The following is a 72,089-nucleotide window of genomic DNA, read 5'->3' as shown; positions in this document are numbered from 1 at the left end:
AAGATATGCAGGCCTCGGTGGGCCGGCCCAGAGTTTTTTGCATAGTATAAAAGAAATGACGCCTGTAGTACAATGCGTGCTCCGCGGTGTCATATTTGTTAGCGCGCGACGCATCTATACGGTAGGTCGCCTTGTTTTTCTGTTGTTCTATTTATTTGTGGAAGTGGACGGAAATTTTCAAACCAGTCTGATTCGATGGTGAAAATTGCGGACGAAAAAAAGCCTCTCAGGAAATTGGGCGTCTATGTGATTACATAGAAAGCAAGGGAGTTTTCTGCAAAAGACATGTCACATTGACACCTGACGGGCAGGCCCCAGCGCCTTGTTTTTCTGTTGTTCTATTTACTTGTGCAAGTGGACGGAAATTTTCAAACCAGTCCGACTCGGTGGTGAAAATTGCGAACGAAGAAAAAGTCTTTCAGGAGCCTTTTTCTCGCAAAAAATTGGGCATCTATGTGATTACATAGAAAGCAAGGGGGTTTTCTGCAAAAGACATGGCACGTTGACACCTGCCGGACGTGCTCCACTGGTCAGACACACCGTCAATACACGTTTATACACAATTTAGACTTTTTAATAATTACTAGCTTCAGACTTGATACTGACACTGATGATATTTCCGTGTAATTAACTCTGCAGCGACTAGCAGGTCCCAGATAGCCGAACACCGCAGTGGCATTGCCTCTGCTACTACTCCTAGCTGCTAGCTCGCTCGCTGGACCCTCCTTATCTTCTCTCAGATTTTCCAGCCGGCAGTGCGAGCGACACGCAGGGCGCAGATGGCCAGACACTACGAGGGGGCATGTACGGATGTGGTAGCAGCAATGGCGATTTGGCGACATCGGCCGAACGCGACGGTAGGTGCGGGCTCCGGGTCACGTACGTATCGTTTTGGTGATCTTTCTTCGCTCGTACTCCCTCTGTAAACTAATATAAGAGTGTTTAGATTACTAAAATAGTGATCTAAACGCTCTTATATTAGTTTACGGAGGGAGTACTTGCATGATTGGTGACTGTCGAGGCTGCCATCGCCATGGTCCCGTACGTGGAGAAGAAGACGTGTGTGGGCACAGCTAGCAATGGAGGACAATGTGTATCACGGTAGATGGAGATATTTCGACAGGGTACAGCTGCCAACAACAACGCACGTGCACGTGCTCGTGCCGCGCAAATCAGAGTGCACCGCCGTGAGTTATGTAGCAGCTGGGGTGTCAAACCTCGAGATGTGCGGGCGAGCTCTTCGAAGACGCCTTCAAAAAGCATCGTCAAAGGATATGTCTACTGAACCAAGACTTTCTTCCAAAGTCACCCGCGTCATGCCCGCAGAAAAAGTCCGGCCACACCAACACCTTCATGATAACTCTAGAACAAACAAGCCACTGTCTAGTGGAGAGAAGAAACTCTTTGACGACTTCTCCAAGAAGCATCATTGTTGTTATCCTTCTATCCCCATCAAATCAAGGCTTTCGTCCAGAGCTCTACGCATCTTCACTACCCGAGCTCTACGCATCTCCACCTACCCGAGCCCCGGGGAAGAAGCCAACCGCTACCGACAGAGGACAACCCCATGCTAGAAGCAGAGCAACGACACTGGAGCAGAGAACCCGCCGATCAAGCCGCACGACACCAAAGAGACGAGCAGGCACCGACAAACATCACAACCCGGCTACCGCGTACTATCACCGCCACCATCCACCACATGAACTGGATCTGCGAGGATGTTAGGGCATCTCTAATGATGCGCATCAAACCGCCCGTAAACGTTCGAACCACATTGTTCAGACACTTTGTGCCCTATAACGTCATCCATCAATCGTCCGCGTACCGGTCCGCATGTCCGAATTCGTGCAAACCGGAAGCAAACCCGTGGGAGGTTTGCGGACGTCCGGACAACCGCCACATCGGACTCTGACACCCCCGCCCCACACAAAAATCACACACGACCCCTGCTTTTCTCACTCTGTCCCTCCACCCCTGTTGTGTATCTGCATAGTTCGAGGCCGTCGTTGTACTACGCATCCTGCCACTTAGGCCTTCCCGGACCTTCACCGCACCACCCGGGAGCCAGCCAACTTGCCTACGCCTTCTTTCCACCCTTGATTCGGCCACTGCCCAGGTACCCTCTGCCTCTGCATATTGTTGTCCATGGCAGACACCATGTCCGACAAGTGTTCGGTCAAATCCATAGCCAAATTATTGACGTTTTTGTTGTTTACTTCAAAGTAAACGTGATGTACTCCCTCCGTTCCTTTATATAAGGTGTATTTGTTTTTTGATAAAATACCACAATGTAAGGTGCACTTCTTCTAATTACTCGAAATTCCACCTTTGGCCCTCTAAGAAAAAGGAAAGTATTTCTCTCCCGATTGCATGTATCTCTCTTGTAAAGAAAAAGGAGGAAAGTATCTCTCTCCCGATTGTGTGCATCTCTTGCTTTCCTAGCCTAAATGATTTACTTGCCACTAATCAATGATTTAGCCAAGCTTAATTTTGTCCTAACTTGTGTAAAATTATGTGCCTTGGTCACCGTGCTGGCAATTATACACCTTACATAAAGGAATGGAGGGTTCGTTTGCAAAGTACTTCTACGTCGAGTTCATGTATTCATCCTCGTCAGATGAGGATGAATATGAGAATGAATCGGCGGTGATGCATGCGGTTATCGAAGATGCACAATGCACAGATAAGCATGTTGTCAATTTCAACGGATCAAGCAAGGGGCATCGAGTGTTGAATCTTAAGAGGGCACGATGGCATATGATGTTGATGGACGACTAGTTTGTCCCTGATGCGATATTTGAGTCCTTTTTTCTGCCGTCGATACTGGATGCGCTAAACTGTGTTTGATTGCCTTCGTGTGTGGGCCTATGATGAGTACTTCATATTGAAGAAAGATGTCATTGGAAACATTGGATTTTCTGACTATCAAAAGTGCATTGCTACATTGAGGATGCTTGGCTATCGCACGACCACACCTTCCTTGGACGAGTACCTCCGGATGTCTGAAACCACATGTCTCGAAGTGCTAGCAAGGTTTGCTACTATAGTGGTCAAGGTGTTGGAATTTGTTGCATTTTTTATTAAATTGTCATGGTACACTCCAAGGCCACCACCGAACTAAGTAGCTAACACATGCCGGTTGTACATGAAATGAAGTCTTGCAAAGCTTATTTTTGTGACCTTCTTTTAGCTAGTTCGTGTGAGATTTTGATATGTTAGACGAGCATTATGTGTGTGGGGGGGGGGGTGTTGGAAATATGCCCTAGAGGCAATAATAAAATAGTATTATTATATTTCCTTGTTCATGATAACTTTCTATTGTTCATGCTATAATTGTATTAACCGGAAGCCTTAATACATGTGTGAATACATAGACCACAACATGTCCCTAGTTGAAGGAAATATACCCTAGAGGCAATAATAAAGTTGTTATTTATATTTCCTTATATCATGATAAATGTTTATTATTCATGCTAGAATTGTATTAACCGGAAACTTAGTACATGCGTAAATACATAGACAAACAGAGTGTCACTAGTATGCCTCTACTTGACTAGTCGTTAATCAAAGATGGTTAAGTTTCCTAACCATAGACATGAGTTGTCATTTGATAAACGGGATCACATCATTAGAGAATGATGTGATTGACATGACCCATCTGTTAGCTTAGCAGTATGGTCATTTAGTTTATTGCTATTGCTTTCTTCATAACTTATACATGTTCCTATGACTATGAGATTATGTAACTCCCGAATACCGGAGGAACACTTTGTGTGCTATCAAACGTCACAACGTAACTGGGTGATTATAAAGATGCTCTACAGGTGTCTCCGATGGTGTTTGTTGAGTTGGCATAGATCAAGATTAGGATTTGTCACTCCGATTGTCGGAGAGGTATCTCTGGGCCCTCTCAGTAATGCACATCACTATAAGCCTTGCAAGCAATGTGACTAAATGAGTTAGTTGCAGGATGTTGCATTACGGAACGAGTAAAGAGGCTTGCTGGTAATGAGATTGAACTAGGTATGATGATACCAACGATCGAATCTCGGGCAAGCAACATACCGATGACAAAGGGAACAACGTATGTTGTTATGCGGTTTGACCGGTAAAGATCTTCGTAGAATATGTAGGAACCAATATGAGCATCCAGGTTCCGCTATTGGTTATTGACCGGAGATGAGTCTCGGTCATGTCTACATAGTTTTCGAACCCGTAGGGTCCGCACGCTTAACGTTCGATGACGATATGTATTGTGAGTTATGTGATTTGATGTACCGAAGGTTGTTCGGAGTCCCGGATGTGATCACTGACATGACGAGCAGTCTCAAAATGATAGAAACATAAATATTGATATATAGGAAGGTTATGTTTGGACACCGGAAAGGTTTCCGATAGGTTCGGGCATTTTCCGGAGTACCGGGGGTTACCAGAACCCCCCGGGGGTTAATGGGCCTTCATGGGCTTTAGTGGAAGAGAGGAGGAGGAAGCCAAGAGGAGCCCCCCTAGCCCAATCCGAATTGGGAGGGGGGCGACCCCCTTTCCTTCTCTCCCTCTTCCCTTCCCCCCTCCTAGTTGGACTAGGAAAGGGGGGAACCTACTCCTAGTAGGAGTAGGATTCCCCCCTTGGGGCGCACACCATGAGGCCGGTCAGCCCCCTCCTCCACTCCTTTATTTACGGGGGAGGGGGCACCCCATAGACACACAAGTTGATCTCTTAGCCGTGTGCGGTGCCCCCCACCACAGATTTCCACTTCGGTCATATTGTCATAATGCTTAGGCGAAGCCCTGCGTCGGTAACTTCATCATCACCGTCACCACGCCGTCGTGCTGACAAAACTCTCCCTCGGCCTTAGCTGGATCTAGAGTTCGAGGGACCTCACCGAGCTGAATGTGTGCAGATCGCGGAGGTGCCATGCGTTCGATACTTGATCGGTTGGATCGCGAAGGCGTTTGACTACATCAACCGTGTTACTTAACGCTTCCGCTTTCGGTCTACGAGGGTACGTGGGCACACTCTCCCCGCTCGTTGCTATGCTTCTCCTAGATAGATCTTGCGTGATCATAGGCAAAATTTTGAAATACTACGTTCCCCAATAGTGGCATCAGAGCCAGGTCTATGCGTAGATGTTATATGCATGAGTAGAACACAAAGGAGTTGTGGGCGTGGGTATATACATATTGCTTGCCGTCACTAGTTGTTTCTTGATTCGGCGGTATTGTTGGATGAAGCGGCCCGGACCAACATTACATGACCGCGTTCATGAGACTGGTTCTACCGACGTGCTTTCCACACAGGTGGCTGGCGGGTGTCTGTTTCTCCAACTTTAGTTGAATCGGATTCAATGAACAGGGTTCTTTCTGAAGATCAAAAAGCAATCACTATACCACGTTGTGGTTTTTATGCCGTAGGTAAGAATAGTTCTTGCTAGAAGCCCGTAGCAGCCACATAAAAACTTGCAACAACAAAGTAGAGGACGTCTAACTTGTTTTTGCAGGGCATGTTGTGATGTGACATGGTCAAGATGTGATGATATATAATTTGTTGTATGAGATGATCATGTTTTGTAACAGTTATCGGCAACCGGGAGGAGCCATATGGTTGTCGCTTCATTGTATGAAATGCAATCGCCATGTAATTGCTTTACCTTATCACTAAGTGGTAGTGATAGTCGTCGAAGCAATAGTTGGCGAGACAACAATGATGCTTCGATGGAGATCAAGGTGTCAAGCCGGTGACGATGGTGATCATGACGGTGCTTTGGAGATGGAGATCAAAGGCACGAGATGATGATGGCCATATCATATCACTTATTTGATTGCATGTGATGTTTATCCTTTATGCATCTTATTTTGCTTAGTTCGGCGGTAGCATTATAAGATGATCTATCACTAAATTTGAAGGTACAAGTGTTCTCCCTGAGTATGCACGGTTGCTACAGTTCGTCGTGCTGAAACACCACGTGATGATCGGGTGTGATAAGCTCTACGTTCACATACAACGCATGCAAGCCAGTTTTGCACATGCAGAATACTCGGGTTAAACTTGACGAGCCTAGCATATGTAGATATGGCCTCGGAAGACTCAGACCGAAAGGTCGAGCGTGAATCATATAGTAGATATGATCAACATAGTGATGTTCACCATTGAAAACTACTCCATCTCACGTGATGATCGGACATGGTTTAGTTGATATGGATCACGTGATCACTTAGATGATTAGAGGGATGCCTATCTAAGTGGGAGTTCTTTAATAATATGATTAAATGAACTTTAATTTATCATGAACTTAGTACTTGATAGTATTTTGCATGTCTATGTTGTTGTAGATAAATGGCATGTGCTACTGTTTCGTTGAATTTTAATGTGTTCCTAGAGAAAGCTAAGTTGAAAGATGATGGTAGCAACTACACGGACTGGGTATGTAACTTGAGGATTATCCTCATTGCTGCACAGAAGAATTACGTCCTGGAAGCACCGCTAGGTGCCAAACCCACTGTAGGAGCAACGCTAGATGTTATGAACACCTGGCAGAGCAAAGCTGATGACTACTCGATAGTTCAGTGTGCCATGCTTTACGGCTTAGAGTCGGGACTTCAACGATGTTTTGAACGTCATGGAGCATATGAGTTGTTCCAGGAGTTGAAGTTAATATTTCAAGCAAATGCCCGGATTGAGAGATATGAAGTCTCGAATAAGTTCTACAACTGCAAAATGGAGGAGAATAGTTCTGCCAGTGAGCACATACTCAGAATGTCTGGGTGACACAATCACTTGACTCAGTTCTGAGTTAATCTTCCGGTTGATAGTATCATTGACAGAGTTCTTCAATCACTGCCACCAAGCTACAAAATCTTTGTGATGAACTATAATATGCAAGGTGAAAGAACATGCGGTGCCCCATGTTTGGTTTTGGTAATTGATGACAATCTCTATGGACTAATGGTTGCCTTGAGTTATATTTGAAGGTTTTGTCCATAGGCTTTTCTTGGAGTACATGTGTTGGTTTCAAGGAGAGTTTGTGTCGACCAAGGTGCTATTCAAGGAATTACCTAAAGATTAGTCTTGTGAGAGGTTGATCAAGACTAAGTTAAAGAGTGAATCAAGATGATCAACCCACAAAGCGTAGAAGATGTACCGAGAAGGATCAAGTGATCCCATGGTATGGTAAGCATTGTCAATTACGCTTTGTGTACTAACCCATGGTCTTCGTGAGGGTTCTTTGTGGGGTTAGGTTGCGGTGTGCAAGTTCAAGTGGAGCATCACGAAGAGATCAAATGCTTGAAGCTTGCCGTCCTTTGTGGTGACAATGGACTTGTGAAGATGTGCGGAAGAGTGGCTCATCCATAGTGGAGTATGGGGGAGCAATCAACTAGTCTTCATCAAGTCAACACAATCAAGAAAGGTTGCGGTGTGCAAGTTCAAGTGGAGCATCATGAAGAGATCAAATGCTTGAAGCTTGCCGTCCTTTGTGGTGACAATGGACTTGTGAAGATGTGCAAAAGAGTGGCTCACCCATAGTGGAGTATGGGGGAGCAATCAACTAGTCTTCATCGAGTCAACCCAATCAAGAAAGGTGGTCCAACTTGAGGGAGTCAAGATCGTCATCATCTAGCTCAAGTGGACCAAGTGCAAGGCAAAGGTTTGCCCTTGATATGGTTTCTATTTTACCGGTCTCATGATGGTAGTTGGGAGACCGAGTTATAGGATCGATTGCCGTACTATCAAGGGGGGCTCTCGATGAGTAGCTTGATCGCATCGTTCGCTGAGAGCTCAAACCATTGCATCCTTGCATCATCTTTCTTGGTTCTTATTTGGTTCTCTTGTTGGGTTCTCTTTGAGAGTCTAGAGCTTATGGTCATCTTGATGACAAGCTCGAGTTCATCGAAAACGGAGTTCACATGCTTCTTCTATGATGTTTTCAATGTTGGAGGTTTTGCCGGTTCTTCTCGGTTGGAGGTTTCACTCCTCTATTTGTCGCTGTTTTGATGCTACTCGTCGTCTTGTTTCCAACAAGCTTGAGTTTGCTCAATTCGGAGCTCATATGCAGAAGTTATGGCAGTTCTGGTTTTCTTGAGTGTGGTTTTTGTCAGGGTCCCAGCGGTAGTACCGTGATACCCAGCGGTAACAAGCGGCAGTACCACTCCGCAGCGGTAGTACCGGCGGTGACTCCGCAGCAGTACTACCGTTGGCTTACCAGGTCCCTACCGCGTCGATTCGAGGGGTCTTTTTCTGTGTCGGATTGTGCGGTACCTCACTGCGGCAGTAGTGTGGCAGTACCGCTCCTTAGCGGCAGTACCGCCCTTCCTCCGCGGTAGTACCGCCCAGTTCCCTCTTTCCCGTTCCCCTTCGTTCTGCGCGGCAGTACCACCGAAGGGAGCGGTAGTACCGCTTAACCCAGCGGTAGTACCGCCCCAAGGTTCATGTTTTGTTGCTCCTTTTCCCTGTTTCTTCCACCTGAGCGGTAGTACCGCTCGTGGAGCGGTAGTACCGCTCGTGTGCGGGCTGAGCACATAACGGTTGGATTTTTCCCCTCCTATAAAAGGGGGTCTTCTTCCCCAATGAACCTTATCCTTTGAGCTCGTGTTCTTCCCCCATTGTTGACCTTCTTCGAGCTTGCTAACTCTCAATCCCTCCATGGATTCTTGCTAGTTTTTGAGGGAAAAGAGAGAGGAGATCTAGATCCACATTTCCACCAATCACTTTCTCCTCTATGTGAGGGGAACCCCTTGGATCTAGATCTTGGAGTTCTTGGTGTTCTCTTTCTTGTTCTTCCTCTCATTTTCCTCCCTAGCATTAGTTGCTTCGGCGGGATTTGAGAGAGAAGGACTTGGGCACTCCGTGTGCCCTTGCCATTGCATTTGGTGCATCGGTTTGAGTTCTCCACGTGATACATGGAAGTTACAAGTTGAGAAGCTTATTACTCTTGGGTGCTTGGTACCCTTGAGCTTGTTCCTCTTGGGTGCTTGGGCGCCCTAGACGGTTGTTGGTGTTCGGAGCTCAATCATTGTGGTGTAAAGCTCCGGGCAAGCGTCGGGGTCTCCAATTAGGTTGTGGAGATCGCCCCGAGCAATTTGACGGGTACCGGTGACCGTCCCCAAGGGTTGCCAAAGTGTATGGGTTCGGTGACCGCCCCCAAGGGTTGCCATTTGTACGGGTTCGGTGACCGCCCTCAAGGGTCCCTTAGTGGAATCACGGCATCTTGCATTGTGCGAGGGCGTAAGGATATTACGGTGGCCCTAGTGGATTCTTGGGGAGCATTGTGCCTCCACACCGCTCCAAACGGAGATTAGCATCCGCAAGGGTGTGAACTTCGGGATACATCGTCGTCTCCGCGTGCCTCGGTTATCTCTTACCCGAGCCCTTTACTTATGCACTTTACTTTGTGATAGCCATATTGTTTCTTGTCATATATCTTGCTATCACATAGTTGCTTATCTTGCTTAGCATAAGTTGTTGGTGCACATAGGTGAGCCTGGTTGTTTTAGGTTTTGTGCTTGACAAATTAACCGCTAGGTTTATTCCGCATTTGTTCAAGCCTAAACCATAATTATTCTAAAACGCCTATTCATCCCCCCTCTAGGAGACATCCACGATCTTTCACAAGGGATGGATAAGACAATTCCCGAGCTCTTCGCGATGCTGAAGGCTGCGGAGGTAGAAATCAAGAAGGAGCATCAAGTGTTGATGGTCAACAAGACCACCAGTTTCAAGAAGAAGGGCAAAGGGAAGAAAGGGAACTTCAAGAAGAATGGCAAGCAAGTTGCTTCTACTGCAAAGGGACTGGTCACTGGAAGCGGAACTGACCCAAGTATTTGGCGGAAAAGAAGGATGGCAAAGTGAAAGGTATACTTGATATACATGTTATTGATGTGTACCTTACTAATGCTCGCAGTAGCGCCTGGGTATTTGATATTGGTTCTGTGGCTAATATTTGCAACTCGAGACAGAGGCTGCGGATTAAGCAAATATTGGCTAAGGACGAGGTGACGATGCGTGTGGGAAATGGTTCCAAAGTCGATGTGATCGCCGTTGGCAAGCGACCTCTACATCTACTTTCGGGATTAGTTTTAGACCTGAATAATTGTTATTTGGTGCCAGCGTTAAGCATGAACATTATATTTGGATCTTGTTTGATGCCAGACGGTTATTCATTTAAATCAGAGAATAATGGTTGTTCTATTTATATGAGTAATATCTTTTATGGTCATGCATCCTTGATGAGTGGTCTATTTTTACTAAATCTTGATAGTAGTGATACACATATCCATAGTATTGAAGCCAACAGATATAAGTTAAATAATGATAGTGCAACTTATTTGTGGCACTACCGTTTAGGTCATATTGGTGTAAAGCGCATGAAGAAGCTCCATCCTGATGGGCTTTTAGAATCACTTGATGCTTGCGAACCATGCCTCATGGGCAAGATGACTAAGACTCTGTTCTCCGAAACAATCGAGCGAGCAACAGACTTGTTGGAAATAATACATACTGATGTATGCGGTCCGATGAGTATTGATGCTCGCGGTGGGTATCGTTATTTTTTGACCTTCACAGATGTTTTGAGCAGATATGGGTATATCTACTTGATGAACATAAGTCTGAAACATTTGAAAAGTTCAAAGAATTTCAGAGTGAAGTGGAAAATCATCGTAACAAGAAAATAAAGTTTCTACGATCTGATCGTGGAGGAGAATATTTGAGTTACGAGTTTGGTCTTCATTTGAAACAATGCGGAATAGTTTCGCAACTCAAGCCACCCGGAACACCACAGCGTAATGGTGTGTCCGAACGTCGTAATCGTACTTTATTAGATATGGTGCGATCTATGATGTCTCTTACTGATTTACCGCTAATGTTTTGGGGTTATGCTTTAGAGACGGCTGCATTCACGTTAAATAGGGAACCATCTAAATCCATTGAGACAACACCATATGAACTGTGGTTTGGCAAGAAACCCAAGTTGTCGTTTCTTAAAGTTTGGGGCTCCGATGCTTATGTGAAAAAGCTTCAACCTGATAAGCTCGAACCCAAAATCGGAGAAATTTCTCTTCATAGGATACCCAAAGGAGACTGTTGGGTACACCTTCTATCACAGATCCGAAGGCAATATATTCGTTGCTAAAAATGGATCCTTTCTAGAGCAGGAGTTTCTCTCGAAAGAAGTGAGTGGGAGGAAAGTAGAACTTGATGAGGTAACTATACCTGCTCCCTTATTGGAAAGTATTTCATCATAGTAATCAATTCCAGTGATTCCTACACCAATTAGTGAGGAAGCTAATGATGATGATCATGAAACTTCTGATCAAGTTACTACCAAACCTCATAGGTCAACCAGAGTAAGATCCGCACCAGAGTGGTACGGTAATCCTGTTCTGGAGGTCATGTTACTTGACCATGATGAACCTACGAACTATGAGGAAGCGATGATGAGCCTAGATTCCGTGAAATGGCTTGAGGCCATGAAATCTGAGATGGGATCCATGTATGAGAACAAAGTGTGGACTTTGCTTGACTTGCCCGATGATCGGCAACCATAGAGAATAAATGGATATTGAAGAAGAAGACTGACACTGACGGTAATGTTACTGTCTACAAAGCTCGACTTGTTGCGAAAGGTTTTCGACAAGTTCAAGGAGTTGACTACGATGAGACCTTCTCACCCGTAGTGATGCTTAAGTCTGTCCGAATCATGTTAGCAATTGTCGCATTTTATGATTATGAAATTTGGAAAATGGATGTCAAAACTGCATTCCTTAATGGATATCTTAAGGAAGAGTTGTATATGATGCAACCAGAAGGTTTTGTCGATCCAAAAGGTGCTAACAAAGTGTGCAAGCTCCAGCGATCCATTTATGGACTGGTGCAAGCATCTCGGAGTTGGAATATACGCTTTGATAGTGTGATCAAAGCATATGGTTTTATATAGACTTTTGGAGAAGCATGTATTTACAAGAAAGTGAGTGGGACCTCTCTAGTATATCTGATATTATATGTAGATGACATATTGTTGACTGGAAATGATACTGAATTTCTGAATAGCATAAAAGGATAGTTGAATAAGAATTTTTCAATGAAAGACCTCGGTGAAGCTGCTTATATATTGGGCATCAAGATCTATAGAGATAGATCAAGACATTTAATTGGACTTTCACAAAGCACATACCTTGATAAAGTTTTGAGGAAGTTAAAAATGGATCAAGCAAAGAAAGGGTTCTTGCCTGTGCTACAAGGTGTAAAGTTGAGTCAGACTCAATGCCCGACCACTAAAGAAGATAGAGAGAAAATGAAAGTCATTCCCTATTGATGACCCACAAGTATGGGATCTATCGTAGTCCTTTCGATAAGTAAGAGTGTCAAACCCAACGAGGAGAAGAAGGAAATGAAAAGCAGTTTTCAGTAAGGTATTCTCTGCAAGCCCTGAAATTATCGGTAACAGATAGTTTTGTGATAAGGTAATTCGTAACGGGTAACAAGTAACAAAAGTAAACGAGGTGCAGCAAGGTGTCCCAATCCTTTTTGTAGCAAAGGACAAGCCTGGACAAACTCTTATATAAAGGAAAGCGCTCCCGAGGACACATGGGAATTATCATCAAAGCTAGTTTTCATCATGCTCATATGATTCGCGTTTGTTACTTTTATAATTTGATATGTGGGTGGACCGGTGCTTGGGTACTGCCCTTCCTTGGACAATCATCCCACTTATGATTAACCCCCCTCCCCCGCAAGCATCCGCAACTATGAAAGGAGAATCAAGGTAAACCTAACCGTAGCATGAAACATATGGATCCAAATCAGCCCCTTACGAAGCAACGCATAAACTAGGGTTTAAGCTTATGTCACTCTAGCAACCCATCATCTACTTACTACTTCCCAATGCCTTCCCCTAGGCCCAAACAATGGTGAAGTGTCATGTAGTCGACATTCACATAACACCACTTGAGGAAAGACAACATACATCTCATCGAAATATCGAACAAATACCAAATTCACATGACTACTTATAACAAGACTTCTCCCATGTCCTCTGGAACAAACGTAACTACTCACAAATCATATTCATGTTCACAATCAGAGGGGTATTAATGTGCATAAATGATATGAACATATAATCTTCCGTTGAATAAACCAACTAGCATCAACTACAAGGAGTAATCAATACTACTAGCAACCCACAGGTACCAATCTGAGGTTTTGAGAAAAAGATCGGATACAAGAGATGAACTAGGGTTTGAGAGGAGATGGTGCTGGTGAAGATGTTCATGGAGATTGACCCCCTCCCAATGAGAGGATCGATGGTGATGACGATGGTGATGATTTCCCCCTCCCGGAGGGATGTTTCCTCGGCAGAATAGCTCCGCCGGAGCTCTAGATTGGTTCCGCCAAGGTTCCACCTCGAGACGGCGGCGCTTCGTCCCGAAAGCTTCCTTCTGATTTTTTCCAGGGAAAAAGACACCTTATACTAGAAGATGGGCATCGGGGGGCTTCCAGGTGGCCCACGAGGCAGGGGGCGCGCCCAGGGGGGTAGGGCACGTCCTCCACCCTTGTGGATAGTGGGTGGCCCCCTCTGGTGCTTTTTCGCCCAATATTTTTAATATATTCCAAAACTGACTTTCGTGGAGTTTTAGGACTTTTGGAGTTGTGTAGAATAGCTCTCTAATATTTGCTCCTTTTCCAGCCTTCCAACTGCCGGCATTCTCCCTCTTCATGTAAACCTTGTAAATAAGAGACAATAGCCATAAGTTTTGTGACATAATGTGTAATAACAGCCCATAATGCAATAAATATCGATATAAAAGCATGATGCAAAATGGACGTATCAACTCCCCCAAGCTTAGACCTCGCTTGTCCTCAAGCGGAAGCCGATATCGAAAATATGTCCACATGTTTAGAGATAGAGGTGTCGATAAAATAAAATACGGACATGAGGGCATCATGATCATTCTTAGAATAACAACATATATATATTGTCATATGATTTCTTATGCTGAAGTAACAATCTATTCACAATGTAAAGTATGAATTAGAAACTTCATTGAAAAACTAGCAAACTATAATCTGACTCATTGAAGCGAGTCAATATAAAAGCTTTTCAGCAAGTCCACATACCCAACTATCATTTAGTCTTTCACAATTGCTAACACTCACGCAATACCTATGGGTATGAAGTTTTAATCAGACACAGAGAAAGATAGGGGCTTATAGTTTTACCTCCCAACCTTTTACCTCAAGGGTAACATCAACAATAATGCTTTATGAAAACCCACATCCAATTGGATATATATATATATATATATATATATATATATATATATCAGGATCTTTCCAACACATAGTGCTTGCCAAAGGATAAAGTGTAAAAAGGAAAGGTGAAGATCACCATGACTCTTGTATACAGTATAAGACAAAAATAAAAGATTGGCCCTTCACAGAGGGAAGAAGAGGTTGTCATGTGCTTTTATGGTTGGATGCACAAAATCTTAATGCAAAAGAACATCACTTTATATTACCACTTGTGATAGGGACCTTTATTATGCAGTCCGTCGCTTTTATTTCTTTCATATCACAAGCTCATATAAAGCTTATTTTCTCCATACTAATAGATCATACATATTTAGAGAACATTTTTTATTTCTTGCAACAATGACAACTTACTTGAAGGATCTTATTCAATCCATAGGTAGATATGGTGGACTCTCATGGCAAAACTAGGTTTAAGGATATTTGGAAGCACAAGTAGTATCTCTACTTGGTGCAAAGAATTTGGCTAGCATGAGGGGGGAGGCAAGCTCAACATGTTGGATGATCCATGACAATATAATTTATTTCGGATATAAGAAAACATAACCCATTACGTTGTCTTCCTTGTCCAGCATCAATTTTTTAGCATGTCAAATTTTAATGAGTGCTCACAATCATAAAAGATGTCCAAGATAGTATATTTATATGTGAAAACCTCTCTTTCTTTATTACTTCCTATTAATTGCAACGATGACCAAAACTATGTTTGTCAACTCTCAACAACTTTTATTCATCATACTCTTTATATGTGAAGTCATTACTCTCCATAAGATCAATATGATCTCTTTATTTCTTTTTATTCTTTCTTTTTTATCCCCTCAAGATCATAGCAAGATAACCAAGCCCTCGACTCAAGACTAATCTTTATTATATATAGCTCACGGACTCAATTACATATAGGTAAGGATCAACACAAAAACTCAAAGCTAGCTCATACTAAACTTTATTCTACTAGATCAAGATATAACCAAAAGGATCGAACTGAGAAAAACGGTAAAGATAGAAGTGTGATGGTGATACGATACCGGGGCACCTCCCCCAAGCTTGGCAGTTGCTAAGGGGAGTGCCCATACCCATGTATTTCTGTCTATTTCTTCGGAGTAGTGATGTGATATTTTAGGCGATGATGCCCCTTAGGATACGGTTCTCTTCCTCGAGCTTATTGACTTGCTGCTTAAGATCCATTGTTTCCTTGTGGAGTTTACCCGCGATGGCTAAAGCTTCTTTCACCCATGGATGTTGCATAGCTGCGGGAGAACAAGTAACACTCTTTTTCATATTTTCATAAGAAAGAAATCTAGCATTGGAGGGATGACCGAATTTGGAATTGTTGAGCTCTGGAGTTCCTCCGTCATGAATCTGGCATGGAGACGAGAGGTAACTTCTTGATCTTCCTCCATGGCATCCATCCTTTTCAAGTCGGCCTCCATCTCTTCCTCAGTTGATGGCCCAAAGTGATCGGCATCGCTGTTTGCTTTTGGCCACGGTGTCGGGTGAGATACCCGGCTCTCCCCGACTGACTCTTGAGAAGACATCTTGATCTAATCTGCGGTAGAAACAACTCAAAACAAAAATAGAGGATTTTGTCGTGGTACGATGGTCAAAACCTTCGGGATATTATATAATGAATTTTTACCGACAAAAGAAAATATCATGCAAGAAAACGGAGTCCGGAGAGCACACGAGGTGCCCACGAGGCAGGGGGCTCACCTAGGGGGTAGGGCACGCCCTTCACCCTCGTGGATACCTCGTGTCCTTTCCGTACTACTTCTTATTTTCCTATTTTCTTAAGTATTCCAAAACAAAGAAAAATTGTTGTTAGAACTGTTTTGGAGTCGGTTTACTTATCGTACCACATACCTATTCATTTTCGGAGTCTGAAACGTTCTGGAAAGTGTCCCCTATGTACTCCTCCGGGGTTACGGTGTCAGTAACATTGGTTTCAACATTTATGGGATTACCTGAGATATAATGTTTGATTCTTTGACCGTTCACCACCCTCGGATTTGTGCCTTCGAAGTTGTTGATTTTTATGGCACCGAAATGATAGACCTCCTCGGTAACGTAAGGACCTTCCCATTTAGAGGGGAGTTTTCCTGCAAAAAATCTTAAATGAGAGTTGTATAACAGAACATAATCACTTACATTAAACTCACGCTTTTGTATCCTTTTGTCATGCCATTTTTTAACTTTTTCTTTAAACAATTTGGCATTCCGATAGGCCTGGGTTCTCCACTCATCAAGTGAGCTAATGTCAAATAGTCTCTTCTCACCGGCAAGTTTGAAATCATAATTGAGCTCTTTAATGGCCCAATATGCCTTATGTTCTAGTTCGATAGGTAAGTGACATGCTTTTCCATAAACCATTTTATACGGAGACATGCCCATAGGATTTTTATATGCAGTTCTATAGGCCCATAATGCATCAACAAGTTTCTTGGACCAATTCTTTCTAGATCTACTAACAGTCTTTTGCAAAATTAATTTAATCTCTCTATTACTCAGTTCTACTTGACCACTAGACTGTGGGTGGTATGGAGATGCAATTATATGATTAACATCATACTTAGCAAGCATTTTACGAAAAGCACCATGAATAAAATGTGAACCACCATCAGTCATTAAGTATCTAGGGACTCCAAACCTCGGAAAAATAACTTCTTTAAGCATCTTAATAGAGGTGTTATGATCAGCACTACTAGTTGGGATAGCTTCAACCCACTTAGTAACGTAATCAACAGCAACTAAAATATGTGTATACCCATTAGAGGAAGGAAACGATCCCATATAATCAAAGCCCCAAACATCAAATGGTTCAATAACAAGTGAATAGTTCATAGGCATTTCTTGACGTCTACTAATATTACCAATTCTTTGACATTCATCACAAGGCAAGACAAACTTACGGGCATCTTTGAAAAGAGTAGGCCAATAAAAAACCAGATTGCAATACCTTATGTGCAGTTCTATCTCCAGCGTGGTGTCCTCCATAAGCCTCGGAGTGACACTTGCATAGGATCTGTTCCTGTACATGCTCAGGTACACAATGTCCAATAACACCATCTACTCCTTCTTTATAAAGGTGTGGGTCATCCCAGAAGTAATGTCTCAAATCATAGAAAAACTTTTTCTTTTGCTGGTACGTGAAACTAGGTGGTATAAATTTAGCAACAATGTAATTAGCATTATCAGCATACCATGGAGCAGTACGAGAAGCATTTATGACAGCTAATTGTTCATCAGGAAAACTATCATCAATAGGGAGTGGGTCATCAAGAACATTTTCTAACCTAGACAAGTTGTCTGCAACATGGTTCTCAGCTCCCTTCCTATCAATAATATGCAAATCAAATTCTTGTAGCAAGAGAACCCATCTAATAAGTCTAGGTTTAGCATCTTTCTTTTCCATAAGGTATTTAATAGCAGCATGATCAGTGTGAACAATTACTTTAGAATCAACAATATAAGGTCTGAACTTATCACAAGCAAATACAACTGCTAAAAATTCTTTTTCGGCAGTAGCATAATTTCTCTGGTCACTGTCTAGAGTTTTACTAGCATATTGGATAGCATTTAATTTCTTATCAACTCCTTGTCCTAGAACAGCGCCTACAGCATAATCACTAACATCACACATAATTTCAAAGAGTAAATTCCAATCAGGTGGCTAAACAATAGGTGCAGAAATCAAGGCTTTTTTAAGTATTTCAAATGCTTCTACACAATCATCATCAAAGATAAAAGGAACATCTTTTTGTAAGAGATTAGTCAGAGGCCTAGATTTTTTGAGAAGTCTTTAACGAACCTCCTATAAAAACCGACATGACCAAGGAAACTTCTTATACCTTTAATGTCCTTAGGACACGACATCTTTTCAATAGCATCAACTTTAGCTTTACCAACTTCAATACCTCTTTCAGAAATTTTATGCCCCAAGACAATACCTTCATTAACCATAAAGTGGCACTTCTCCCAATTCAAGACAAGATTAGTTTCTTCACATCTCTACAAAACTCGATCAAGGTTGCTTAAGCAATCATCAAAAGAAGTTCCATACACGGAGAAATCATCCATGAAAACCTCAATAATCTTTTCACAAAAGTCAGAAAATATAGCAGGTGCATTACATAAACCAAAAGGCATACGTCTATAAGCAAAGGTACCGAAAGGACAAGTAAAAGTGGTCTTTTCCTTATCCTCTTTCGACACAGGTATTTGAGAGAAACCAAAATAACCGTCGAGAAAGCAAAAATGTGTATGTTTGGATAATCTTTCTAGCATTTGATCAATAAAAGGTAAAGGGTAATGTACCTTTCTAGTAGCTTTATTTAATTTGCGGAAATCAATTACCATTCTATGACCTGTAACAATTCTTTGTGGGATCAATTTGTCTTTATCATTAGGAACAACACTAATACCTCCCTTCTTAGGGACACAATGGACATGACTTACCCATTGACTATCAACAACAGGATAAATTATACTTGCCTCCAGAAGCTTTAGCGTCTTTCAACAACAGGATCAACAACCGATTTAGCGTCTTTCACCAATTTTATTTTGTGCTGGAATAGAGTGGGACTAATGCCCTTAAGATCATCAAGAGTATATCCAATAGCAGGACGGTGCTTCTTCAGAGTTTTCAATAATTTCTCTTCTTCCTGCTCTGAAAGGTTAGCACTAATAATAACAGGATATATCTTCTTTTCATCAAGATAAGCATATTTAAGAGTATCAAGTAATGATTTAAGCTCAAACACAGATCACCCTTGGGAGGATCCCCTAGAATTTCAACATGCAAGTTGTGTTTCAAAATAGGTCCCTATTTAAAGAATACTTCATCTATTTCCCTTCTTTCATTCATAAAGATATCATTTTCATGGTCTAGCAAATATTGTTCTAAAGGATCATTAGGAGGCATGGCAATAAAAGCAAGACCAATAATTTCATCTTTACTAGGCAATTCTTTGTCATGGGGTTGTCTATGAAATTTAGCAAAATTAAAATCATGAGACATATCCCTTGAACCAACAGTAACAATATTCTTTTCACAGTCTATCTTAGCATTAACAATATTCAAGAAGGGTGTCGTGGGTTTGTCACGGCAGATGTCCTTGTGAAAGGACTTAGTCGTGGAGCCATCGCTACGGGTTAGCTTAAAGGGGTTAAACCGGAGAAGGGACACGAGGGATTTTATACTAGTTCGGCCCCTTCGATGAAGGTAAAAGCCTACGTCTAGTTGTGATTGGTATTGCTAGGGTTTCGATGACCAGGGAGCGAATCCGCTTTGCCTGGCTCTCGAGTTGTTGTCTGTTGTCCCTCAATTACAGCCGGGTCGTCCCTTTATATACATAGGTTGAAGTCCGCTGGTTTACAGAGTCCCGAGGCCGGATCATAAAATGTGTCCGGCTCGGTCTCTATCCTTCTAACTTACAATACAAGTTACATGACAGAGTCGGTTTACATCTACAAGCTTTAACCCGCCTTTGGGCCTTGGGCCTTCGTAAAGCGCCACCATCTTCACGTATTCATGGGCTTATATCTTCATGGAGCTAACCCGGCCACTCCTAGCCAGTTTACCTCCAGTAATCATATCCCCAACATTAGGCCCCAGATTGATTTGAACTTGTTCATGTCAATCTTCAATACTTAGAAAAATTCTTGCCCTGTCACCTTCATATAGATCTGGTAAACCGCCGTGATGTCATCCTTTAGACCCGTAGTAAACCGCCATGACGTCATCTATTCATTGAAGCCGAAGATTCCCTTCATTAATGAATATCCAACCATCGAGGCGACATCCTTATTAATTACCCATTTTGAGCTCCTCAATTCCCGCACTTGTCGCTTATCGCTTCGCCTTATAAATAGGACCACAGGCCCTTCTCTTTTTTACCCTTCTTCTCCTTCACTTCTTCTTCCTCGTGTCGACCGACCCTCGAGCTCTGCCGCCGCCCTCGTCCTTCGCCTCTGTTTCGACAAAGGCCGCTGCATTGACCTGACCATATCAAAGAAACACGGTGATCCTCCGCTGCTTCCTCCTGCACCAGTAAGTTCCTCTTCTTCTCACCCCAGATCCGCCATTAGGGTTCGGTGTTCTTCCCCGCTTGAAGTTGTTCCTCCTTCAGTAATACCAATGGCCAATTAGACCTGATTGTTTTCAGCGCATTTTGTAGTTTAAACTCCCTCCTTCTTATTAAGGCATCTGCTTGATATCGAACTCATCTGAACTTACTGAACTTTTTGAGTGCATGAGATTAGACCAGAATATATTTTGATTATCCAATGCACGGCAGATCTAAAATTCCCATGCCAAACTGTGAAATCTATTTTACCTTACTTAGTCATTCTTGCCTTAGATCTGTATCCTCTTTACCACATAGGCGATTTACCTTGGTAAAAGCAATCTATCATATACCATTAGCCCTCTGGTGAACCAGACAAGCCTTTTACCTCCGTTGTTATACTCTGGTTTAACAGTATGTGCATACCTTTGTTCTGATATTGCCTTGTCATTCATTATAGTATCAACCTCCGGTTTACACAATTTACATACTTGTATGTCTTTGTTCCGTCGCATCTTATGTATCACCATGAATGATTTGTAAACCGGTATTTCTTTTCAGCTTTTCGTTTGCAATGGCCTAACAGTTTTATGCTTGCTACTGGGCTCCTTCCCGGGTTACCGAAGAACAACTTAACGGAATGGTCAGGATTGGTACTTTGCCCAAAAAGAATGAGATTCGGTGGCGAGTTCCTGGATCGGAGAATCCTCCTACCCCTAAGCAGGGTGAGGTAGTGGTATTTGTTGACCATATAGGCCATGGTTTCAAACCGCCCGGGTCAAAGTTTTTTCGGGATGTGCTTGCCAGTTTCCAGCTCCACCCTTAAGATATTGGACCCAACTCGGTGTCCAATATATGCAACTTCCAAGTCTTCTGTGAAGTGTACTTACAAGAAGAACCAACTGCTAAGCTGTTCCGGGATTTTTTTCATATGAACCGGCGCACGGAATTTGTAGACAGACCCAACACTGAACTTGGTGGCGTCTCTATTCAAAAACAGAAAGAGGTTGAATCCCTCATGCCAAGCTGCACAGTCACCCCAAAGAGTGGAATCAAACATGGTTCTACTTTAAAGACACTTCCCCTGAAGACAAGAATCCTCTGCCGGGTTACCGTGCCCACCGGCTTTCCAACACTCATCCACTGCAGCAACGTCTAAGTGCTCAGGAACGGGCCTCATATACCCCTCAACTCGCCAAGCTTCGAGCCTTTATGGCCAACGGTTTATCAGGCGTCGACTTTGTGCGCTGCTGGATATCCTGGAGCATCTTACCATTAAGTCGCCGCTCCGGTTTAATGTGTGAGTACACCGGTGAAGTAGAAGACCCCCAATGTCACATCAACATTCAGTTAACCGATGAAGAAGTTACTAAAGGTGTAAAGAAGATTTTGAATGAATCGGAATCTGTCTGCCGCCAAACCGGCTTGAACCCCTTCTACACAAAAAACAAACTGCCTGCTGTAAGTGCTGTCTTTCCACTTCACACTTGATATCTTGTAGACTGTACAACCTATGAACATCCTTCTGTTTGTTTATAAACAGGGTGACGATCCGTTTTGGAAGAAGAAACCTCCAGAGAAAGCTGCATAGCCCTCTCGCCCCAAAACAAAAACCGTCAAGAAAACCTCAAAGTGGAAGGCAGCTGAACGCATCAGCATGGAACTGGATGACGACACAGATGAACCGGAAGTTGAGGTAGAACTTGATTCACTTGGTTCCCTATTTATGCATCTCATTAACAATGATGTTTATCAGGAGGGCGCGGAAGGCAGCCAAGCCGACGATGTAGAGGTAATTGTCCTTTCCTCCGGTTCAGACTCTCTGCCAACGCAAAAAATCCGTTAAGCGATCTAGAAAGTAAGCTTTTCACATCCTCTTGGTCACTTGGATCCAATTTATTTTGAAGAAGCAGCAGTACGAAGCTCGCAGTACAACCCGACACAGCGGCCAAAAAGTCACCTTGACCGGTTTACCTGACACCCCAGTTCGAAAGCGTCGATCTGAGGTCTCACCTCCTTCTGACAATTCTTACCCCAAGGCAGGTTATTTCCGACAACCTCTTAATCCGTTCGATTCAAATTATCAGGTGACACCTCCCTCATCATCTGGCTAGTCAACAGCAACCCAACTCCCTCCTCTCAAAACTGTAGCTGGGTAAGTACTCAAACCCTTTCTTTGAATGTTTTCATACCTTGAATACTATGCTTAATGTTCACCTCTTTTATTTTTATTTGTAGCGCCAAAGCCAGACCCAGCAAAAAAGCTCGGGTGAACAATCCGTTTGAAGACCAGGTGGTTCTTGAACAGGAGCAAATAGGTGAACCAGACCGAACTGGTGAACCGGAGGGTCCCCATCCTGAAGCCACCTTTGATGAGCCACCCCCTCAAAATCACAATATCGATGAACAACCAGAAGCTGATACCGCTGTGCCTGATACTGAACCGACAAATCCAATCCGGGCTGACGATAGGTCTTCCAGTCCGGTGGGAGCCACTGACACTCCACCATCACCCGTAAAAACTACTGGAGGCCAAGGAGACGATGTTATATTACCGGTATGGGCCACAACTCTCCTGGCCATCCTGTAATCTTGGCCAAACATAGTGCCAAGGAAGAGCGTGCTGCCATGGAGAAGGGTAAATGGAGCACTGATTTGTCAAGCTACGCCCATCTCAGTGCTGAGGAACTCCACTCTGGTTTTTTAAACCGTCTACACTCAAACTGTGATTATGAAGCCGGTTTGGTGAACCTGATGAAGGAACGCTATGAGGTATTTTCATCACCTTTCCTTTCTTGATTCCCAAGTATAGACATCAGCCCAAGTATCCCCCAAGGGCCGGTTTATGATGTTAATCATAAACCGGGACTTTGTAATATCTTAATCCTTGCATGCTGATCCTCAATATGTCAAATCCTTAGAAAAAACAAAACCAATACTTTATCATTGTATTCATGTAGTTTTCATTAGTGTAGCCCCCAAGGGCCGGTTTAGCTTTGCGAGGTAAACCGGGTCTTGAATCAATGCGTCAGTTTTGAACAGATGTACATTAGCCTCCAAGTGTTAAGGATAATGCTTGCATTGTACTTGAGACTTGTGAAATATTTGTTGATAACAGAGCAAATAGGCATTAGCCCCCAAGTACAAAGTGCATAACTTGTTATACGCTTGGTACTTAGAAAATACATATCCCGTTGTTGATATATCTTCGCCGTTGCAGGCTGAGCTGAGTAAGAGGGATGCTCAAACCGCTGATCTTCAAGAGAACGTAAAGTCTCAACAAGCAGAGGCTTCCAAAGCCAAAGAGGAGCTGACCAATGCCCTGGCAGCTATGGAGAAGTTGAAAGAGACCTTCAACAAGGAGCGTGCTAACTGGGAAATAGAAAAGGCCGGTTTAACCAGGAAAGCCGAGGACGCAGAAGCAGCCTTGAAGCCAATGGTAGACGAACTGACCGACTTGAAGCGACAGATTGATGCCATGACGTCCGCTGTGTTTGGTAAGTACCTCCGCATGCCACTTGTCCAGTTCATAAGATCTTATCATTGACCGGTTTACTGATACTAAACCGTGACAGGCACCCGCATTGCTCATCTGGGCTTTGACATGCGGATGAAGCTTAAAGCGGCGTACACCTTAATGGAACAGCTATATTCTGGATCCCAGCGTGCGATTTGCACTGCAGCATATAACCAGCCGGCGCCATCATTGATAAAGGAAACTCTTGAGAAGCTGGCCATGCTACCTGCCCAGATTACAGAACTGAAGAAAGTAGCCGTAAGAGCAGGAGCGCTGACCGCACTAATCCGGGCCAAGGCATGGATTCCGGATCTTGAAGCGGCAGATATCATTAAAGGATATCCAGCTCTGAAGGAGGATGGTTCAGACTTCAACAATGATGATCTCTGAAAGCTGACAAAGGAGATGCGGCCAATAGCCAGCAAATTGGCCGAGGACACAGACTTATCTCATTTCCAGCCGGTTTACGATGATGAAGGAAAGAGACAGCCTGCCGTGATCCATGATGTTGAAGAACTTGTGCCTCCAATCCATAAGCATACTTACGCTCCTGACATTGATCCCTCCAGCCTTATCCATGAAGAGGTCGTGTTTCAAGCTTTAACCGGAATCGATTGGTCAACGTTTGATTTCCAGCGTCTGGGGAGGGATAAAGAAGATGTGACTGCACAAGGGAGGGATAAAGAAGATGTGACTGCACAAGATGACCCTCAACCGTCAAGCCTTCCCCATGAAGCATCTTAGACCGGCGACGGGTTTACAAACTACAGTCTGCTACTGCTTGAAAACAATTATTCAATTTGGGCCGTTTTGAAGCTCCTTGTAATAAGATAGCAGAAACACCTTTATCTGCCATGCCATCGAGCATGCTTGTATTGCTTGATATTTTTTAAACTTGTTTCACTTTTGGGATCTATTTATGCATAGTCCATTATACTTTGTGTTCCTGCATATAGGAACTTTGAAAGCGTCCTAGTGGTTTACCACTACACGGGTCATGATGCCCAAAAAATATATACACGGCTTGGATGGATAACCAAGATTGATATTAACCAGATAAAGTAAATAATATTTGCGACATACCTCGTTGGCTGACCAACTGTTTGTATGGTAAAGGTGAAAAAACACCAATCCAGAGTGTTGATAACTCCTTGCCCTCTTGTTGGTTCATATAGAAACCACACTGGGCTAGAAAAGCCATTGATTTGTTCGTATAATGCTGGTGACATCTAGTCAAAACTAGATCGGAGCAGTATGCTATTGGTTTAAAAACTGATCATGTACTGACAACGAAGTGCTGAAAGTCATGTCGGGTTGTAACGAACACCGGTTTATTAGAAAATACTCATAAATCCTTTATCATAAAAAATAGCAAATACAAGAAATATGCAAGGCTTTTCATGGGCTGCCAGGCCCTAAATCGAGGCTTTTCATGGGCTGCCAGGCCGCTGAGTTAAACCATTTTGCAAAGCCTTTTAAGATGGACCTCAATCTTTAACCAATCACCGTTTTAACTTTGACAAGTTCAGGGTCCATGGGATTGACTTGTCAAACGTTCGATGGGTCATACCAGGTTTACCTGGACGGAGTGGCTTACTTAAAGAGGCAGGATAACCCGGGGTTTTAGGTGAACACACATGGCTTCCAAGCCTGACTTGATAGCCTATTACAAGGGTTCAAGCTCATTGTTCTTTGAGAAGCAAGGAGCCCCCAGGTAATATGTGAGATGTGCTTAGTGGTTACCTATGTTTGAGCTGTGCTTAATGCAACAGAATCTCTTTGGCTCCACATAATTTCCTTTTGGCTTAAAGCCTATCAAGAGGTGTAGCTATGGTGTGAAGACAACCAAGCCCCCTAGTGATATCCCTTTTTGGTTTTAAACCGATCAAGAGGTGTAGCTATGGTTCGGATACGACCAAGCCCCCTAGTGATTTTCTTTATATCCGTGTGGCCGTATAGGCCGGTTTAACAAAACGCCGCTTTGTCAGTAGAAGCTCTTGTAGGCTCACACATGATGTAAAAAGAACAGAGACCCTGCTTTATTCGAGGCTCCGGTTTATTATATAATATATACATTGTCATAATTATGTACATAAGAAGAGCCTGTGGCTCAAGTATAGTAAGGCCGAAGAAGAGCTATATTCCACGGCCGCTTGGTCTCCTCCTCCGATTTACGTGAGTCTTTGTGCTCTCGAACATCAATGAGGTAGTATGTCCCGTTGTGCAGATTCTTGCTGACCACAAAAGGTCCTTCCCAAGGTGGGGATAACTTGTGCATATCAGTCTGATCCTGGATGAGCCGGAGCACCAGATCGCCCTCTTGAAAAGTTCTGGTCTTAACCCGGCGGCTGTGATAACATCGGAGATCTTGTTGATAAATCGCCGAATGTGCTGCTGCAAGATCACGCTCCTCATCTAACAGGTCCAGTGAGTCCTGACGTGCTTTCTCATTATCAGCTTCAACATAAGCTGCCACATGGGGCGAGTCGTGACGGATGTCACTAAGAAGAACCGCCTCTGCTCCATAAACCATGAAGAAAGGTGTGTAACCTGTAGATCTGTTAGGTGTGGTGTTGATGCTCCATAACACAGAAGGTAACTCCTCCACCCAACAACCCGGCATCCGCTTTAAAGGAACCATAAGCTGGGGTTTAATACCTCTCAAAATTTCTTAATTTGCTCTCTCAGTTTGACCATTAGACTGGGGGTGAGCCACTGATGCTACATCAAGCCGGATGTGCTCACGTTGGAAAAATTCCTCCATCTCACCCTTTGACAGACTAGTACCATTATCGGTTATAATACTGTGTGGGAAACCAAACCAGAATATCACCTTTTTGATGAATTGAACCGACGTGGCTGCATCACACTTACTGACTGGCTCTGCTTCCACCCACTTGGTGAACTTGTCAACTGCCACTAACAGGTGGGTCTTTTTGTCCTTGGATCTCTTAAAGGGTCCACCCATATCGAGCCCCCAAGTCGCAAACGGCCAAGTTATTGGAATCATCCTCAACTCCTGAGCCGGAACACGAGCGCGGCGTGCAAATTTTTGACAACCATCGCACCTCTTGACTAAATCCTCAACATCAGCATGAGCGGTTAACCAATAGAAACCGTGACGAAAAGCTTTAGCCACCAAAGATTTTGAACCGGCGTGGTAACCACAATCCCCTTGATGGATTTCTCGCAAAATCTCACAACCCTATTGAGGAGAGACACAACGCTGAATTGCCCCTGTGACGCTGTAACGATGTAACTCCCCGTTGATTATGGTCATTGACTTGGAACGCTGGATTATCTGCCGGGCCAAGGTTTCATCCTCCAGTAACTCGCCCCGGTTCATGTAAGCCAGGTACGGGATTGTCCAATCCGGTATAACATGCAAAGCTGCCACCAATTGAGCCTCCGGGTCAGGAATAGCCAACTCCTCCTCTGTTGGTATCTTGACCGACGGATTATGCAATACATCAAGGAAGACATTTGGTGGGACCGGTTTACACTGAGAGCCAAGGCGGCTTAAAGCGTCCGCTGCTTCATTCTTTTGCCGGTCTATATGGTCAACTTGATAACCCTTGAAATGACCAGCCACTATGTCCACCTCTCGTCGATATGCAACCATGAGTGGGTCCTTAGAATCCCAAGTGCCAGATACCTATTGAGCCACCAGATCCGAGTCACCGAAGCACTTAAACCGGCTTAAGTTCATCTCCTTAGCCATCCGAAGACCATGGAGTAAGGCCTCGTACTCAGCTGCATTGTTAGTACAAGGGAACATTAAGCGGAGAACATAACAAAACTTGTCACCTCATGGGGAAGTTAATATGACCCCAGCCCCCGAACCTTCCAACTGTCTGGACCCATCAAGGTGAATAGTCCAATACGTGTTATCTGGCTTTTCCTCTGGTGCCTACAATTCTGTCCAATCATTGATGAAGTCCACGAGTGCTTGGGATTTGATCGCTGTGCGAGGTGTGTATTTGAGCCCGTGAGGTCCAAGCTCAATAGCCCACTTGGCAATCCGGCCAGTTGCTTCTCTGTTTTGAATGATATCTCCCAGAGGGGCTGAACTGACCACTGTGATAGGATGACCCTAAAAATAATGTTTGAGCTTCCGGCTTGCCATAAACACCCCATACACCAGCTTCTGCCAATGTGGATATCTCTACTTTGATTCGATAAGTACCTCACTAATATAATAAACCGGCCGTTGAACCGGATATTCCTTTCCATCCTCCTTGCGCTCCACAACAATAGCCACACTAACAGCCCTGGCATTAGCAGCCACATACAATAGTAAAGGCTCTTTGTCTATTGGAGCTGCAAGCACACGCGGTTCAGCTAACTGCCTTTTCAGATCCTCAAACGCTTTATCAGCCGCATCGCTCCAGACAAGGTCATCCGTTTTCTTTAGCATATGATATAAAGGAATAGCTTTCTCCCCAAGACGACTGATAAACTGGCTCAACGCTGCAATCCGACCGGCTAAACATTGAACGTCATTGATACATGCCGGTTTAGCCAAGGATGTGATTGCTGAATTTTTTTTCCGGATTGGCCTCAATGCCCCTATTTGACACCAAAAAACCCAAGAGCTTGCCTGGCGGAACACCAAAGACACACTTGTCCGGGTTAAGCATCATCTTGTAAACCCGGAGGTTATCAAAGGTTTCTCTCAAGTCATCTATCAATGTTTCCTCCTTCCTGGACTTTACCACAATATCATCCACATATGCGTGAACATTGCGCCCAATCTGCTTATGAAGACAATTCTGAACACAGCATTGATAAGTCGCCTGGGCACTCTTGAGCCCGAAAGGCATGGAGACATAGAAGAAGGCTCCAAAGGGAGTTATAAAAGTGGTCTTCTCCTTGTACTTAACTGCCATTTTGATCTGATGATAACCAGAATAAGCATCCAGAAAACACAAACGGTCACAACCCGTCGTAGCATCAATAATCTGATCAATACGAGGGAGGGCAAAGGGATCTGCTGGGCAAGCCTTGTTCAAGTCTGTGTAGTCCACACACATACGCCAAGTGCCGTTTTCTTGAGAACTAGCACCGGATTAGCCAACCACTCAGGGTGAAAAACCTCCACGATAAACCCTGCGGCCAACAGCCGAGCTACCTCCTCACTGATAGCCTTGCGCCTTTCTTCGTTGAAGCGGCGGAAACTGTCTGACCGGTTTAAACTTAGGATCTATGTTAAGTGTGTGCTCATCGAGTTCCCTCGGTACACCTGGCATGTCAGAAGGCTTCCATGCAAAAATGTCCCGGTTCTCACGGATGAACTCGATGAGCGCACTTTCCTATTTGGGATCCAAGTTAGCGCTGATGCTGAACTGCTTGGATGAATCGCCAGGAACAAAATCAACCATCTTAGTGTCTGTGGCCGATTTAAACTTCAACGCCGAATCATGTTTTGTAGTTGGCTTTTTCAAGGAAGTCATGTCTGCCGGATCAACTTTGTCCTTAAAAAACTTTAGCTCTTCCGTGGCACAAACTGACTCAGCGTAAGCCGCATCGCCTTCCTCACATTCCAAAGCAATCTTCCTGCTCCCATGTATTGCGATGGTCCCCTTATGACCTGGCATCTTAAGTTGCAGGTAAACATAACATGGTCGTGCCATGAACTTGGCATAAGCCGGTCGCCCAAATAGGGCGTGATACGGACTCTTGATTTTCACCACCTCAAAAGTCAATGTTTCCGACCTTGAATCATGATCATCTCCAAAGGCCACCTCTAGAGCTATCTTGCCCACTAGATATGCAGACTTACTGGGCACCACACCATGAAAAACGGTGTTCGACGATTTAAGATTCTTATCCGTCAACCCCATACGGCGGAAGGTATCATAGTAGAGAATATTGATACTGCTTCCCCCATCCATGAGCACCTTGGTGAACTTATACCCCCCAACCTGGGGTGCCACCACTAAGGCCAGATGACCTGGATTATCAACCCGGGGATGGTGATCCTCTCTACTCCATAAAATGGGCTGCTCAGACCAGCTCAGATACTGAGGCACTGCTGGTTCAACAGAGTTCACAGCCCTCTTGTGAAGCTTTTGATCACGCTTGCACAAGCTAGTGGTGAAAACATGATACTGCTCACTATTCAACTGCTTCGGATTGCTCTGATAACCCGACTGCTGCTGCTGCTGATTCCCCTGATGGTTATAACCTCCCTGGTTGCCCTGGTTCCCTTGATTGTTATGTCCGGTTTGATTGCCTTGAAATCCTGAACCGGAGCTATGGCCTCCATAACCCGGCCCATGAAAACCACCTCCTGAACTGCCGGGCGGGCCATTGTCGTATTGAAACATATTGGAGTTCTTGAACTCTCGCATGATATAATAGTCCTTCCAAAGATGTGACGCTGGCTTCTCCTTTGATCCATGCTTTGGACAAGGTTGATTTAACAGACGCTCCAGATTGGGGCCTGAACCTCCGCCCCTCTGGGGTTGTTTGCCTTACGACGCTGACCGTTATCCTGAGCATTGGTGTTAGCCACAAAGTCCAAACTATTGTCGGCCTTGCGCTTACCATTATTCCCATAACCTGGCGGGTTATGCTCCTGTCCCTTGGTGTTGCCGTTTTTCTTTCCTTTCCCCGGTTTGTCCTCCTCCGAGTCAGGGTCTTTGGTATTATCTGAATTGACATATTTAACCAAAGCGGCCATAAGCGTTGACATATCATTGCAGTGACGTTTGAGCCTTCCTAACTTCTGTTTGAGCGGCAGAAACCGGCAATTGCCCTCCAACATTAACACTGCGGTATCTGCATTGATGCGGTCCGACGAATGCAGAATAGCTGAGACCCGCTTCACCCAATGGGTTGTAGACTCCCCATCCTCTTGAACACAAGCGACCAGGTCCACAATTGACATAGGCTGCTTACAAGTATCCATAAAATTCTGGATAAACCGGTGCTTTAATTCGGCCCATGATCCGACAGAGTTAGCTGGCAAGCTCTTTAACCAAGTACGAGTTGTCCCCTCCAACATCATGGTGAAGTATTTAGCACACACCGCTTCATCCACATCTAACATCTCCATTGCCATCTCATAACTTTCAACCCATGCCTCTGGTTGCAGATCGGCGGTGTAATTGGGCACTTTACGAGGTCCTTTGAAATCCTTGGGCAGTCGTACATTACACAAAGCAGGAGTAAGACACGGCACCCCTAAAGAACTGAAGATCACACCTGGCTCTATTGAAGCAGTAGGGCGAACCGGAGTAGGTTGACGAGCTGCATGCAAAGCTGCTAACTCAGCCTCTCGACGTGCATGACCGTGGTCCACCACATCCTGCGCATTAGCACCTCCACCTGCCGGGTTGTGCCCCCGCGGCGAGTTACGGTGACGTGCACTACTTGATACAGCCGGTTCATCCTCTCACGACTATGCGAATAAGCCTGCTACTGATTCAAAGCTGTTTGAAGGAGCTCTCTGGCCCGTCGTGTCCCAATCACAACTGGTGACTCGCCATCAGCTGGGAGCGCTGCTAAGCGTGAAGCAGCGTCCACAATGTTGTCTAACGGGTTGGAGTAATGCTTCGGAGGCGTCGGAACATACTGTGGTACAACGTTGTTCTGACGAGGCGGGTCCATCATGCGCGGCTGAACCGACGCTCCTGTTCTCGGCGCCTTGATACGTCCATTTTGCATCATGCTTTTATATCGACATTCATTGCATTATGGACTATTATTTCACTTTATGTCACAATACTTATGGCTATTCTCTCTTATTTTACAAGGTTTACATAAGGAGGGAGAATGCCGACAGCTGGAATTCTGGCCTGGAAAAGGAGCAAATATTAGAGACCTATTCTGCGCAACTCCAAAAGTCCTGAAACTCCATGAAACATCTTAAAATAAATAAAGAAAAATCCTCACCAAAGATGAAGGCCAGGGGACCACACCCTGCTCACGAGGGTGGGGGCGCCCCCCCTAGGGCGCGCCCCCTACCTCGTGGCCCCCCTAGTGGCTCTCCAACGTCAATCTTCTCCTATAAGAAGTCTTTCGATGAGAAAAAAACAAGGAACTTTTTGGGACGAGAATCCGCTGCCACGAGGCGGAACCTTGGCGGAACCAATCTAGAGCTCCGGCAGAGCTGTTCTGCTGGGGATACTTCCCTCCGGGAGGGGGAAATCATCACCATCGTCATCACCAACGTTCCTCTCATTGGGAGAGGGCAATCTCCATCAACATCTTCACCAGCACCATCTCATCTCCAACCCCTAGTTCATCTCTTGTGTCCAATTCTTGTTTCAAAGTCCGGGATTGGTGCTAGTAGTGTTGATTACTCCTTGTAGTTGATGCTAGTTGGTTTATTTGGTGGAAGATCATATGTTCAGATCCTATATGCATATTATTACCCCTCTGATTATGAACATGAATATGCTTTGTGAGTAATTACGTTTGTTCCTGAGGACAAGGGAGAAGTCTTGCTATTAGTAGTCATGTGAATTTGGTATTCGTTTGATATTTTGATAAGATGTATGTTGTCTAGCCTCTAGTGGTGTTATGTGAACGTTGACTACATAACACTTCACCATTATTTGGGCCTAGAGGAAGGCATTGGGAAGTAATAAGTAGATGATGGGTTGCTAGAGTGACAGAAGCTTAAACCCTAGTTTATGCGTTGCTTCGTAAGGGGCTGATATGGATCCACATGTTTCATGCTATGGTTAGGTTTACCTTAATACTTTTGTTGTAGTTGGGGATGCTTGCAATAGAGGTTAATCATAAGTGGGATGCTTGTTCAAGTAAGAACAGCACCCAAGCACCTGTCCACCCACATATCAAATTATCAAAGTATCAAACACGAATCATATGAACATGATGAAAACTAGCTTGACGATATTCCCATGTGTCCTCGGGAGCGCTTTTCCTATTATAAGAGTTTGTTCCGGCTTGTCCTTTGCTACAAAAAGGATTGGGCCACCTTGCTGCACTTTATTTACTTTTGTTACTTGTTGCTTGTTACAATTTATCTTATCACAAAACTATCTGTTACCACTTATTTCAGTACTTGCAGAGAATACCTTGCTGAAAACCGCTTATCATTTCCTTCTGCTCCTCGTTGGGTTCGACACTCTTACTTATCGAAAGGACTACGATAGATCCCCTATACTTGTGGGTCATCAAGACTCTTTTCTAGCGCCATTGCCGGGGAGTGTAGCGCCTTTGGTAGGTGGAATTTGGTAAGGAAAAATTTATATAGTGTGCTGAAATTTACTGTCACTTGTTACTATGGAAAGTAATTCTCTGAGGGGCTTGCTCGGGGTATCTTCACCCCGTCTAGTAGAGCAAAGAGTTGCTCCTCAACCTACTGAACCTATTAAAAATGAAACTCCTTTTGAATTTCCTTCGGGTATGATGGAAAAACTACTAGCTAACCCTTTTACAGGAGATGGAACAAAGCATCCTAATGAGCACTTAATATATGTGGATGAAGTTTGTGGATTATTTAAGCTTGCAGGTATACCCGATGATGTTGCTAAAAAGAAGGTCTTCCCTTTATCTTTGAAGGGAGACACATTGATATGGTATAGGCTATGTGATGATATGAAATCATGGAACTATAAAAGATTGAAATTGGAATTTCATCAAAAGTATTACCCTATGCATCTTGTTCATCGTGATCACAATTATATATATAATTTCTGGCCTCGCGAAGGAGAAAGCATCGCTCAAGCTTGGGGGAGGCTTAAATCAATGTTATATTCGTGCCCCAATCATGAGCTCTCGAGAGAAATAATTATGCACAGTTTTTATGCTCGGCTTTCTCATAATAATCAAACCATGCTCGATACTTTTTGTGCTGGCTCTTTTATGATGAAGACTATTGAATTCAGATGGAATTTATTGGATAGAATTAAACGCAACTCTGAAGATTGGGACCTCGACGAAGGTAAGGAGTCAGGTATGACACCTAAGTTTGATTGTGTTAAATCTTTTATGGACACTGATATTTTCCGTAAGTTTAGCACTAAATATGGACTTGACTCTGAGATAGTAGCTTCTTTCTGTGAATCTTTTGCTACTTATGTTGATCTCCCTAAGGAGAAGTGGTTTAAATATCATCCTCCCATAGAAGTAAAAGTAGTTGCACCTATTAAAGTTGAAGAAAAGACTGTCACTTATAATGATCCTATTGTTCCTACTTCTTATGTTGAGAAACCACCTTTCCCTGTTAGAAAAAAGGATCATGCTAAAGCTTCAACTGTTGTTCGTAAAAGCAATATTAGAACTTATACACCTCTTGAGCAAGTTAAAGTAGAACCTAACATTGCTATTGTTAAAGATCTCTTGTCTGATAATATTGATGGGCACGTTATTCAGTTCGATGGTGAAACTGCTAGAATTGCTAAGCCTTGTGATAAAGATAAACATAGACCTGTGGTAGGCGTGCCTGTTATTTCTGTTAAAATAGGAGATCATTGTTATCATGGCTTATGTGATATGGGTGCGAGTGCTAGTGTTATACCGCATACTTTATACAAAGAAATTAAGAATGAAATTGCACCTGTTGAGTTAGAAGGTATTGATGTCACAATTAAACTTGCCAATAGAGATACTATTTCACCAATTGGAATTGTTAGAGATGTTGAAGTCTTGTGTGGGAAAACTAAATATCCTGCTGATTTTCTTGTTCTTACTTATCCGCAAGATAGCTTTTGTCCCATTATATTTGGTAGACCCTTCTTGAACACTGTTAATGCTAGGATAGATTGCAAAAAGAATGTTGTTACTATTGGCTTGGATGATATGGTTCATGAGTTTAATTTCACTAAATTTAGTAAACAACATCATGAGGAAGAATTACCTAGTAAGGATGAAATTATTGGTCTTGCTTCTATTGACGTACCTCCTAGTGATCCTTTAGAACACTATTTGCTAGACCATGAAAATGATATGTTTATGAATGAAAGAAGGGAAATAGATGAAGTATTCTTTAAACAGGGACCTATTCTGCAACACAATTTGCCTGTTGAAATTTTAAGGGATCCTCCTTCACCCAAGGGTGATCCCGTGTTTGAGCTTAAACCATTACCTGATAATCTTAAATATGCTTATCTTGATGAAAAGAAGATATATCCTGTTATTATTAGTGCTAACCTTTCAGAGCATGAAGAAGAAAGATTATTGAAAACTCTGAAGAAGCATCGTGCTGCTATTGGATATACTCTTGATGATCTTAAGGGCATTAGTCCCACTCTATGTCAACATAAAATAAATTTGGAAGCAGATGCCAAACCAGTTCATGATCCTCAACGATGTCTGAATCCTAAAATGAAAGAAGTGGTAAGAAAAGAAATACTCAAGCTTCTGGAGGAAGGTATAATCTATCCCGTTGCTGATAGTCAGTGGGTAAGTCCAGTCCATTGTGTCCCTAAGAAGGGAGGTATTACTGTTGTTCCTAATGACAAAGATGAATTGATTCCACAAAGAATAATCACAGGTTATAGGATGGTAATTGATTTCCGCAAATTAAATAAAGCTACTAAGAAAGATCATTACCCCTTACCTTTTATTGATCAAATGCTAGAAAGATTATGCAAACATACACACTACTGCTTTCCAGATGGTTGTTCTGGTTTCTCTCAAATACCTGTGTCGGCTAGAGATCAATCAAAGACTACTTTTACATGCCCTTTTGGCGTATGCCTTTTGGTTTATGTAATGCACCTGCTACCTTTCAAAGATGCATGATGGCTATATTCTCTGACTTTTGTGAAAAGATTTGTGAGGTTTTCATGGATGACTTTTCCGTCTATGGTTCCTCTTTTGATGATTGTTTGAGCAATCTTGATCGAGTTTTGCAGAGATGTGAAGAAACTAATCTTGTCTTGAATTGGGAAAAGTGCCACTTTATGGTTAATGAAGGTATTGTCTTGGGGCATAAAGTTTCTGAAAGAGGTATTGAAGTTGATAAAGCCAAGGTCGATGCTATTGAAAAGATGCCATGTCCCAAGGACATCAAAGGTATAAGAAGTTTCCTTGGTCACGCTGGATTTTATAGGAGGTTCATTAAGGACTTCTCAAAAATTTCTCGGCCTCTGACTAATTTATTGCAAAAAGATATACCATTTGTCTTTGATGATGATTGTGTAGAAGCATTTGAAATACTTAAGAAAGCATTAGTCTCTGCACCTGTTGTTCAGCCACCTGATTGGAATTTACCCTTTGAAATTATGTCTGATGCTAGTGATTATGTTGTAGGTGCTGTTCTAGGGCAAAGAGTTGATAAGAAATTAAATGTTATTCATTATTCTAGTAAGACCCTAGAGAATGCTCAAAGAAATTATGCTACTACTGAAAAAGAGCTTTTAGCAGTTGTATTTGCTTGTGATAAGTTCAGACCTTATATTGTTGATTCTAAAGTAACTATTCACACTGATCATGCTGCTATTAAATACCTTATGGAAAAGAAAGATGTTAAACATAGACTTATTAGATGGGTTCTCTTGCTACAAGAATTTGATTTGCATATTGTTGATAGGAAAGGAGCTGGGAACCCCGTTGCAGACAACTTGTCTTGGTTAGAAAATATTCTTGATGACCCACTACCTATTGATGATAGCTTTCCTGATGAACAATTAAATGTTATAAGTACTTCTCATAGTACTCCTTGGTATGATGATTATGCTAATTATATTGTTGCTAAATTTATACCACCTAGCTTCACATACCAACAAAATAAAAAGTTTTTCTATGATTTGAGACATTACTTTTGGGATGACCCACATCTTTATAAAGAAGGAGTAGATGGTGTTATTAGACATTGTGTACCTGAGCATGAATAGGAACAGATCCTACGCAAGTGTCACTCCGAAGCTTATGGAGGACACCACGCTAGAGACAGAACTGCACATAAGGTATTGCAATCTGGTTTTTATTGGCCTACTCTCTTCAAGGATGCCTGTAAGTTTGTCTTGTCTTGTGATGAATGTCAAAGAATTGGTAATATTAGTAGACGTCAAGAAATGCCTATGAATTATTCTCTTGTTATTGAACTGTTTGATGTTTGGGGCTTTGATTATATGGGACCTTTTCCTGCCTCTAATGGATACACACATATTCTAGTTGCTGTTGATTATGTTACTAAGTGGGTAGAAGCTATTCCAACTAGTAGTGCTGATCACAACACTTCAATTAAAATGCTTAAAGAAGTTATTTTCCCGAGGTTTGGAGTCCCTAGATACTTAATGACTGATGGTGGTTCACACTTTATTCATGGTGCTTTCCGTAAAATGCTTGCCAAATATGATGTTAATCATAGAATTGCATATCCTTATCACTCTTAGTCTAGTGGTCAAGTAGAGTTGAGCAATAGAGAGCTCAAATTAATTTTACAAAACACTGTTAATAGGTCTAGAAAGAATTGGTCCAAGAAACTTGATGATGCATTATGGGCTTATAGAACTGCATACAAAAATCCTATGGGTATGTCTCCGTATAAAATGGTTTATGGAAAAGCATGTCACTTACCTCTCGAACTAGAACATAAGGCATATTGGGCTATTAAAGAGCTCAACTATGATTTTAAACTTGCCGGTGAGAAGAGGTTATTTGATATTAGCTCACTTGATGAATGGAGAACCCAAGCTTATGAAAATGCCAAGTTGTTTAAAGAAAAAGTTAAAAGATGCCATGACAAAAGGATACAAAAGCGTGAGTTTAATGTAGGTGATTATGTATTGCTATACAACTCTCGTTTAAGATTTTTTGCAGGAGAACTTCTCTCTAAATGGGAAGGCCCCTACGTTATCGAGGAGGTCTATTGTTCTGGTGCCATAAAAACCAACAACTTTGAAGGCACAAATCCGAAGGTGGTAAACGGTCAAAGAGTCAAACATTATATCTCAGGTAATCCCATAAATGTTGAAACCAATATTATTGAAACCGTAACCCCAGAGGAATACATAAGGGACACCTTCCGGAACGTTTCAGACTCCGAAAAGGAATAGGTATGTGGTACGGTAAGTAAAGTGACTCCAAAACAATTTTTAAGGCAATATTTCTCCGTTTTGGAATATTTAGAAAAATAGAAAAATAAGTAGCAGTCCGGGAAGGACACGAGGGCCCCACGAGGGTGGTGGGCGCGCCCTACCCCCTGGGTGCGCCCCCTACCTCGTGTGCCTTCCGGACTCCGTTTTCTTGCACGATATGTATTTTGGTTGGTAAAAATTCATTATATAACCTCCCGAAGGTTTTGACTCCCGTATCACGCAAACCTCCTTTGTTCTTGTTTCGAGCTGTTTTTCTGACAGATCTAGGTTATCATGACGGCCCCAAGCGCCTCCAAGGACAAGTTCTTCGAGAAGGTCATCAATCCTTACCTCGCGGAGGTGCTGCGACACCCTCAAACCATTGAGTTGCGTGATGGGTTGCTGCACATCCGCGATGAAGAGGGACCAAAGGGGACCGGAAGCATGGAGACGAGGCTCGAAGCAGTGGAGCAACAAGTTTTCAAGTGCCAAGGGATGGTAGAACGTGGACTCAACTCTAACCACATGATGATCGCGGAGTTCACTAGCAACCACAAGTTGGATGCTGACAACATCGGGGAGACTATCTTCAAGCTTCATGAGAAGATCGAGCACCTCCAAGCCCAAATCTATGACCTGCAAAACCAAAACTGTGAGTATGAATATAGATTCAAAAGGATGAGTTTGGCTGTAGATTTGAGGATCCCGGAGACTCGATCATCTTTCTATGATGGAGAACCTATGCCTTGGAAGATGGACGCAAGGCCCGCATCATCTACAACACCTCCACCTTCTTCACTGACAAAGGAGATATAATCACATGGGTATGGGCACTCCCCTTGGCAACTGCCAAGCTTGGGGGAGGTGCCTCGGTATCGTATCACAATCACAACTCCTATCTTTACCGTTTTTTATTAGTTCGATCCTATTAGTAGTATCTTGATCTAGTAGAATAAATTTTATGGCATGATCTAGTTTTGAGTTTTGCTTTATGATCTTGTAATCGAATCCGTGAGCTATATATAATAAAGATTAGTGTTGAGTCAAGAGATTGGGGGAGGTGCCTCGGTATAGAAAGAGTATGTTGATTAAAAGTTGTTGGGAGTTGGCAGACATAGCTTTGGTGATTGTTGCAATTAATAGGAAGTAATAAGGAAAGAGAGGTTTCACATATAGATATATTGTCATTGACATCTTTTATGATTGGGAGCACTCATTAAAATATGACATGCTAAAGAGTTGATGTTGGACAAGGAAGACAACATAATGAGTTATGTCTTTCTTATATCTAAGATAAATTATGTTGTCATGGATCCTCTAACTTGTTGAGCTTGCCTTTCCCCCTCATGCTAGCCAAATTCTTAGCACCAAGTAGAAATACTACTTGTGCTTCCAAATACCCTTAAACCAGTTTTGCCATGAGAGTCCACCCTATCTACCTATGGATTGAGTAAGATCCTTCAAGTAAGTTGTCATCGGTGCAAAGCAATAGAAGTTGCTCTAAATATGTATGATTAATTGGTGTGGGAGAAATAAGCTTTATACTATCTTGTGATGTGGAAGTAATAAAAGCGACGGACTGCATAATAAAGGTTCATATCACAAGGGGCAATATAAAGTGACGTTCTTTCGCATTGAGATTTTATGCATCCAACCATAAAAGCGCATGGCAACCTCTGCTTCCCTCTGCGAAGGGCCTATCCTTTATTATTATCTTCTACCTTATGTAAGAGTCATGGTGATCTTCACCTTTTCTTTTTCATCTTATCCTTTGGCAAGCTCAGCATGTTGGAAAGAACATGATATATATATATATATCTAATTGGATGTCGGGGGGCATGAACCATTATTGTTGACATTACCCTTGAGGTAAAAGGTTGTGGGGTAAAACTATAAGCCCCTATCTTTCTCTGTGTCCGATTAAAACTTCATAACCACAATTATTGCGTGAGTGTTAGCAATTATGAAGGACTAAATGATAGTTGAGTATGTGGACTTGCTTTTTAGCTCTGACATAGACTCTTTCCGATGTTATGATAAATTGCAATTGCTTCAATGACTGAGATTATAGTTTGTCGGAGCCCAATAAGGTTTATGATTTATACTTTTGCATTGTGAATAGATCATCATTTGAACATAAGTAATCATATGACAAAATCTATATATGTTGCTGTTATGAGAATAATCATGATGCCTTCATGTCCGTATTTTGCTTTTATCAACGCCTCTACCTCTAAACATGAGGACATATTTATTGTTATCGGTTTTTCACTTGAGGACAAGCGAGGTCAAAGCTTGGGGGAGTTGATACGTCCATTTTGCATCATGCTTTTATATCGGTATTTATTGCATTATGGACTGTTATTTCACTTTATGTCACAATACTTATGGCTATTCTCTCTTATTTTACAAGGTTTACATAAGGAGGGAGAATGCGGGCAGCTGGAATTCTAGGCTGGAAAAGGAGCAAATATTAGAGACCTATTCTGCGCAAATCCAAAAGTCCTGAAACTCCACGAAACATCTTAAAATAAATAAATAAAAATCCTCGCCAAAGATGAAGGCCGGGGGCCCACACCCTGCTCACGAGGGTGGGGGCGCCCCCCCTAGGGCGCGCCCCCTACCTCGTGGGCCCCCTAGTGGCTCTCCGACGTCAATCTTCTCCTATAAGAAGTCTTTCGATGAGAAAAAAACAAGAAGGAACTTTTCGGGACGAGACTCCACCGCCACGAGGCGGAACCTTGGCGGAACCAATCTAGAGCTCCGACAGAGCTGTTCTGCCGGGGATACTTCCCTCCGGGAGGGGGAAATCATCACCATCGTCATCACCAACGCTCCTCTCATCGGGAGAGGGCAATATCCATCAACATCTTCACCAGCACCATCTCATCTCCAATCCCTAGTTCATCTCTTGTATCCAATTCTTGTCTCAAAGTCCAGGATTGGTGCTAGTAGGTTGCTAGTAGTGTTGATTACTCCTTGTAGTTGATGGTAGTTGGTTTATTTGGTGGAAGATCATATGTTCAGATCCTATATGCATATTATTACCCCTCTGATTATGAACATGAATATGCTTTGTGAGTAATTACGTTTGTTCCTGAGGACAAGGGAGAAGTCTTGCTATTAGTAGTCATGTGAATTTGGTATTCGTTTGATATTTTGATAAGATGTATGTTGTCTAGCCTCTAGTGGTGTTACGTGAACATCGACTACATAACACTTCACCATTATTTGGGCCTAGAGGAAGGCATTGGGAAGTAATAAGTAGATGATGGGTTGCTAGAGTGACAGAAGCTTAAACCCTAGTTTATGCGTTGCTTCGTAAGGGGCTGATTTGGATCCACATGTTTCATGCTATGGTTAGGTTTACCTTAATACTTTTGTTGTAGTTGCGGATGCTTGCAATAGAGGTTAATCATAAGTGGGATGCTTGTTCAAGTAAGAACAGCACCCAAGCACCGGTCCACCCACATATCAAATTATCAAAGTATCGAACGCGAATCATATGAACGTGATGAAAACTAGCTTGACGATATTCCCATGTGTCCTCGGGAGCGCTTTTCCTATTATAAGAGTTTGTTCCGGCTTGTCCTTTGCTACAAAAAGGATTGGGCCACCTTGCTGCACTTTATTTACTTTTGTTACTTGTTGCTCGTTACAATTTATCTTATCACAAAACTATCTGTTACCACTTATTTCAGTACTTGCATAGAATACCTTGCTGAAAACCGCTTAGCATTTCCTTCTGCTCCTCGTTGGGTTCGACACTCTTACTTCTCGAAAGGACTACGATAGATCCCCTATACTTGTGGGTCATCACGCCTCCGTACGGTTCACCACTGGCTGGTTACTAGTCCCTGCTCCTAGCGCGTTGAAGAGATTTCTTGGCTCATAACCCGGCGGGAGGTGCGATCGGTACCTTCTTCTCATGACCTCCTTTGAGGCATTCTGGTCCAGCCTAAGCCGGTAGGCGTGAGCTTCCAACTCGGCCCGTTCCGTAGCCATCCTGGCGTTCTCTGCTGCCAGGTCCGCTTTAGCCTGAGTTATCTGATCTTTTCACCTTTGCAATCTCCGCATTATGCTAATCTCAGGCTGCTGCGTCCACCTCCGCAGCCATCAATGTTGCCAGAGCGTCGAACAAATCAGACAAAACTTGAGCGGGAGGCGGCGCTGAGCCCCCTGCTCCCGCTGGCGTCACTGTTTCTGAACCAGAAAACATTGCCGCGGCGGTGGATGAATGATGCGCTGGTTGTGTACCGGCCATGAAGATAGCGACCCGGTTTGGCAGATCGAGGGGGTCCGAAATACTGTTGCCATTGGAACCTCCGCTAATCCGTCCGTCCTGCAACTGATACAGTGATTCAGTCTCGCCGGTTGAAGACTCGTCATCAGAACAGACAACGGTTTCTTCATCAAACGTCGGTGCATCCTCATATTCCGCCCCATGGATGACGCCTACGAAGACATGCCTTGCTGCGGGCTGAAACAGGGAAGGGCTTGCATGCTGATCCGTCTCGATGATGTCGGTGCAGGTGTTCGGCTCAGGGCCCGGTTCGCCGATCTTATCGATGAAGACGTGGATCCCACCAAAGGGGACCCGGTACCCGTATTTGATTGAACCAGCCTCGGGACCCCATCCTGCGTCGTCGATGTAGAGCTTGCCGCGACAACTCTTCATCATCTGGCCCACGGCGTATCTCTTGAGTCCATCAAAGCTGCCCTTCAAGAACTCTAAACCATCATGCGATAGCCCCACGGTGGGTGCCAACTGTCGTGGGTTTGTCACGGCAGATGTCCTTGTGAAAGGACTTAGTCGTGGAGCCATCGCTACGGGTTAGCTTAAAGGGGTTAAACCGGACAAGGGACACGAGGGATTTTATACTAGTTCGACCCCTTCGGTGAAGGTAAAAGCCTACGTCTAGTTGTGATTGGTATTGCTAGGGTTTCGATGACCAGGGAGCGAATCCGCTTTGCCTGGCTCTCGAGTTGTTATCTGTTGTCCCTCAACCGCGGTCAGGTCGTCCCTTTATATACATAGGTTGACGCCCGCCGGTTTACAGAGTCCCGAGGCTGGATCATAACACATGTCCAGCTCGGTCTCTATCCTTCTAACTTACAATACAAGTTACATGATAGAGTCGGTTTACATCTACAGGCTTTAACCCGCCTTTGGGCCTTGGGCCTTCGTAAAGCGCCACCATCTTCACGTCTTCATGGGCTTCTATCTTCATGGAGCTAACTCGGCCACTCCTAGCTGGTTTACCTCCAGTAATCATATCCCCAACAAAGGGTCTACCAAATATAATGGGACAAAAGTCATCTTGTGGGGAAGCAAGAATAAGAAAATCAGTAGGATATTTAATTTTCCCACACAAGACTTCAACATCTCTAACAATCCGAAGTGGTGAAATAGTATCTCTATTGGCAAGCTTAATAGTAACATCAATATCTTCTATCTCAGCAGGTGCAATATCATGCATAATTTCTTTATATAAAGTATAAGGTATTGCACTAACACTAACACCCATATCACATAAGCCATGATAACAGTGATCTCCTATTTTAACAGAAACAGCAGGCATGCCAACAATAGGTCTATGTTTATTTTTAGTATCGGGTCTAGCAATTCTAGCACCTTCATCACATAAGTAAATAACATGCACATCAATATTATCAACCAAGAGATCCTTAACCATAGAAATATTAGTTCAACTTTAATTTGCTCAGAGGGTGTAGGTGTTCTAGCATTACTCTTATGAACCACAGTTAAAACTTGAGCATGATCCTTTATTCTAACAGGGAAAGGTGGTCTCTCAATATAAGCGGTAGGAAGAATAGGATCAACATTATAAGTGATAGTATTTTCTTCAACTTTAATAGGTTCAACTACTTTTACTTTAATGGGAGGATGATTTTTAAATCACTTCTCCTTAGGGATATCAACATGAGTAGCAAATGATTCACAGAAAGAAGCTACTATCTTGTAGTCAAGTCCATATTTAGTGCTAAAGTCACGAAAAGCATCACTATCCATAAAAGATTTAACACAATCAAACTTAGGTGTTATACCTGACTCCTTACCTTCTCGAGTTCCCAATCTTCAGAGTTGCGTTTAATTCTTTCTAATAAATCCCATCTGAATTCAATAGTCTTCATCATAAACGATCCAGTACAAGAAGTATCGAGCATGGAGCGATTATTGAGAGAAAGCCGAGCATAATTTTTTTGAATAATAATTTCTCTTGAGAGCTCATGATTGGGGCATGAATATAACATTTATTAAGCCTCCCCCAAGCTTGAGAGATACTTTCTCCTTCACGAGGCCAAAAATTGTATATATAATTACGATCATGATGAACCAGATGCATAGGATAAAACTTCTGATGAAATTCCAATTTCAATCGGTTGTAGTTCCATGATCCAATATCATCACATAGCCTAAACCATGTCAATGCCTTTCCCTTCAAAGATAAAGGGAAGACCTTCTTCTTGATAACATCCTCAGGCATACCTGCAAGCTTAAATAATCCACAAACTTCATCCACATAGATTAGGTGCATATCGGGATGTAATGTTCCATCTCCTGTAAAAGGATTAGCTAGCGGTTTCTCTATCATACCCGAAGAAATTTCAAAGTAAACATTTTCAGTAGGATCAGTAGGTTGAGGAGCAACTCTTTGCTCTATTGGTCGGGGTGAAGATACCCCGAACAAGCCCCTCAAAGGATTATTTTCCATAGTAACAAGTGATAGTAAATTTTAGTACACTATATAAATTTTTCCTTACCAAATTCCACCTACCAAAGGCGCTTCACTCCCCGACAACGGCGCCAGCAAAGAGTCATGATGACCCGCAAGTATAGGGGATCTATCGTAGTCCTTTCGATAAGTAAGAGTGTCGAACCCAACGAGGAGCAGAAGGAAATAAAAAGCAGTTTTCAATAAGGTATTCTCTGCAAGCACTGAAATTATCGGTAACAGAAAGTTTTGTGATAAGGTAATTCCTAACGGGTAACAAGTAACAAAAGTAAACAAGGTGCAGCAAGGTGGCCCAATCCTTTTTATAGCAAAGGACAAGGCTGGACAAACTCTTATATGAAGGAAAGCGCTCCCGAGGACACATGGGAATTATCATCAAGCTTGTTTTCATCATGCTCATATGATTCATGTTCATTACTTTGATAATTTGATATATGGGTGGACCAGTGCTTGTGTACTGCCCTTCCTTGGACAAGCATCCCACTTATGATTAACCCCCCTCGCAAGCATCCGCAACTAAGAAAGAAGAATTAAGGTAAACCTAACTATAGCATGAAACATATGGATCCAAATCAGCCCCTTACGAAGCAACGCATAAACTAGGGTTTAAGCTTCTTTCACTCTAGCAACCCATCATCTACTTATTACTTCCCAATGCCTTCCCCTAGGCCCAAACAATGGTGAACTGTCATGTAGTCGACGTTCACATAACACCACTAGAGGAAAGACAACATACATCTCATCAAAATATCGAATGAGTACCAAATTCACATGACTACTTATAACAAGACTTCTCCCATGTCCTCGGGAACAAACGTAACTACTCACAAATCATATTCACGTTCATAATCAGAGGGGCATTAATGTGCATAAAGGATCTGAACATATAATCTTCCACCGAATAAACCAACTAGCATCAACTACAAGGAGTAATCAACAACACTAGCAACCCACATGTACCAATCTGAGGTTTTGTGACAAAGATCGGATACAAGAGATGAACTAGGGTTCGAGAGGAGATGGTGTTGGTGAAGATGTTGATGGAGATTGAGCCCCTCCCTATGAGAGGATCGATGGTGATGACGATGGTGACGATTTCCCCCTCCCGGAGGGATGTTTCCCCGGCAGAACAGCTCCGCCGGAGCCCTAGATTGGTTCCTCCAAGGTTCCGCCTCGAGACGGCGACGCTTCGTCCCGAAAGCTTCCTTTTGATTTTTTCCAGGTCAAAAGCCACCTTATACCAGAAGACGGGCATCGGGGGGCTTCCAGGTGGCCCACGAGGCAGGGGGGCGCATCCATGGAGGTAGGGCGCGTCCTCCACCCTCGATGACAGTGGGTGGCCCACCTTTGGTGCTTTCTTCGCCCAATATTTTTAATATATTCCAAAACTGACTTTTGTGGAGTTTCAGGACATTTGGAGTTGTGCGGAATAGGTCTCTAATATTTGCTGCTTCTCCAGCCCAGAATTCCAGCTGCCGGCATTCTCCCTCTTCATGTAAACCTTGTAAAATAAGAGAGAAAAGTCATAAGTATTGTGACATAATGTGTAATAACAGCCCATAATGCAATAAATATCGATATAAAAGCTTTGATGCAAAATGGGCGTATCACCTATGCTTCGGCTATAGGTTCTATCATGTATGCAATGCTATGTACCAGACCTGATGTGTGCCTTGTTATTAGTTTAGCAGGGAGGTACCAAAGTAATTCAGGAGTGGATCACTGGACAACGGTCAAGAACATCCTGAAATACCTGAAAAGGACTAAGTATATGTTTCTCGTTTATGGAGGTTACAAAGAGCTCGTCGTAAATGGTTATGTCGATGCAAGTTTTGACACTAATCCGGATGACTCTAAGTCATAGAGCGGATATGTATTTTTATTAAATGGAGGAGCTATAAGTTGCTGCAGTTCCAAGAAGAGCGTCGTGGCGGGATCTACGTGCAAAGCGGAGTACATAGCTGCTTTAGAAGCAGCAAATGAAGGAGTCTGGATGAAGGAGTTCATATACGATCTAGGTGTCATAACTAGTGCATCGGGTCCAATAAAAATCTTTTGTGACAATACTGGTGCAATTGCCTTGGCAAAGGAATCCAGATTTCACAAGAGAACCAAGCACGTCAAGAGACGCTTCAATTCCATCCGCGATCAAGTCGAGGAAGGAGACATAGAGATTTGCAAGATACATACAAATCTGAATGTTGCAGACCCGTTGACTAAGCCTCTTTCACGAGCAAAACATGATCAACACCAAGACTCCATGGGTGTTAGAATCATTACAATGTAATCTAGATTATTGACTCTAGTGCAAGTGGGAGACTGAAGGAAATATGCCCTAGAGGCAATAATAAAGTTGTTATTTATATTTCCTTATATCATGATAAATGTTTATTATTCATGCTAGAATTGTATTAACCGGAAACTTAGTACATGTGTGAATACATAGACAAACAGAGTGTGACTAGTATGCCTCTACTTGACTAGCTCGTTAATCAAAGATGGCTAAGTTTCCTAACCATAGACATGAGTTGTCATTTGATAAACGGGATCACATCATTAGAGAATGATGTGATTGACATGACCCATCCATTAGCTTAGCACTATGATCGTTTAGTTTATTGCTATTGCTTTCTTCATAACTTATACATGTTCCTATGACTATGAGATTATGTAACTCCCAAATACCGGAGGAACACTTTGTGTGCTATCAAACATCACAATGTAACTGGGTGATTATAAAGATGCTCTACAGGTGTCTTCTATGGTGTTCGTTGAGTTGGCATAGATCGAGATTAGGATTTGTCACTCCAATTGTCGGAGAGGTATCTCTGGGCCATCTCGGTAATGCACATCACTATAAGCCTTGCAAGCAATGTGACTAAATGAGTTAGTTGCGGGATGTTGCATTACGAAACGAGTAACGAGACTTGTCGGTAACAAGATTGAACTAGGTATGATGATACCGACGATCGAATCTTGGGCAAGTAACATACCAATGACAAAGGGAACAACGCATGTTGTTATGCGATTTGACCGATAAATATCTTCGTAGAATATGTAGGAACCAATATGAGCATCCAGGTTCCGCTATTGGTTATTGACCGGAGATGAGTCTCGGTCATGTCTACATAGTTCTCGAACCCGTAGGGTCCGCACGCTTAAAGTTCGATAACAATATGTATTATGAGTTATGTGATTTGATGTACCGAAGGTTGTTGGGAGTCCCGGATGTGATCATAGACATGACGAGGAGTCTCGAAATGGTCGAGACATAAAGATTGATATATTGGAAGGTTATGTTTGGACACCGGGAAGGTTTCTGATAGGTTTGGGCATCTTTTTGGAGTACCGGGGGGTTACCAGAACCCCCCAGGGGGCTAATGGGCCTTCATGGGCTTTAGTGGAAGAGAGGAGGAGGTGGCTAAGAGGAGGGGTGCGCCTGATGTCTACTACACAACCTTCTTCTTGTAGACGTTGTTGGGCCTCCAAGTGCAGAGGTTTGTAGGACAGTAGCAAATTTCCCTCAAGTGGATGACCTATGGTTTATCAATCCGTAGGAGGCGTAGGATGAAGATGGTCTCTCTCAAGCAACCCTGCAACCAAATAACAAAGAGTCTCTTGTGTCCCCAACACACCCAATACAATGGTAAATTGTATAGGTGCACTAGTTCGGCGAGGAGATGGTGATACAAGTGGTATATGGATAGTAGACATGGGTATTTGTAATCTGAAATTATAAAAACAACAAGGTAACTAATGATAAAAGTGAGCGTAAACGGTATTGCAATGCGTTGAAACAAGGCCTAGGGTTCATACTTTCACTAGTGCAAGTCCTCTCAACAATAATAACATAATTGTATCACATAACTATCCCTCAACATGCAACAAAGAGTCACTCCAAAGTCACTAATAGCGGAGAACGAACGAAGAGATTATGGTAGGGTACGAAACCACCTCAAAGTTATTCTTTCCAATCAATCCGGTGGGCTATTCCTATAAGTGTCACAAACAGCCCTAGAGTTCGTACTAGAATAACAACTTAAGACACGAATCAACCAAAACCCTAATGTCACCTAGATACTCCAATGTCACCTCAAGTATCCTTGGGTATGATTATATGATATGCATCACACAATCTCGGATTCATCTATTCAAACCAACACAAAGGACCTCAAAGAGTGCCCTAAAGTTCCTACCAGAGAATCACGACGAAAACGTGTGCCAGCTCCTATGCATAGGTTCATGGGCGGAACCCGCAAGTTGATCACCAAAACATACATCAAGTGAATCACGTGGTATCCCATTGTCACCACAGATACGCACGGCAAGACATACAACAAGTGTTCTCAAATCTTTAAAGACTCAATCCGATAAGATTACTTCAAAGGGGACACTCAATTCATTACAAGAGAGTAGAGGGGGAGAAAACACCATAGGATCCAACTATAATAGCAAAGCTCGCGATACATCAAGATCGTATCACCTCAAGAACACGAGACAGAGAGAGATCAAACACATAGCTACTGGTACATACCCTTAGCCCCGAGGGAGAACTACTCCCTCCTCGTCATGGAGAGCACCAGGATGATGAAGATGGCCACCGGAGAGGGATTGCCCCCTCTGGCAGGGTGCCGGAACGGGTCTAGATTGGCTTTCGATGGCTACGGAGGCTTCTGGCAGCGGAACTCCCGATCTATTGTGCTCTCCGGTGTTTTAGGGTATATGGAGATATATAGGCGGAAGAAGTACGTCAGGGGGGCCACGAGGGGCTCACGAGGGTGGAGGGCGCGCCCAGGGGGGGTGGGCGCGCCCCCCTGCCTCGTGACCTCCTCGCAGATCCCCCGACGTGCACTCCAAGTCTTCTGGGCTTCTTTCCTTCCAAAAATGAGTTCCGTGAAGTTTCAGGTCAATTAGACTCCGTTTGATTTTCCTTTTCTTCGAAACCCTAAAACAAGGTAAAAACATAAACTGGCACTGGGCTCTGGGTTAATAGGTTAGTCCCAAAAAATGATATAAAAGTGTATAATAAAGCCCATAAACATTCAAAACAGTAGATAATATAGCATGGAGCAATCAAAAATTATAGATACGTTGGGGACGTATCAGCATCCCCAAGCTTAATTCCTGCTCGTCCTCGAGTAGGTAAATGATAAAAGAAAGAATTTTTGATGTGGAATGCTAGTTGGCATAATTTCAATGTAATTCTTCTTAATTGTGGTATGAATATTCAGATCCATAAGATTTATGACAAAAGTTCATATTGACATAAAAGATGATAATACTTCAAGCATACTAACTAAGCAATTATGTCTTCTCAAAATAACATGGCCAAAGAAAGTTCATCCCTACAAATCATATAGTTTAGTCATGTTTCATTTTCGTCACACAAGAATGCTCTCATCATGCACGACCCCGATGACAAGCCAAGCAATTGTTTCATACTTTAGTAATCTCAAACCTATAAACTTTCACGCAATATATGAGCGCGAGCCATGGACATAGCACTATGGGTGGAATAGAATATAATGAGGGGGTTATGTGGAGAAGACAAAAAGGGAGAAAGTCTCACATCAACGAGGCTAATCAATGGGCTGTGGAGATGCCCACCGATTGATGTTAATGTAAGGAGTAGGGATTGCCATGCAACGGATGCACTAGATCTATAAATGTATGAAAGCTCAACAAAAGAAACTAAGTGGGTGTGCATCCAACTTGCTTGCTCACGAAGACCTAGGGCACTTGAGGAGGCTCATTGTTGGAATATACAAGCCAAGTTCTATAATGAAAATTCCCAGTAGTATATGAAAGTGATAACTCAAGAGACTCTCTATATGAAGAACATGGTGCTACTTTGAAGCACACGTGTGGAAAAAAGGATAGTAGCATTGCCCCTTTTTATTATTTTTCTATTTTTTTGGGCCTTTTTTATTTGGCCTTTTTTTGGGACAATGCTCTATTGAATGATGATCATCACACTTCTATTTATTTACAACTCAATGATTACAACTCGATACTAGAACAAAGTATGACTCTATATGGATGCCTCCGGCGGTGTACCGGGATATGCAATGAATCAAGAGTGACAAGTATGAAAAATTATGAACGGTGGCTTTGCCACAAATACTATGTCAACTACATGATCATGCTAAGCAATATGACAATGATGAATGTGTCATGATAAACTGGATGGTGGAAAATTGCATGGCAATATATCTCGGAATGGCTATGGAAATGCCATAATAGGTAGGTATAGTGGCTGTTTTGAGGAAGATATAAGGAGGTTTATGTGTGAAAGAGCGTATCATATCACGGGGTTTGAATGCACCCGCGAAGTTTGCGCCAACTCTCAATGTGAGAAAGGGCAATGCACGGTACCGAAGAGGCTAGCAAAGATGGAAGGGTGAGAGTGTGTATAATCCATGGACTCAACATTAGTCATAAAGAACTCACATACTTATTGCAAAAGTCTACAAGTCATCAAAAACCTCGGCACTATGCGCATGCTCCTAGGGGGATAGATTGGTAGGAAAAAACCATCGCTCGTCCCCGACCGCCACTCATAAGGAGGACAATCAAATAACACCTCATGTTTCAAATTTGTTACACAACATTTACCATACGTGCATGCTACGGGACTTGCAAACTTCAACACAAGCATTTCTCAATTTCACAACTACTCAACTAGCACGACTTTGATATTATTACCTCCATATCTCAAAACAATCATCAAGCCTCAAACTTCTCTTAGTATTCAATACTCTATATGAAAGTTTTTACTAATCTTGTATACCTAGCACATTAGGATTTTAAGCAAATTACCATGCTATTTAAGACTCTCAAAATAATCTAAGTGAAGCATGAGAGTTCATCTATTTCTTCAAAATAAAACTACCACCATGCTCTAAAAGATATAAGTGAAGCACTAGAGCAAATGACAAACTACTCCGAAAGATATAAGTGAAGATCAATGAGTAGTCAAATAATTATGCAACTATGTGAAGACTCTCTAACATTTAATAATTTCAGATCTTGGTATTTTATTCAAACAGCAAGCAAAGCAAAATAAAATTAAATGACGCTCCAAGCAAAACACATATCATGTGGCGAATAAAAATATAGCTCCAAGTAAAGTTACCGATGAATGAAGACGAAAGAGGGGATGCCTTCCGGGGCATCCCCAATCTTAGGCTCTTGGTTTTCCTTGAATATTACCTTGGGGTGCCTTTGGCATCCCCAATCTTAGGCTCTTGCCACTCCTTATTCCATAGTCCATCGAATCCTTACCCAAAACTTGAAAACTTCACAACACAAAACTTAACAGAAAACTCGTAAGCTCCGTTAGTATAAGAAAATAAATCACCACTTCAAGGTACTGTAATGAACTCATTCTTTATTTATATTGGTGTTAAACCTACTGTATTCCAACTTCTCTATGGTTTATAAACTATTTTACTAGCCATAGATTCATCCAAATAAGCAAACAACACATCGAAAATAGAATCTGTCAAAAACAGAACATTCTGTAGTAATCTGGATCAAACGTATACTTATGGAACTCATAAAATTATAAAATAAATTTCTGGACCTGAGTAATTTATATATTAATCATCTGCAAAAAGAATTAACTAAATAGAACTCTCCAAATAAAAATGGCAGCAATTCTCGTGAGCGCTAAAGTTTCTGTTTTTTACAGCATGATCAACAATACTTTCCCAAAGTCTTCCCAACGGTTCTACTTGGCACAAACACTAATTAAAACATAAAAACTCAATCATAATAGAGGCTAGATAAATTATTTATTACTAAACAGGAGCAAAAATCAAGGAACTAAAATAAAATTGGGTTGCCTCCCAGCAAGCGCTATCGTTTAATGCCCCTAGCTAGGCATGATGATTTCAATGATGCTCATATAAAGGATAAGAATTGAAACATAAAGAGAGCATCATGAAGAATATTGCTAATACATTTAAATCTAACCCACTTCCTATGCATATGGGTTTTGTGAGCAAACAACTTATGGGAACAATAATCAACTAGCATAGGAAGGCAAAACAAGCATAACTTCAAAACTTTAAGCACATAGAGAGGAAACTTTATATTATTGCAATTCCTACAAGCATATGTTCCTCCCTCATAATAATTTTCGGTAGCATCATGAATGAATTCAATTATATAACCAGCACTTAAAGCATTCTTTTCATGATCTACAAGCATAGAAAATTTATTACTCTCCACATAAGCAAAATTCTTCTCATTCGGAATAGTGGGAGTATCATAAGAAACTCGAATACTATAAATTGTTTCCACATTAAAAGAGTAATGTTCAGAAAAGGGGTAACCATAATCATGACAAGTTTTATAAATATAATCACTACTTTTTATAGCATAAGTATCATCACAATAATCATCATAAGTAGGAGGCATGCTATCATCATTATAAATTTGCATATCAAAACTTGGGAGACTAAAAATATCATCTTCATTAAACGTAGCATCCCCAAGCTTGGGACAAACATTAATTGCAGCAAATATATTCTCAAAAACATCATCTTCATCAAACATAGCATCCCCAAGCTTGGGCCTTTTCATATCATAAGCATAATCACTCTCATCATTAATAGTATGGATAGCACCAATAGTATAGCAATTATCATATTCTTCCAAGCAAGTGCCAAAAAGATTTTCAAGATCATAAGAAGTATCATTATCTTCCTCAATTATATTTTCATGAGGCACAATAGTAAAAGGAGCAGCATTATTTGGGAGATATATCTTTTTACCTCTCTTCCTTTTTCTTTTCTTCTTCTTCACCACATCATGTGTGGGTTCAATCCTCTTTTTGGAGCTCCTTATTAATGAGATTGGTTGAATAGGAGGCTCCTCCTCGTTACCTGATTCATCATAAGAAATAATAGGAGGATATTGGGAAGTATCTTCCCTTTCATTAGTATTCTCTTCATCTTCTATTTGTTTTCTTTTCTTTATGTAGTTGGCAATATAAGGATTTTCAATGCAATTCACCGCACAATACATATAAATTTTCTCTAGATCAAAATGAAGAACTTTATCAAGGGAAAATTTTGGAATATCCTTAGCTATACGTTTAATTTCTTCATAACCCAAGAGCAAACTAAGTTCATTATGATGTGCAAGAGAAATCAAGTCATCACAATTTTTGGATACGGTACGATCATGAAACAATTTGCATTGGGTACTGAAATGATCATGTTCATTGCAAAGTTCACAAGTATGGCTAAGAAAATTTAAATTTCAGCACATTCATCTAGCCTTTCTTGCAACCATTTAGTTTCTAAATACTTATGCCTCTTGCAGTATCTATCTTCCCTATTTGGTGTGTACTTACAAACCCAATGTACTCCACAAAAATTGACATGTTTGTAGGAGACTTTTCATCATAACTAGTGCAATAATCATTAGTATCATGGATATACAAAGAATTCGTACTAACAACATTGCAATCATGCTCATCATTCAAAAATTTAGTGCCAAACATTTTATAGATTTCTTCTTCTAGCACTTGAGCACAATTATCCTTTCCATCATACTCACGAAAGATATTAAAAAGGTGAAGCGTATGAGACAAACTCAATTCCATTTTTTATAGTTTTCTTTTATAAACTAAACTAGTGATAAAACAAGAAACTAAAAGACTCGATTGCAAGATCTAAAGATATACCTTCAAACACTCACCTCCCCGGCAACAGCGCCAGAAAAGAGCTTGATGTCTACTACACAACCTTCTTCTTGTAGACATTGTTGGGCCTCCAAGTGCAGAGGTTTGTAGGACAGTAGCAAATTTCCCTCAAGTGGATGACCTAAGGTATCAATCCGTAGGAGGCGTAGGATGTAGATGGTCTCTCTCAAGCAACCCTGCAACCAAATAACAAAGAGTCTCTTGTGTCCCCAACACACCCAATACAATGGTAAATTGTATAAGTGCACTAGTTCGACGAAGAGATGGTGATACAAGTGGTATATGGATAGTAGATATGGGTATTTGTAATCTTAAATTATAAAAACAGCAAGGTAACTAATGATAAAAGTGAGCGTAAATGGTATTGCAATGCGTCGAAACAAGGCCTAGGGTTATAACTTTCACTAGTGCAAGTCCTCTCAACAATAATAACATAATTGGATCACATAACTATCCCTCAACATGCAACAAAGAGTCACTCCGAAGTCACTAATAGCGGAGAACGAACGAAGAGATTATGGTAGGGTACGAAACCACCTCAAAGTTATTCTTTCCAATCAATCCGGTGGGCTATTCCTATAAGTGTCACAAACAGCCCTAGAGTTCGTACTAGAATAACACCTTAAGACACAAATCAACCAAAACCCTAATGTCACCTAGATACTCCAATGTCATCTCAAGTATCCATGGGTATGATTATATGATATGCGTCACACAATCTTGGATTCATCTATTCAAACCAACACAAAGGACCTCAAAGAGTGCCCCAAAGTTCCTACCAGAGAATCACGACGAAAACATGTGCCAACCCCTATGCATAGGTTCATGGGTGGAACCCGCAAGTTGATCACCAAAACATACATCAAGTGAATCACGTGGTATCCCATTGTCACCGCAGACACGCACGACAAGACATACATCAAGTGTTCTCAAATCTTTAAAGACTCAATCCGATAAGATTACTTCGAAGGGGAAACTCAATTCATTACAAGAGAGTAGAGGGGGGAGAAAACATCATAGGATCCAACTATAATAGCAAAGCTCGCGATACATCAAGATCATATCACCTCAAGAACACGAGAAAGAGAGAGAGATCAAACACATAGCTACTGGTACATACCCTCAGCCCCGAGGGAGAACTAATCCCTCCTCGTCATGGAGAGCACTGGGATGATGAAGATGGCCACCGGAGAGGGATTGCCCCCTCCGGCAGGGTGTCGAAACGGGTCTAGATTGGCTTTCGGTGGCTACGGAGGCTTCTGGCGGTGGAACTCCCGATCTATTGTGCTCTCCAATGTTTTAGGGTATATGGAGATATATAGGCGGAAGAAGTACGCCAGGGGGGCCACGAGGGGCTCACGAGGGTGGAGGGCACGCCCGGGGGGGGGGGTGGGCGCGCGCCCCTGCCTCGTGACCTCCTCGCAGATCCCCCGACGTGCACTCCAAGTCTTCTGGGCTTCTTTCCTTCCAAAAATGAGTTCCGTGAAGTTTCAGGTCAATTGGACTCCGTTTGATTTTCCTTTTCTTCGAAACCCAAAAACAGGGTAAAAACAGAAAATGGCACCGGGCTCTGGGTTAATAGGTTAGTCTCAAAAAAAGATATAAAAGTGTATAACAAAGCCCATAAACATTCAAAACAGTAGATAATATAGCATGGAGCAATAAAAAATTATAGATATGTTGGAGACGTATCAGCGCCCCCCCAAGCCCAATCCGAATTGGGAGGGGGGCCGCCCCCCTTTCCTTCTCTCCCTCTTCCCTTTCCTTCCCCTCCTAGTTGGACTAGGAAAGGGGGGAACCTACTCCTAGTAGGAGTACGTAGGATTCCCCCCATTGGGGCAAACCCATTGAGGCCGGCCGGCCCCCTCCTCCACTCCTTTATATACGGGGGAGGGGGCACCCGATAGACACACAAGTTGATCTCTTAGCCGTGTGCGGTGCCCTCCTCCACAGATTTCCACCTCGGTCATATTGTTGTAGTTCTTAGGCGAAGCCCTGCGTCGGTAACTCCATCATCCACGTCACCACGCCATCGTGCTGACGAAACTCTCCCTCGGCCGGAGCTGGATCTAGAGTTCGAGGGACGTCACCGAGCTGAACGTGTGTAGATCGCGTAGGTATCGTGCGTTTGGTACTTGATCAGTTGGATCGCGAAGACGTTCGACTATGTCAACCGTGTTACTTAATGCTTCCACTTTCGGTCTACGAGGATACGTGGACACACTGTCCCTGCTCGTTGCTATGCTTCTCCTAGATAGATCTTGCGTGATCGTAGGAATTTTTTTTGAAATACTATGTTCCCCAACACTAGTGAGCCTCTAGTTGACTAGCTAGTTGATCAATAGATGGTTGTGGTTTCCTGACCCAATCCTAAGCATAGCACATGATTGTGTAGTTGATAATGGGATCACATCATTAGGAGAATGATGTGATGGACAAGACCCAATCCTAAGCATAGCACAAGATCGTGTAGTTCGTTTACTAGAGCTTTTCTAATGTCAAGTATCATTTCCTTAGACCATGAGATTGTGCAACTCCCGGATACCGTAGGAATGATTTGGGTGTATCAAACGCACAACGTAACTGGGTGGCTATAAAGGTGCACTATAGGTATCTCCGAAAGTTGGCACGAATCGAGACTGGGATTTGTCCCTCTGTATGACGGACAGGTATCTCTGGGCCCACTCGCTAATGCATCATCATAACGAGCTCAATGTGACTAAGGAGTTAGCCACGGGATCATGTGTTATGGAACGAGTAAAGAGACTTGCCGGTAACGAGATTGAACGAGGTATGGGGATACTGACGATCGAATCTCGGGCAAGTAACATATCGATGGACAAAGGGAATTGTATACGGGATTGATTAAGTCCACGACATCGTGGTTCATCCAATGAGATCATCGTGGAACATGCGGGAGCCAACATGGGTATCCATATCCCGCTGTTGGTTATTGGCCGGAGAGATGTCTCGGTCATGTCTGCATGGTTCTTGAACCCGTAGGGTCTACACACTTAAGGTTCGGTGACGCTAGTGTTGTTATGGGAAATTGTATATGGTTACCGAAGGTTGTTCGGAGTCCCACATGAGATCCCGGATGTCACGAGGAGTTCCGGAATGGTCCGGAGGTGAAGATTTATAGATGGGAAGTCCAGTTTCAGTCGCCGGAATGGTTTCAGGGGTTATCGGTATTGTACCGGGATCACCAAAAGGTGTCCAGGGGTCCACCGGGTGGGGCCACCTGCCCCGGAGGACTTAATGGGCTGATTATGGGAGGGAACCAGCCCCCTAGTGGGTTGGTGCGCCCCCCAAGGGCCCAAGGCAGGGAGGGGGCCTCCCACCTTGCTTGGGGGGCAAGTCTCCCCCTCCTGGCCGCCCCCCTCTTCCCTTCCCCCTATAAATAGTGGGGGTGGTAGGGCAGCCGCACCCCCTCCCCTAGCACAGCCCTCCCTCCGCCTACACCTCCTCCTCCCCCGTAGTGCTTGGCGAAGCCCTGCCAGAGAACCGCAAAGCTCCACCACCATGCCATCGTGTTGTCGGAGTTCTCCCTCAACTTCTCCTCTCCCCTTGCTAGATCAAGAAGGAGGAGACGTCCCCGGGATGTACGTGTGTTGAAGGCAGAGGCGCCGTCCGATCGACACTTGGATCAGATCTTCCGTGATTTGAATCGCCGCGAGTACGACTCCATCAACCGTGTTCTTGTAATGCTTCCGCTTAGCGATCTTCAAGGGTATGAAGATGCACTCCCTCACTCTCGTTGCAAGCATCTCCTAGATTGATATTCGTGACACGTAGGAAAATATTGAATTATTACTACGATCCCCAACAGGGGGGAGGGGATTTCTTTTTTTTGGGTGCTCCTATTTGGTGCGTTCAGCGTTGCGGAAGCGGCGCCTAGTGGGCCACCCATGAACACGCAGCACAGTGCACGCAAAAAAAGTGGCAGTACTTGCGCCGCTTCTTCTATGGAATCTCTTAGATTACCACAACAGCTTCTGAACCCTAGTGACTAATACCAACACAAATTGTTTTAGAACTAATGCAGCCGGGCTATTTATGAAGGAAATATGCCCTAGAGGCAATAATAAAGTTGTTATTTATATTTCCTTATATCATGATAAATGTGTATTATTCATGCTAGAATTGTATTGACCAGAAACTTAGTACATGTGTGAATACATAGACAAACTGAGTGTCACTAGTATGACTCTACTTGACTAGCTCGTTAGTCAAAGATGGTTAAGTTTCCTACCCATGGACAAGAGTTGTCATTTGATGAATGAGATCACATCATTAGAGAATGATGTGATTGACTTGACCCCATCTGTTAGATTAGCATGATGATCGTTTAGTTTACTGCTATTGCTTTCTCCATAACTTATACATGTTCCTATGACTATGAGATTATGCAACTCCCGAATACCGGAGGAACACTAATTGTGCTATCAAACGTCACAATGTAACTGGGTGACTATAAAGATGCTCTACAGGTGTCTCCGATGGTGTATGTTGAGTTGGCATAGATCGAGATTAATTAGGATTTGTCACTCCGTGTATCAGAGAGGTATCTCTGGGCCCTCTCGGTAATGTACATCACTATAAGCCTTGCAAGCAATGTGACTAATGAGTCAGTTATGGGATTTTGCATTACGGAACGAGTAAAGAGACTTGCCGGTAACGAGATTGAACTAGGTATTTGCTACCTCTTGAGCACTGCGTTGGTTTTCCCTTGAAGAGGAAAGGGTGATGCAATAAAGTAGCGTAAGTATTTCCCTCAGTTTTTGAGATCCAAGGTATCAATCCAGTAGGAGATCACGCTCAAGTCCAATGCACCTACACAAACAAATAAGAACCTCGCAACCAACGCGATAAAGGGGTTGTCAATCCCTTCACGGTCACTTACGAGAGTGAGATCTGATAGATATGATAAGGTAATATTTTTGGTATTTTTTATGATAAAGAGAAATAAAGATGCAAAGTAAAATAAATGGTAATAGAAATAACTAAGTATTGGAAGATTAATATGATGGAAGATAGACCCGGGGGCCATAGGTTTCACTAGTGGCTTCTCTCAAGAGCATAAGTATTACGGTGGGTAAACGAATTACTGTCGAGCAATTGATAGAATTGAGCATTGTTATGAGAATATCTAGGTATGATCATGTATATAGGCATCACGTCCGCGATAAGTAGACCAAAACGATTATGCATCTACTACTATTACTCCACACATCGACCGCTATCCAGCATGCATCTAGAGTATTAAGTTCATAAGAACAGAGTAATGCTTTAAGAAAGATGACATGATGTAGAGGGATAAACTCATGCAATATGATATAAACCCCATCTTTTTATCCTCGATGGCAACAATACAATACGTGTCGGTTCCCTTTCAGTCACTGGGATCGAACACCGTGATACGTCCATTTTGCATCATGCTTTTATATCGATATTTATTGCATTATGGGCTGTTATTACACATTATGTCACAATACTTATGCCTATTCTCTCTTATTTTACAAGGTTTACATACAGAGGGAGAATGTCGGCAGCTGGGATTCTGGGCTGGAAAAGGAGCAAATATTAGAGACCTATTTTGCACAGCTCCAAAAGTCCTGAAACTACACGGAAGTCGTTTTTAAAAAATATAAAAAATACTGAGCGCAAGAAGTTTCAGAGGGGGGCCACACCCTAGCCACGAGGGTGGGGGCGCGCCCTACCCCCCTGGGCGCACCCCCTGCCTTGTGGGTCCCCTGGTGGCCCTCCAGTGCCCATCTTCTACTATATGGAGTCCTTCGTTGAGGAAAAAATCATAAGCAAGCTTTCGGGACGAGACTCCACCGTCACGAGGCGGAACCTTGGCGGAACCAATCTAGGGCTCTGGCGGAGCTGTTCTGCCGGGGACACTTCCCTCCGGGAGGGGGAAATCATCACCATCGTCATCACCAATGATCCTCTCATCGGGAGGGGCTCAATCTCCATCAACATCTTCACCAGCACCATCTCCTCTCAAACCCTAGTTCATCTCTTGTATCCAATTCTTGTCTCCAAGTCTGGGATTGGTACCTGTGGGTTGCTAGTAGTGTTAATTACTCCTTGTAGTTGATGCTAGTTGGTTTATTTGGTGGAAGATCATATGTTCAGATCCTATATGCATATTATAATACCCCTCTGATTATGAACATGAATATGCTTTGTGAGTAGTTACGTTTGTTCCTGAGGACATGGGAGAAGTCTTGCTATTAGTAGTCATGTGAATTTGGTATTCGTTCGATATTTTGATGAGATGTATGTTGTCTCTCCTCTAGTGGTGTTATGTGAACATCGACTACATGACACTTCACCATTATTTGGGCCTATAGGAAGGCATTGGGAAGTAATAAGTAGATGATGGGTTGCTAGAGTGACAGAAGCTTAAACTCTAGTTTATGCGTTGCTTCGTAAGGGGCTGATTTGGATCCATATGTTTCATGCTATGGTTAGGTTTACCTTAATACTTTTGTTGTAGTTGCGGATGCTTGCAATAGAGGTTAATCATAAGTGGGATGCTTGTCCAAGTAAGGACAGCACCAAAGCACCGTTCCACCCACATACCAAATTATCAAAGTACCGAACGCGAATCATATAAACGTGATGAAAACTAGCCTGACGATAATTCCCATGTGTCCCCGGGAGCGCTTTTCTCTATATAAGAATTTGTCCAGGCTTGTCCTTTGCTACAAAAAGGATTGGGCCACCTTGCTGCACCTTATTTACTTGTGTTACTTGTTGCTCGTTACAAATTATCTTATCACAAAACTATCGGTTACCTATAATTTCAGTGCTTGCAGAGAATACCTTGCTGAAAACCGCTTATCATTTCCTTCTGCTCCTCGTTGGGTTCGACACTCTTACTTATCGAAAGGACTATGATAGATCCCCTATACTTGTGGGTCATTAAGACTATTTTCTGGCGCCGTTGCCGGGGAGTGAAGCGCCTTTGGTAGGTGGAATTTGGTAAGGAAAAATTTATATAGTGTGCTGAAATTTACTGTCACTTGTTACTATGGAAAGTAATCCTCTGAGGGGCTTGTTCGGGGTATCTTCACCTCGACCAGTAGAGCAAAGAGTTTCTCCTCAACCAACTGAACCTGCTGAAAATTAAAATGTCTGCTTTGAAATTCCTTCGGGTATGATAGAAAAACTGTTAGCTAATCCTTTTTTAGGAGATGGAACAAAGCATCTTGATGAGTATCTAATATATGTGGATGAAGTTTGTGGATTATTTAAGCTTGCAGGTGTACCCGAAGATGTTGTTAAGAAGAAGGTCCTCCCTTTATCTTTGAAGGGAGATGCATCAACATGGTATAGGGTATGTGATGATATGGGGTCTTGGAATTACAAACAATTGAAATTGGAATTTCATCAGAAGTTTTATCCTATGCATCTTGTTCATCGTGATCGCAATTATATATATAATTTTTGGCCTCGCAAAGGAGAAAGCATCGCTCAAGCTTGGGGGAGGCTTAAATCAATGTTATATTCATGCCCCAATCATGAGCTCTCAAGAGAAATGATTCTTCAAAAAATTTATGCTCGGCTTTCTGATAGCAATCGCACCATGTGAGGGAGTCCTGGATTAGGGGGTGTCCGGATGGCCGGACTATACCTTCAGCCGGACTCCTGGACTATGAAGATACAAGATTGAAGACTTCGTCCCGTGTCCGGAAGGGACTTTCCTTGGCGTGCAAGGCAAGCTTGGCGATACGGATATATTGATCTCCTACCATTGTAACCGACTTTGTGTAACCCTAACCCTCTCCGGTGTCTATATAAACCGGAGGGTTTTAGTCCGTAGGACAACATACAGAACAACAATCATACCATAGGCTAGCTTCTAGGGTTTAGCCTCTCCGATTTCGTGGTGGATCTACTCTTGTACTACCCATATCATCAATATTAATCAAGCAGGATGTAGGGTTTTACCTCCATCAAGAGGGCCCGAACCTGGGTAAAACTTCGTGTCCCTTGCCTCCTGTTACCATCCGGCCTAGACGCACAGTTCGGGACCCCCTACCCGAGATCCGCCGGTTTTGACACCGACATTGGTGCTTTCATTGAGAGTTCCTCTATGTCGTCGCCGTTAGGCTTGATGGCTCCTACGATCATCAATAGCGATGCAGTCCAGGGTGAGACCTTCCTCCCCGGACAGATCTTCGGCTTCGGCGGCTTCGCATTGCGGGCCAATTCACTTGGCCATCAGGAGTAGATCGAAAGTTATGCCCCTGATTGTCAGGTCAGATTTGGAAGTTTAAACTACACGGCTGGCATCCGTGGGGACTTGATCTTCGACGGATTCGAGCCACTACCGAGCGCGCCGCACTATCACGACGAGCATGATCTAGCTCTGCCGCCGAACAGTGCCCTGGAGGCCGCACCCGCATCGGCTTCGACCCTTAATTTGGAGCCAACTGTGCCGATCGAGGATGGGTGGTTGGACGCCGCCTCGGGGGCTGCGATCCCAACGGCGATCGAGCCGAACACCAGCCCCGCACTCCGCGAGACTCGTGACTCCAAGGAGCCAGACTCCTCTCCGGACTCCGAACCCTCTGCGCCCCTGTCGATCGAATCCGATTGGGCGCCGATCATGGAGTTTACTGCCGCGGACATCTTTCAGCACTCGCCTTTCGGCAATATTTTGAAGACACTAAAGTCTCTCTCTTTATCAGGAGAGCCCTGGCCGAACTACGGTCAGCAAGGTTGGGATACGGACGATGAAGAAATTCAAAGCCTACCCACCACCCACTTTGTAGCCACTGTCGACAATTTAACTGACATGCTCGACTTCGACTCCGAAGACATCGACGGTATGGACGCCGATGCAGGAGACGATGAAGAACCAGCGCCTATTGGGCCCTGGAAAGCCACCTCGTCATATGACATATACATGGTGGACACCCCAAAAGAAGGAGATGGCGATGGAATAGCGGAGGATGACCCCTCCAAGAAACAGCCTAAGCGCCGGTGTCAGCGGCGCCGCTCAAAATCCCGCCAAAGCAAATACGGTGATTCCAGCACGGGAGATAATAATACTCCGGAGAGTGCCGAAGAAAACCCCCTCCAGCAAGATTCAGCACAGGAGGATGGAGAAGCCAGCCCTCATGAGAGAGCGGCAGACAGAGAGGTCGAGGACGATAATTATATGCCTCCCTCCGAAGACGAGGCAAGCCTTGACGACGACAAATTCGTCGTGCCAGAGGATCCCGTCGAGAAAGAGCGTTTTCAACGCAGGCTTATGGCCACGGCAAGAAGCCTCAAGAAAAAACAGCAATAGCTTAGAGCTGATCAAGATTTGCTAGTTGACAGATGGACTGAAGTCCTTGCGGCCGAAGAGCATAAACTCGAATGCCCCTCCAAGAGCTACCCAAAGCGCAGGTTGCTACCCCGATTAGAGGAGGAAGCACTTAAACCTACATCACCAGCACTTGATACGGCCGACCGGCCACCTCGTGGCCGCGACAGAGAGGCCTCTCGGCCCTCCACTCAAGCCGCACCCCGTACCAAGGCACGGGAAAATGCGCCTGACCTGCGAGATATGTTGGAGGACAAGGCAAGGCAAACAAGATCGATCTACGGATCGCGTGGGCGCCCCACGACTCGATACGGTAACCGTCACGCTGGACACAAATCCGGTAGGGACGAACACAGTAGACAAAGCTCATTGGAGCTACGTCGTGATATAGCCCAGTACAGAGGCGCCGCACACCCACTATGCTTCACAGACAAAGTAATGGATCATCAAATCCCCGAGGGTTTCAAACCCGTAAACATCGAATCATATGATGGCACAACAGATCTTGCGGTATGGATCGAGGTTTATCTCCTTCATATCCACATGGCCCGCGGCGATGATCTCCACGCCATCAAATACCTCCCACTCAAGCTTAAAGGACCATCTCGGCATTGGCTTAAAAGCTTGCCAGCAGGATCAATCAGTTGTTGGGAGGACCTGGAAGCCGCATTCCTCGACAATTTCCAGGGCACTTATGTGCGATCACCAGACGCCAATGACCTAAGCCACGTAATTCAGCAGCCAGAGGAATCAGCCAGGAAATTCTGGACACGGTTCCTAACAAAGAAAAATCAAATAGTCGACCGTCCGGACGGAGAGGCCCTAGCAGCCTTCAAGCACAATATCCGTGACGAGTGGCTTGCCCGGCACCTTGGACAGGAAAAGCCGAAATCTATGGCAGCACTCACGACACTCATGACCCGCTTTTGCATGGGAGAAGACAGCTGGCTTGCTCGTAGCAACAATATGACCAAGAACCCTGGTAATTCGGATACCAGGGACAGTAGTGGCAGGTCGCGTCGCAACAAGTAGAAGCGCCGCATTAACAGCGACAATGCTGAGGATACGGCAGTTAATGCCGGATTCAGAGGCTATAAATCCGGTCAGCGGAAAAAGCCATTCAAAAGAAATCCTAGGGGCCCGTCCAGTTTGGACCGAATACTTGACCGCTGGTGCCAGATACATGGCACCCCCAAAAAGCCGGCCAACCACACCAACAGGGATTGTTGGGTGTTCAAGCAGGCAGGCAAGTTAAATGCCGAAAATACCGACAAGGGGCTGCATAGCAATGACAACGAAGCGCCCCGGCCACTGAACAACAGTGGACAGAAGGGTTTTCCCCCACAAGTGCGGACAGCGAACATGATATACGCAACCCACATCCCCAAGAGGGAGCGGAAGCGCGCGTTAAGGGACGTATACGCGGTAGAGCCAGTCGCCCCAAAGTTCAACCCATGGTCCTCCTGCCCAATCACCTTTGATCGAAGGGACCATCCCACTAGCACCCGTCATGGCGGATTCGCCGCATTGGTTCTAGACCCAATTATTGACGGAGTTCATCTCACTAGAGTCCTTATGGACGGCGGCAGCAGCCTGAACCTGCTTTACCAGGATACAGTGCGGAAAATGGGCATAGATCCCTCGAGGATTAAGCCCACCAAAACGACCTTTAAAGGCGTAATACCAGGTGTAGAGGCCAACTATACAGGCTCAGTCACACTTGAAGTGGTCTTCGGATCTCCGGATAATTTCCAAAGCGAGGAGTTAATCTTCGACATAGTCCCATTCCGCGGTGGCTATCATGCACTGCTCGGGCGAACCGCATTCGCCAAGTTCAACGCGGTACCTCACTATGCGTACCTTAAGCTCAAGATGCCAGGCCCTCGAGGAGTAATTACGGTCAATGGAAACACCGAACGCTCCCTCCGAACGGAGGAGCACAAGGCGGCCCTTGCAGCGGAAGTACAAAGCAGCCTCTCCAGGCAGTTCTCCATTCCGGCCATTAAACGTCCGGACACCGTCAAGCGCGCCCGGAGTAACCTACAACAAGACCGCCTAGCACGTTCCGAGCAGGCGTAGCAATGCGTCCCCAACCCCAGCCCTCGCAAAAATGTGACGCCAGTGCTTCGCGTACATAACTACGCTCTAGAAATACCATGGGTACAGGGGAGGGGCACCATCACGGCATGCCCGAAACACGGCTTAAACCGCACCAGGGGCTGTCGATTTTTTATTTTTCTCTTACTTTCAGGACTCCATTCTTCGAAAGGCCTGTTCAGCAGTTCAATTGCCGCACAAACGATGCAAGAACCAGGGAAGCAGACAAGCCATGCCGCATTACGGAACTCCCAGGTGGTCTCTATCACGAGCAGTATACCTGTTTCGCATACCATTCCACAGCCTGCCCCTGGAACGGACATGTTAAATAGTCCAACCTTTTGCTTATCGCATTATTTGTATCGTTCTGCTTTGATCGCAGCCCTTTTTAATAAACAATGCATAGCTTTTGTCTATTTTTGCATTACTCTTTTTTTACAAATATATGTTCCTTAACGACATGTTGCACCCGTACACTTTGGTACGGCCAAAATACGCCAGGGGCTTTAGTACCCCTCAATATGGTGTGAGAAGTCCGAACACTTTAACAAGTGCGGCACCCCGAACTTATAGCATTATATGCATCGGCTCCGAATCATGTCTTGGGTCAATAGTTGGGTTTGCCCTGCTCCTATGTTTTGGTGCCTTACGTTCCGCTATGTCAGCTAAGGTAGCACTAGGAGAACTACTGTGATTGTGCCCCAGTTGAGCTGGGTCGAGCACCTCAGTAGAGAAAGCTAAAACTGACTGTCATGATGAAGCGAGAGCTGGTCGCTGTTCAAGAGGTTTTTCGAGTCCCTAAAAACTTATGCCGCTTAGAGCGAGGAGTCGGCTCTGTCCGGCCAAGGCGTGGATAGCGCCCTGAACTCGGTCTTCCGAATACCAGGGGCTTCACCGAAATTTAAAATTATAGAATTCTATGGCTAAGTGAGAGTGTTCACGCATTATAGTCCGATTGCCTTGTTCGTTGTGCTGAGCGCCTCCCTCGAAGGACCCAAACATGGGAAAAAGAGCGCTCAGGTTTATCCTCGAACACCCCAGCACTAGCAGCACGGGGGCAGAAGCTGACGACTCGCCATCTCTCAGAATTGATAAACAGCCGCACAGAAGGTAATATTTCAAATTACAACAGCATTGCTTAGCGCATATGAACAAGTTTTCAGCGCACAAGACAAAATGAGCGAGTTTTACTCAAAAATTACATCCCTGGAACATTCATCCGCCATAAGGCAGGCACCCTTCAGAACATCCTTATAATAATTCTCGGGCTTGCGATGCTCTTTCCCCGGCGGTGGCCCGTCCATCACAAGCTTCTCGGCATCCAGCTTGCCCCAGTGCACCTTAGCACGGGCAAGGGCCCTATGGGCACCTTCAATGCAGACGGAGCGCTTGATGACTTCGAGCCTTGGACAAGCCCCCACCAGCCGCCGCATCAGCCCGAAATAGCTCCCAGGCAGAGCCTCTCCAGGCCACAGCCAAACTATGAGGCCCTTCATGGCCTGTTCGACCGCCTTGTGGAGCTTGACCAGTTGCTTCAGCTGGTCGCCCAGGGGCACGGGGTGTCTGGCCTCAGCATACTGAGACCAGAACACCTTCTCTGTTGAGCTACCCTCCTCGGCTCGATAGAATGCGGCAGCATCGAACACGCTACGGGGAAGATCTATGAACGCTCCTGGAGAGCTCCGGATTCGGGTAAGTAACAAGTAACTCACGTTTATGTGTTTGCTTTGCATAAGCAATGCCTTACCCGCCGCTATCTTTTTCACCGCATCCAACTCCTGGAGGGTCTTCTAGGATTCGGCCTTGGCAGACTTGGCATTTTTAATAGCCACCACGAGCTCGGACGCTCGCGTCTTTGAGTCAAACTCCAAACTCTCATGTTTTTTCATGAGAGCCTGGAGCTCTTGCCGCACCTTGCCAACCTGGGCCTCATACTTCTCCCGCTCGGTGCGCTCCGTGGCCGCCCTCTTCTCGGCCTCGAGCAGCGCTTGCTTAAGGGTCGCCACCTCAGACGTGGCCCCTACAATAGCCACGATAATCCTGTCATTTTTTGCAATTGCACCTTATATATATATATAAACAAGGTATTTCTTACCTTCCTTGTCCTCGAGCTGCTTCTTGGCACGCCCGAGCTCTTGCTCGGACTGCTCGAGGTTCTGCTTTAGCGTGTCCACTTTCGCAGTCAGTGCGGCGGACGCCAGCAGAGAAGCCTGCATACGCATATTGACTCCTTTTGTTAGACTCCTGCGGATTTTATTTGATCCTCTATTCGTCTTTTCTTCCCGAACGCCAAACAGAGCATCAGGGGCTACTGTCTATGCGGTAATATTATTTACACATTCTTTACTTACCTCAAAGCCTGTTAAAAGGCTAGCACAAGCTTCAGTCAGTCCACTCTTGGCGGACTGAACCTTCTGGACCACCGCACTCATAATGGTGCGGTGCTCCTCGTTGATGGAGGCGCCTTTGAGCACCTCCAACAGATTGTCCGGCGCCTCCGGTTGGACGGGGGTCACCGGCACGGTGGGCTTGCTCCTCTTGGAAGGAGGTCGCCCGCCGGACTCTGGAACCTTTGAAGGTTCCGGAGCGGTGTCCGTCCTAGAGCCGGACTTGGAGCCCTGGGGGGTTTTATCCCCTTTACTCCTGGAGTCCGGGAGGTCGCCTTGCGGAGCCTCCAGGACCACCTCCTCCTGGCTTGGAACCTGTTGGGACAACACTTCGGCGTCATCCGTAGGGCGGGGGGAGGTAGCCGTCGAAAGCGAATTCACATCCGACGAGTCCAGTGAACCGCTCGACGACGCGTCGAGCCGGTCTTTGGGTGGGCTGCATAATCATATTCGACATAAGGGAAAGCTGTGCAATAAAGGAATACTATGAATTACTCTGGTATCCGGATACTTACGATTTCGCCTGGGGCTTGGCCCTGAGCGGCACTCCTCTCAGCCGTCGTTGGCATCGGTGGAGTAGTCCGGAGGAAGGGTTTTCCCCTTCTTGGACCCTTCGGCCTCCCTAGTGAGGGCGGCCTTCCTTTTCTTCTCTCCTCCCGCTGGAGGGGGAGAGGTCTCTTCTTCCTCCTCCGCGTCTTCACATGAGGAATGCGCCTTGGAGCCGTCGGATGATGAACCCGACACCTCCTGGCGCCGGGCACTTTTTCGAGTCCCCGTGGCCTTCTTCGTGGCCTTCTTCTCCGGCACCACATAGGGTGCCGGAACCAGCAGCTTCGCCAAGCGGGCATCGGTTGGTTCTTCCGGCAAAGGAGCCGGACAGTCGATCTGTCCAGACTTCGCCTGCCAATCCTGTCAAAGGTAAGGGAGCTTAGATCCCGCATAGAGTTAAACTATGAAAAACTAATACCCTGTAAAAGTTACAAACAACTTACCACGCTAGTGTGACACTGCGCGCTGAATCCGCGATCCTCGGTAGCGGATGCGGGAGCCTCGGCGCCCTTGAAAAGCACCTTCCAGGCATCTTCGTACGTCGTGTCGAAGAGCCTACTCAGAGTTCGGTGCTGCACCGGGTTGAACTCCCACAGATTGAAGGCCCGTTGTTGACACGGGAGGATCCGGCGGATGAGCATAACCTGGACTATGTTGACAAGCTCGAGCTGCTTGTTCACCAGGGTTTGGATGCATGTTTGCAGTCTAGTCACCTCTTCTTTGCTGCCCCACGACAGGCCCGTCTCTTTCCAGGACGTGAGCCGCGTTGGGGGTCCGGACCGAAACTCAGGGGCTGCGACCCACTCAGGGTCGCGCGGCTCGGTGATGTAAAACCACCCCGATTGTCACCCCTTCAGGGTCTCCACAAAGGAGCCCTCGAGCCATAAGACGTTGGGCATGTTGCCCACCATGGCGCCTCCGCACTCCGCCTGGTTGCCGCGCACCACCTTCGGCTTGACATTGAAAGTCTTGAGCCATAGGCCGAAATGGGGGCGGATGCGGAGGAAAGCCTCGCACACGACGATAAACGCCGAGATGTTGAGGATGAAGTTAGGGGCCAGATCATGGAAATCCAGGCCGTAGTAGAACATGAGTCCCCGGACAAATGGGTGGATAGGAAAGCCCAGTCCGCGGAGGAAGTGGGGAAGGAACACTACCCTCTCATGGGGCCTTGGGGTGGGGAGGAGCTGCCCCTCTTCAGGAAGCCGGTACGCGATGTCGTTAGACAAGTATCCGGCCTTCCTCAGTTTTTTGATGTGTCCCTCCATGACGGAGGAGACCATCCACTTGCTTCCCGCTCCGGACATGGCTGGAAAAGATTGAGGTGGGGAGTGTGGACTTGGGCGCTAGAGCTCGAGTGCGCGAAAATGGATAGGCAAAGGAGGAAGAAGGCGTAGGTGAAAAGGTGGATCCTTATCCCCTTATATGGGTGGATGCAACTGCGTGTCCCCACCAGCCTGGTAAAACTTGCTTATCCCCAAGCGCCATAATCAATGGCACGGTTGGGTTACCCACGCCCGTATTGATGAGAATCCCGGAATAAGGGGACACGATCTCTTCTTCGACGAGACGTGCCAAGGAAACCGCCTCGCATGACACGCTGAGGTGGGACAATAAAACGATTCGAATAAAGGCTTGGCCGTGGTGCGATGTCACACTACGAAATACGTCAGCAGATTAGATTTGTGTAAATATTATTCTCTCTATGGCAATATGTGGAAACTTATTTTGCAGAGCCGGACACTATCTTTCTGTTCAAAATCTTCTATGAAGTACTTGGAGGAGGAACCCGCCTTGCAATGCCGAAGACAATCTGCGCGCCGGACTCGTCATCATTGAAGCCTGGTTCAGGGGCTACTGAGGGAGTCCTGGATTAGGGGGTGTCCGGATGGCCGGACTATACCTTCAGCCGGACTCCTGGACTATGAAGATACAAGATTGAAGACTTCGTCCCGTGTCCAGAAGGGACTTTCCTTGGCGTGGGAGGCAATCTTGGCGATACAGATATATAGATCTCCTACCATTGTAACCGACTTTGTGTAACCCTAACCCTCTCTGGTGTCTATATAAACCGGAAGGTTTTAGTCCGTAGGACAACATACAGAACAACAATCATACCATAGGCTAGCTTCTAGGGTTTAGCCTCTCCGATCTTGTGGTGGATCTACTCTTGTACTACCCATATCATCAATATTAATCAAGCAGGATGTAGGGTTTTACCTCCATCAAGAGGGCCCGAACCTGGGTAAAACTTCGTGTCCCTTGCCTCCTATTACCATCCGGCCTAGACGCACAGTTCGGGACCCCCTACCCGAGATCCGCTGGTTTTGACACCGACACCATGCTTGATACTTCTTGTGACGGCTCTTTTATGATGAAGACTATTGAATTCAAATAGGATTTATTGGAAAGAATTAAACGCAACTCTGAAGATTGGGGCCTCGACAAAGGTAAGGAGTCAGGTATGACACCTAGGTTTGATTGTGTCAAATCTTTTATGGATACCGATGTTTTCCATAAATTTAGCACTAAATATGGACTTGACTCTGAGATAGTAGCTTCTTTCTGTGAATCTTTTGCTACTTATGTTGATCTCCCCAAGGAGAAGTGGTTTAAATATCATCCTCCCATAGAAGTAAAAGTAGCTCCACCTATTAAAGTTGAAGAAAAGATTGTCACTTATAATGATCCTATTGTTCCTACTTCTTATGTTGAGAAACCACCTTTTCCTGTTAGGATAAAGGATCATGCTAAAGCTTCAATTGTGGTTCATAAAAGCAATATTAAAACTTATACACCTCATGAGAAAATTAAAGTTGAACCTGATATTGCTATTGTTAAAGATCTCTTGTTTGATAATATTGATGGGCATGTTATTCATTTCCTTGATGAGACTGCTAGAATTGCTAAACCTTGTGCTAAAGATAAAACAGACCTGTGGTAGGCATGCCTGTTATTTCTGTTAAAATAGGAGATCATTGTTATCATGGCTTATGTGATATGGGTGCTAGTGCTAGCGCAATATCTTATTCCTTATACAAAGAAATTATGCATGATATTGCACCTGCTGAGATAGAAGATATTGATGTCACAATTAAACTTGCCAATAGAGATACTATTCACCAATGGGAATTGTTAGAGATGTTGAAGTCTTGTGTGGGAAAACTAAATATCCTGCTGATTTTCTTGTTCTTGGTTCCCCACAAGATAGCTTTTGTCCCAGTATATTTGGTAGACCCTTCTTAAATATTGTTAGTGCTACCATAGATTGCAAAAGGGATGTTGTTACTATCAGTTTAGATGATATGACTCATGAATTTAATTTCTCTAAATTTAGTAGATAACACCGTGAAGAAGAATTACCTAGTAAG

Source organism: Triticum aestivum, chromosome 2A (genome assembly GCF_018294505.1).
Source record: "Triticum aestivum cultivar Chinese Spring chromosome 2A, IWGSC CS RefSeq v2.1, whole genome shotgun sequence".
In the NCBI taxonomy this organism is placed as follows: Eukaryota; Viridiplantae; Streptophyta; class Magnoliopsida; order Poales; family Poaceae; genus Triticum; species Triticum aestivum.
This window is presented reverse-complemented; position numbering follows the sequence as displayed.